Genomic DNA, 72,089 nt, shown 5'->3' with positions numbered 1-72,089 from the left:
TCTTATAACACCTTCAAACGCAATGTTGAATAGCAGGCAGGAAAGACCATCTCCTTGTCGAAGTCCCCTGCGAAATCTGAATGGGTCCGAGAATCCACCCCAAGATTCTCACACAGCACTGGATCCCATCCATCGTAGCAATGATAAGTCTAGTAAGCTTACCCGAAAAGCCGCTTTCGTCCAAAATTTTCCATAGCTCTTGTCGGTTTACGCTATCATATGCGGCTTTGAAATCGCTGGATAGGTAATGCGTGGGGACTGGGAATTCGCGGCATTTATGGAGGATCTGCCGCAGGGTGAAGTTTTGGTCCGTTGTAGACCGACGCTCCATGAAGCCGGCCTGGTAAAAAGCAAAGGAAAACAGTCACCACCTTATCACCCGCTTCTGCATCTCGCTCATCACCATAAAAGCTGTGCCCAGCTCGAGTGTACTGCCGCAGCTCTGGTAGATGGTATGACCATCCCTATACGTACGTACCATCGTGCCCTTCCAGCACACCTCCTGCAGCGCTACGATGTCGAACTTGCGGTTCTCCACTTCTTTAGAAAGCACGTGGGTACTTCCGAGAAAATTTAGTGACCGACAGTTCCATGTTCCTAATTTCCAATCGTAAGTCCGTTTTCGTCGCCTGGGTCTTCTTTGGGAGAACGAAACAAAATTAGGTATTAGACTACCGAATGATTGGGGTTTTGGCCGTTCAGTCAGTAAATTATAGTAGACGCTAGATTTTACTTCTTACGCCAACGTTTCGATCGCGAATTTGAATTTTTAAGACTACAATACCAGCGCACTGAATATGGACAGAACGAACCCGTAAGGGCGATGTGTGAAGTTTTCAATAAATGTTATTTATATTTTGACTTTTCCATGACCAGTGTTAGTTTTAAAAATAGATTAAGAAGATTATTTAGCTTATAAGTTTTGTGAATTTGTATATTAGAAATGTCTGTGAACCTTGTGATATATGTAAACACTTATTGTAAACGTTCAAAAGAAGATGGGGTTTTTATGCCTTTTTGAGAGTCTATGTTAGATTTTTTCAAAAAGGCTTTTCCCCATCCAAGTAAATTCATGGAGGCCTACTTGGCCAGATGGATAAATAAATAAAAATGAAAAAATGAAATGAATTTGGTTCTTCATCAGGGCTTCTATAAAGTGTATTTTTATTAGCTGTTGTTGTCTGAATTATAATTTGTTTGATACTTACAAAGTGTTGATCGTCTTTGTCTGAATTCTTTTAGCCTACAGTGTTGTCTGATTTTGAATTTTGGTGCAATTTGTTTTGCTACATAATGTTTACGTTAATCAGAATTTAGTTACGATTTCTAATTGAGTATATAGTATAGTTTTGACTTACTGGTATCTATCATTTGTTTACGTTGTTATATTTATTACTATTTTAACCTGGCGTGAATTTTTCTTCTTGTTTTGAGCACGATACTTCTACAATTGATTTAATTAAAAACTGAGGCGTTCTTTCTCTGCGGGGCCAAATGGTATTCCAGCTGTAGTCTTGAATCGCTGTATTGTACCGTTGGTCGTTCCTTTACGCATTATTTTTAACAAATCATTCGAACAAGCTAAATTCCCGAATATTTGGAAGGAGTCGTTTATATTCCCAGTGTATAAAAAAGGCGACCGCCGGAATGTTAGGAACTATCGCGGAATTACTAATTTGTCTGCCGCGTCAAAATTGTTCGAAATAATTGTTAGCAGTATGATGTGGTCTCGTACAAAAAACTACATATCTCCAGCTCAGCATGGCTTCATGCCTGGCCGTTCCGTTTGTACGAATTTAATGGAGTTTACCTCTACCTGTATTTCACAAATAGAGAATAAGAAGCAAGTGGACGTAGTCTACACGGACTTGAAGGCAGCTTTTGATCGAATTGACCATATAATATTATTGCATAAACTTTTTCGACTCGGTGCATCGAAACAATTAGTGCAATGGCTCAGCTCGTAATTGCGTGACAGGGTATTGCGCGTGAAGCTTGGCTCGTGTATCTCTGCGCAATTCACCAATACCTCAGGTGTTCCGCAAGGTAGCAATATGGCCGTTCCGTTTGTACGAATTTAATGGAGTTTACCTCTACCTGTATTTCACAAATAGAGAATAAGAAGCAAGTGGACGTAGTCTACACGGACTTGAAGGCAGCTTTTGATCGAATTGACCATATAATATTATTGCATAAACTTTTTCGACTCGGTGCATCGCAACAATTAGTGCAATGGCTCAGCTCGTAATTGCGTGACAGGGTATTGCGCGTGAAGCTTGGCTCGTGTATCTCTGCGCAATTCACCAATACCTCAGGTGTTCCGCAAGGTAGCAATATGAGACCACTGCTTTTTTCACTGTTTTTCAACGTCGTTACGTTACTATTGCATATCGGATGCAGGCTTGTGTACACTGACGACTTGAAATTATTTCTACCTGTTGGAAAAACGATTGGTGCCGCCTGCAAGCGTTACTTGTTACTTGATACATTTGTTGACTGGTGTAAACGAAACTGGCTCACACTAAGTGTGGCAAAATGTGAGGTGATAAGTTTCTACCGCATTAAAAACCCGATTGTATTCAACTATCAGATTGAGGGGTCTGAGCTGCGCAGAGGAGACTACGTTAGCAACCTTGGTGTGTTACTTGATACTAAACTAACATTCGATATGCACCGTGAATCGATAATTTCGAAGGCAATGCGTCAGCTCGGCTTTATTTCGAAAATTGGTCGGAACTTCAACGATCCTCATTGCCTGAAATCGTTATACTGTGCTCTGGTTCGACCGCTGCTTGAAAATTGTAGTATAGTTTGGTGTCCATAGCAATTAACATGGATCCTGCGCATCGAACGAGTGCAAAGGAAATTCATCCGGCTTGCCTTGCGACATCTACCTTGGCGCAATCCCGAGAACCTCCCGCCATACTCGGGTCGATGCCGTTTACTTGATCTTGACTCATTAGACTACCGACGAAGAACCCAGCAAGCTGTATTCGTAGCTAAAGTCATCCATGGTGAAATCGATTCTCCCAGGCTTTTGTCACTACTGGATTTTCGTGCTTCACAACGGACTCTACGTTCTATTGGCCTACTACAAGTTCCATTCCATCGTACTGTTTTTGGATATAATGAACCAGTTACCGCATGTATTAGAACCTTTTTGAAAGTTGAAGAGTAATTTGAGTTCGATGAGCCTTCGCATAAATTTTTGCAGAAGGTAAAAGCCTCTAATCTGTTATAGTAATTAGACTTCATGTAGACATTAGTCAGATGAATTACAAATATAAATAAATAAATAAATAAATAAATAAATAAATAATTTAATTGTGCTGTTTTTCATTGGTCTGTATTCGTGATTTTAGCTTGTGTTTGTGTCTGATCTTGTGTTTCTGTGTTAGTGTTTGCCTCTGTGGTTGTTTTTCTACTAATTTGTTTTAGTGTGTTTTGTATTCCCGTGTAACATATGTTGATTCCATCTGTGTCAGAGCGTTTGTTGATATTGTTCGTAGTCATTATATGACATGCTTCCAGTATTGGTATTCGGGTTGATTTATTGTTGTGATCCACAATTGATGCTTCTTCCAAGTTTAATCGGTGGTTTGTGTTGACGCAGTGGGTGATCATAGCCGTTTTTTCCTTCTACTGTTCAAGTTGTATTTGTTTTGTATTTTGGTCCTGTATTTGTGCGATTTTTTCTAATTTGTTTGTATCCGATTTGTGTCCAGATAATCTTGGTTTTAGTTTGTTGGTTGTTAGTCCAACGTACATAGCTTTACAATAACAAACAAATTATAATTCAGACAACAACAGCTAATAAAAATATACGTTATAGAAGCCCTGATGAAGATCCAAATTCGCGATCGAAACGTTGGTGTAAAAAGTAAAATCTAACGTTTACTATAATTTAATGACTGAACGGCCAAACCCCCAATCTTTCGATACATATATATCAGTTGAAAAATACCAGCTAAGGTATTAGACTACTTGATATAACGGGTGGCAGTAGTTTAGTTAGTAAAACATTCGTGTACTAATCGAAAGTGGTTTTGCCGTCTTGAATCATTTTGAATTCTGTTTTTTGTTGTCTTTTTGACACCCTTTTGCTATTTTTCATTGTCCTTTTTGTTGTTAGGATTTGTTGTTTTGTGTTGGTTTATTCCGGACGTTGTAGGATGCAGAGGTACACAGGAAGAATAGCAGAAATAGGAAAAGTATCACTAGACATGATCGAGCTGTGAAGCCACCAACGTAAGAGGAGGCCAAGAAGGCAATTAGTGACTCGGAAAAACATCTGAGATGTTGAGAAAGACTGTATTGCGTCTAAACTTCTAAAAGCGTGGAGTGTTCGGCTGTACAAAGCAATCCAGGATTATGGTCAGAAACTGGATGAAAGAACAAGTGTCGCAGGAGTGGCTGGAAGGCCTAATTTGCCTTGTTCTTTTTTTTTTTTAAAAAAAAGGGCATCGACTCAATTCTGGCTTTAAGGTGATCTCCCCTATTCTATTCTGTAGATTGAGACCGCTATCGGACTCCATCATCGGCGAGTACCCAGTTGGCTCTCATGAGGGTTACGTATCAGATGTTTATCCTGCGTTAGTTGCTAGACAAGTTCTGGTATTACAACTTGCAGACTCATCATCCGTTTGTAGACTTCAAAGCGGCGTACGATTCAGTTAAACAAACAGATTTGTGAAACATAACTCTAGAAGACAGCATCTGACAAAATTGGTTTTTTGCCCAAAAACTTTATTGATATAGCTTAAGTCTATATTTTTTATGGAATTGGATTTCTTTAGATTGGAGTAGGAAACACTCTGCGGGGAAGCACGGGACCCGCTCTAACTTGCTATTCAACCTTGCTTTGGAATACGTGCAATACGTAGGGCAAACGTGGAAAGAAATGGGTCTGTCATTACGAGATCTCACATGCTTGATGCTTGGAGGGTCATGAATTCAGAGTTTCCACGAACTTTTTGTTCGTTGACTTCAAAGCTGCATATGATACCATCGACCGAAAAGAGCTATGGCAAATCATGAACGAAGACGGCTTCTCCAGGATGCAGATCAGACTGACCTTGTTATCGGTTCAGAGCCAGTAATATTTTTGGACTTGGTTTTCACGGCTCATCAATTATTAAAGAATCAAACAAAATTTAACTAATTTGCCCATACACATAATTTCACATTAACCTAAAACATTTCTTACATACGATTTTTTCCTACTGTACTTACATAGCTATATGTTTTTAATAGACTTTTTTCATTTATTTGACTATTTTGTCGCTGAGGTAAGGAATGCACTATGTTGAGCAGTAAGGAGACTATATTTTGTCGGTTGTTTCTTCTATATAAATGATAAGTTTTTGTAATCTTTTCGGATAATCATTCAGCTCCAAATACCGAAGCATTATGTCCTACTTCGCCATTTTTGACAGACCAGGAGATAGTTTGTTGACTCTATTGATCATGTTGATGGCTCTATTAATATGTTGATGTAGAGGAATGTGCTGACAAATAATTTAGGAAACCGGCACTCGCCATGGTCATCGTGACTCACTAACAGCCTGTCCACGAAGGGTAATTAATTGTTTCCTTTAATCACAGAAGTGAATTGAATGTTGGGATTGAAACTGTTGGAACTTATCAACAGTAGGTTTAATTTCAGCTGTTTTAAAACGCAGTCTAGCAAACCCTCAGTTACAGGATCCGCTGTTGGTGACTGAGTGTGTGGCCCATAGCTGTACCAAAAGTCTGTTTGTAAAAGCGGTTATCAACAAGTATCCGCCGCTTGTGATTGCCAACTTAATCAAAACCTGGAAATTAAATAAATGGAAAACTTATCCAATTTAATTCAACTATGTATATTTTATTCTTGACAGATATGTATTTCGTCTACGACTCCGCCGCTTCCTCAGTGTCTGTTTTCGAACTGACAGAATAAAATATACATAATAGAAATAAATTGGATATGTTTTCTTTTTATTTAATTTCCAGATTTCGTATACTATTAAGACGCTCCAAAAACTTCAGTTAATCAAAACACCAAAACAATAACAATTCATACAAGTGCAGCATACTTAAGGTTGCCAGTTATTCAAATTAAAAACAAACCCTGTTAGTATGCTGAGCAATCGTTCAAATGAACGGCGGTCCACGTTATAACAAAATTATTTAGAGACAAATTAATACAGAATATACTAAAATTTTATAGTCGAATGTACTTGTTTCAATAAAAATTTATAAATAGGGAACTTCTTGAAAGCCTCTTAGAGCTCATCTGTAGCCTCCCTGTGAGCGTTTCAACATTCAACTTGAAATGATTTAAAAAATTAATCACTGCGGGACACTTTCCGGGACGAGCCACCCAAATCCGTGACACTCCCGCACAATCCGGGACATCTGGTCAGTCTAGCAAAATGCGTTTTGCGATTAAAGTAGAGGCTGTTTTTCGGTCCATAAGTTTCAGATTGTTTAGTCACTCGATAAGAGAGTTAGTGCTACGCTGAGAGCCTGAAGTAGGATCTCGTGTCAATAACTTGTATGTTATGGTACCCTGAAGAAGTGTTGATATCCCAAGTAACAATGTTGGTTTTATTACGTACTTATGACGGTTCTGGTGACCAAACTTGGACATAAAAACCGCATTAAGAGCGTAATAAAACTCAAATTGTTGCTTGGGATGTTTTATTTGTAGTCAGAAGCAAACGTTACTACCGTTTTGTTGGTAAATTGTTGGTTGGTAAACTCTCGGTATTTAGTCTAGTATTGATTGAAACCTCGGATGAAGCAGACTAAATGTAGTCGTAAATATTTCCCTTTATTGAGAAACCTGTGCCCAGTTGTGACAATTTATAAAAGCAAACATAAGGCAGAGATAAACTTATACATATTCGTGTGTATAGTTGCAGTTATGAATATTTATTCAAATCAACTTTCGCTAGCATTTCGTACAGAATACTCGGATCGGTTGTTCGTTCGTACACGTGCTTTATTTTTCCCAGCCGATTCCTGTTGTATCTTGGCTTTTTAGACTAGAAAGCGGCCCGGACCATCCAGCTAGCCAGTTAGGCACGCAGGCAAACCAGGAGTGAAGAGCGAAAAGAAAAAGAAATAAACTCGAAATGGGAAAAGTTTAACCGACATTTTTCACATTAAAACGATAAAGTTAAAATAGTACATGAATTTTGCCCCGGTACGGCCTGTTTCGCATATCCGTGTAATCTGTTCGGCAAGCTGCGATGGTGCTGGTGGCTGAAAGTGGAAGTGTGGGGGACAAGGGTAGAGGCAAGAATTGTTCAGTGTTTTATTTTAAACTTAACCTCATTTACATTTTTCCTCCTCCGCTGTACCTGTCTGTACCTATAACAGATAACGATAGGTGAAACGTAATATGCATGTGATGCAGTGAAAAGCTACTCGCTCGGTGCCAGATGAACCCGGATCGAGAGTCAACCTTTACAAGCGGCGTCCGGAGTGCTATCGAGTAAATCACGGTATCGTATGCATGCAGTATTCAAATTGAGCGATGTCGTTTTTTAAAAAAAGTTTTACATTGAAATGAAGTGTATTGAAATACTGTTTGAATTCGATTACCTCTTGCAGTGAAAATGTCTTCTGTCAAACACTGAGTTGGCATATAACTAATTCAACTACCTAGTTAATAAAAATTGACTGACTGATTGACTGATAAAAATGACTACATTAATCCTTTCTTTGTATAAATGTACCTCAGATTTTAGAAGCAGATTTAAATTTTCTCTCTTTCTAATTCTGAACCTATAGTTGTGAATATTAATTACTGAACACGGGCAATGGACGCTTCAGACACGTGTCATCTTATAACCAGAATATTTTCCATATTCATAAAACCCGCATGTGTATTTATTTTATCTCCATAAACCAGATTTGCGGATGTGTTTGCCACGTGCTAGCATCACCGAAATTCCATTCCAAGCCAGTTGTCATTGTTTCCTTTCCTGTCTGGGAAAATATTTTCAACCGAAATGTTGCTTTCCGTGTCCGCTCTTAAGCCGTCCGTTTTTGAATTACGAAACCGGTCACCATCGTATCGCATCGGTTCCGGCTAGCGAAACTTAGGACTAGAGGTCTTCATTATCGCAAATCGCTGCTCGGTTAGCTTACCTTTGAGCGTTCCCCAACCGGAACGGATTGTGATGCGCTGGAATGTGCGAACGGTTGCTGGTGGATGTTTATTTTGCTAAAATTAATTAAAATCTTTTCCCTCCACCGCCAACGGGTCGACGCTTGGACCGACGACCGTTTCGGTCAGGTCCACCAGCCAGCATCATGGTGCTGCTGGTGCTACTAAGGACGGTTGTCAGTCACCTTCAGAATTATCTAGATCGACTAGACTAACCCAGAGCACTAACTTAATCTGTAGTTATAAACACTTTAATTGTACTCGCTAACTAAATCAGCACTATTCAATGGAGTTCCGGTGATTAATTTTGATTACAAGCTGCAGATAATAATCAGCGCAGCATTATTTAAAATTATGCGGACCTGGACCCTGCCTTGACATTTGAAAACAGTTAAGCACTTTTTTGGCTCAAAAGACTTTCGAACTGAGTAATCAACCTAAAAATCAGTTTCAATGCAGGAAATTTAACGAATTCACTATATTAAATGATAATCTTCCGTTGTTTTCACAAATGACAATAATTTATTGCACTCAAAGTGGAATAATTTAAATATTGTTAAACACCTGGTAATTTAAAAAATCAGAGGGGTTGTGTACAAGACACGACCGCATATATAGGTGACGCAGGACTACGTAAGTCTCTTTGTAGTGATAGTAGCATGTATGTATTCATGCTTGTAATCATTCGATTCTTCATGTATGCATGCTATATGCAACATATATACATGCTACATGCGTTGTATGTAACATTTATCAAAGTAGTAACATTGCATACGTTCAATTCTCAAAAGATTGTGCATTTGAAAACAATTTAACAAAATCAAGAACACAAACTATTTCTTTCCTGCTACCTTACTGAAATTAAAGATTGTTTTTATTATCCATGGTTTCCCACGTTGAAGGAATTTTACCAATTCAGTCCTATTTTATCAACAGCACATCTTTTCACTACACTTCTAATGAAACGGCAAGCATGCGTATTCATACAAAGTCGTATTATAACCGAACACTGCAGCTGTAGCACATTTTTCCAACACAGATATCAAATTCGCCGTGGTTTAATCGTCTCTCAGTAAAGAATTTGCGATCTGTTGGGACAACGAACTTGCGTCATTTGTTCTGGCACACTTCCCTAACATAGACATCAAATCGGACTAGGTTTAATCGCGTTCGTAAGAAATTTGTTGGCACGAGGGGTCTTTGTCACTCTCTCTGGCGTACTTCCCAAGCAAGCACATCAGAATGTCTATTCTAATTCCAAACCGAACACGATATCTGAAACAGATATTAAAAATAAGATTCAATAATATATATACCTATCGCTTTCGATTGTTCATTTTTAAGATAAAATAAAATAATTTACCTGTTTTCCTTTTCACGACGCTGTTGAAATGGTTGAAATGAAATCGACGCAACGTGATGCAACCGCAACGTAAGATAAAATGGCGTGCAGAAAACGAAAAAAATACACTAACACTTTTTCACCCAAAATTAGGTAGTGATGCGATTAGTAATTTTTACCTAATTTTCGTTAGTAATTTTTACCTAACTGGTATAAACATTCAGCTTTACCTAAATTTAGGTGATTTCGATGTTTTCATTAGGTACTTTCCTGGTAGAGTGTAGAGTGTGAAAGTGCTCATCATATACTGTGCGAATGCACATAAAATAAATAGGCGCAAATTTCTTGATAAAGGACTGTTGGAGCTTTCGGAAATATGGGCTTGTTCTCCTCAGAAAGTAGTACAATTTATTCTCAACATATTACCATGTTGGGATGATGTCTTCAATTAAAATAACTGAATCTGGATCTGGATCTGGATCTGGATCTGGATCTGGATCTGGATCTGGATCTGGATCTGGATCTGGATCTGGATCTGGATCTGGATCTGGATCTGGATCTGGATCTGGATCTGGATCTGGATCTGGATCTGGATCTGGATCTGGATCTGGATCTGGATCTGGATCTGGATCTGGATCTGGATCTGGATCTGGATCTGGATCTGGATCTGGATCTGGATCTGGATCTGGATCTGGATCTGGATCTGGATCTGGATCTGGATCTGGATCTGGATCTGGATCTGGATCTGGATCTGGATCTGGATCTGGATCTGGATCTGGATCTGGATCTGGATCTGGATCTGGATCTGGATCTGGATCTGGATCTGGATCTGGATCTGGATCTGGATCTGGATCTGGATCTGGATCTGGATCTGGATCTGGATCTGGATCTGGATCTGGATCTGGATCTGGATCTGGATCTGGATCTGGATCTGGATCTGGATCTGGATCTGGATCTGGATCTGGATCTGGATCTGGATCTGGATCTGGATCTGGATCTGGATCTGGATCTGGATCTGGATCTGGATCTGGATCTGGATCTGGATCTGGATCTGGATCTGGATCTGGATCTGGATCTGGATCTGGATCTGGATCTGGATCTGGATCTGGATCTGGATCTGGATCTGGATCTGGATCTGGATCTGGATCTGGATCTGGATCTGGATCTGGATCTGGATCTGGATCTGGATCTGGATCTGGATCTGGATCTGGATCTGGATCTGGATCTGGATCTGGATCTGGATCTGGATCTGGATCTGGATCTGGATCTGGATCTGGATCTGGATCTGGATCTGGATCTGGATCTGGATCTGGATCTGGATCTGGATCTGGATCTGGATCTGGATCTGGATCTGGATCTGGATCTGGATCTGGATCTGGATCTGGATCTGGATCTGGATCTGGATCTGGATCTGGATCTGGATCTGGATCTGGATCTGGATCTGGATCTGGATCTGGATCTGGATCTGGATCTGGATCTGGATCTGGATCTGGATCTGGATCTGGATCTGGATCTGGATCTGGATCTGGATCTGGATCTGGATCTGGATCTGGATCTGGATCTGGATCTGGATCTGGATCTGGATCTGGATCTGGATCTGGATCTGGATCTGGATCTGGATCTGGATCTGGATCTGGATCTGGATCTGGATCTGGATCTGGATCTGGATCTGGATCTGGATCTGGATCTGGATCTGGATCTGGATCTGGATCTGGATCTGGATCTGGATCTGGATCTGGATCTGGATCTGGATCTGGATCTGGATCTGGATCTGGATCTGGATCTGGATCTGGATCTGGATCTGGATCTGGATCTGGATCTGGATCTGGATCTGGATCTGGATCTGGATCTGGATCTGGATCTGGATCTGGATCTGGATCTGGATCTGGATCTGGATCTGGATCTGGATCTGGATCTGGATCTGGATCTGGATCTGGATCTGGATCTGGATCTGGATCTGGATCTGGATCTGGATCTGGATCTGGATCTGGATCTGGATCTGGATCTGGATCTGGATCTGGATCTGGATCTGGATCTGGATCTGGATCTGGATCTGGATCTGGATCTGGATCTGGATCTGGATCTGGATCTGGATCTGGATCTGGATCTGGATCTGGATCTGGATCTGGATCTGGATCTGGATCTGGATCTGGATCTGGATCTGGATCTGGATCTGGATCTGGATCTGGATCTGGATCTGGATCTGGATCTGGATCTGGATCTGGATCTGGATCTGGATCTGGATCTGGATCTGGATCTGGATCTGGATCTGGATCTGGATCTGGATCTGGATCTGGATCTGGATCTGGATCTGGATCTGGATCTGGATCTGGATCTGGATCTGGATCTGGATCTGGATCTGGATCTGGATCTGGATCTGGATCTGGATCTGGATCTGGATCTGGATCTGGATCTGGATCTGGATCTGGATCTGGATCTGGATCTGGATCTGGATCTGGATCTGGATCTGGATCTGGATCTGGATCTGGATCTGGATCTGGATCTGGATCTGGATCTGGATCTGGATCTGGATCTGGATCTGGATCTGGATCTGGATCTGGATCTGGATCTGGATCTGGATCTGGATCTGGATCTGGATCTGGATCTGGATCTGGATCTGGATCTGGATCTGGATCTGGATCTGGATCTGGATCTGGATCTGGATCTGGATCTGGATCTGGATCTGGATCTGGATCTGGATCTGGATCTGGATCTGGATCTGGATCTGGATCTGGATCTGGATCTGGATCTGGATCTGGATCTGGATCTGGATCTGGATCTGGATCTGGATCTGGATCTGGATCTGGATCTGGATCTGGATCTGGATCTGGATCTGGATCTGGATCTGGATCTGGATCTGGATCTGGATCTGGATCTGGATCTGGATCTGGATCTGGATCTGGATCTGGATCTGGATCTGGATCTGGATCTGGATCTGGATCTGGATCTGGATCTGGATCTGGATCTGGATCTGGATCTGGATCTGGATCTGGATCTGGATCTGGATCTGGATCTGGATCTGGATCTGGATCTGGATCTGGATCTGGATCTGGATCTGGATCTGGATCTGGATCTGGATCTGGATCTGGATCTGGATCTGGATCTGGATCTGGATCTGGATCTGGATCTGGATCTGGATCTGGATCTGGATCTGGATCTGGATCTGGATCTGGATCTGGATCTGGATCTGGATCTGGATCTGGATCTGGATCTGGATCTGGATCTGAATTTGGATCTTTCTGGAATTCTTCCCGAAGACCGAGGCGGCACTTTTGATTCAAATAATTTTGACGGCTTGACTCACTCTTTGTACGTGCACAAAGCTGGTTAGTTTTTTCGAGATCGGCCTTCATGAACAGGACATTCAGTTCAATGCATTCGGCAGATTTGGTCAAAACTGGAGACCTCCTTTTTTATTGTTATGTTGGTTAGTTAATTTTATAGTTAGTCATACTGATGCTAGAAACGATTCAATTTAGTTTGATATATACATTAAGGTTGCCTTTAGAATAACTCGATAATAGCTAGTAAAGAATAATTGCAACTAAAACCATCACCCGCATATTTATTTCCCCACAAAGCTCAACAACGGATGGTACCATCATTAAACGTTTTACACGAAAAGATGTTATTGCTAATTGGTGTAATAAATAAAAGCAAAAAAAAAAACTCTAGATCATTAGCAATAATCGCGGTCATTAGAATCCTTTTCTGCTTCATCTTAAACCAAACATTTTTTATGCTTTGTTTCAACTAGAAGTTTAACCTGTCAGTCTAGCAAGTACCATAACACGAATTGCAGAAGCAGACAGAGCAGAGATGGGGATTCAAGTTTCGGGAAATTTACTCTCGTTGGTAAAAGTCAAAACAAAAAAAGGAAAAAAAAGTATATAAAGAAATAAGTTTTCCGCTGAATCAGACGCTGGCTGGCGTGTTTGAAATTTCAACTTCCTTTGGATCAGTCTCTTCGTCTGGTTGAATGAAGGTGAAGAACACCGTGGGGCACTTCTCAGTAGGGGCAATACTTTAAGTGTACCGAAGGCGCAGAAATGCAAAATGTTGTAGGACTTATGTTTGATTTCTTCCCTCTCTGCTTCCTTGATTTGAGCGAAATCGGAGCCGAACTAAAGCAATCAAGAATTTAAAAATCAAACAATCGAAAAGTCGTTAAACCAAAAAGTCAAACATTCACATGCGAATTCCCGAAGGACGAATCTCCGCCATCATCATTGTTTTACTACTGGTTTTTTTCGATTCTCTTCGACTGTTCGACGTCGCCGTTATGATAAATTTTTAGACAGACACTCCGGCCCGGCAGGGCACCGTGATTTGAATAATGCACGTAATATCAGCTGCCGAACGACCGATTCGACGATGCTTGAATTGATTGATTGATAGTCTTGGCATGTCCTTCGGCTGTACTAATAAACAACGCTCGGCAGGTTAACCGAGGCACACATCATTCGCCATGGGACGCTGCGCTGCGTTTACTTCACTGTCCTTCACGATCCATCATTGCTCATATCGACAACAGACAGGCCAGCGAGGCAGCAGACTTGGCTCATGCGTTCCTGGACATGATTTCCTGCGTTAACCTTGGCACAAAGTGAAGTACGAACTTCCGAAGATGAAGCATTTTCGTGATATATGTTGTTTACTGAAGGCCGCGCCGCCCCCCGTAGACCCATTGGAATTGAATTCCACAAACACGCGCTCTGCTCTTCTTTGCTAGAAGAACCGTGAAAAATTATGCGCATCCATAATCAGCCCGGTTGGCATTGTTCAGGTAAGCGTGCGGAAGCAATTCTTCGGAACAAAAGAACGCAGTGAAATGAAAAGGTAATTTATTTATTGAAGCAACGAAAGATCAACGCAGAAAACTCGCCAAATTTTTGGCGTCGCTCGGTGCTGAAAGAAAGTGGTACGGGAGCTTTTTCGCCCCATTTGCCCCCCCATTTGGTGTGCAATATTTTCGGACGATGCAAGCCGGGTGCCGAGAGCCAGATTTGTTGGCAGAACAAACGAGCGACGATTATTTATGTATGAAAAATTCAATGAGCGATGATGATGGCTTCGGCGGCAGTGGCGGTGGAGCCTAGCGTCGTTTCGCCACGTAGGGAGCGCTGCTATCGCGGTACTGCACGATACTGCAGAATATTGAGGCACTTCGAGCCAGTGCAGTGCAGTGGATGGACTGTACGGCGAGGTAGCGTTCGTACACGGTGGTGTAAGAAAGGATGACTTCGAATGGTCTATTGAATGTACGGACCTAAACCAGGGCCGGGGAGGGGTCCGAGTGCATGGCTATTCAATTGCAACAGGCGGCTGGTATGTAGGCAGGGATTTTTACAGGAACAGTGCCATGTGTTTTAACTGGTTTTTGATGGCGATTTACTTCAGTAGCTTTGCTGAATATTTTTGGAGCCGTACCAGTGAATGATAGATGAGACCCATTTCAAATGTTTATCTGAAATAAATAGTCACACAAGTCCGTGATTTGAAATGGGCCAGGGACTACGAATATTTTTAAGTTCATCGAGGTTTGCAAGAGAAATGAAAATTCATATTCCAGATAGATATTAACTGCAATTAATTGCCGGTCATTGTGTTACGATCACAATAGAACAATGCATAGACAGACGAAATTTTAATGAAGCTGATGTTAGCCCAATGTTACATTTTTGTGACGAAAAATAGGTCATACTCACGAGTGATTGTTACCAGCAAACCTCTCACGTTCTGATAGTACTCAAAAGACTTTCGAATATACGCACTTCTACGTTGGCGACGTGAAGCTGATGGCTTTAATCTCTTTGATGATATATTATTCACAGCTCATACATTTTTGTATCAGGCTAAAGTGTCGAAGTTAGAGATGGTCGGGTAGCGGAAAATTTACCCGAAACCCGCTCCCGTACCCGTACCCGCCGGGTACGGGTCGGGTTCGGGTATTGAAAAACAATAATTTGCGGGTTCGGGTCGGGCACGGGTTCTTAATTTTTGGTTTTGAAACCGGGTACGGGTCGGGTCGGGTATCTATTGACCTCATTTAACACTAAAGATTGTCGGGTATTCGGACCCGTACCCGTGCCCGACGGGTGCTGTGAGTCTGTCATACTCTCCACTACGTTATCAATAATTTGAAACGGACCGATGGGTCCCTTCCAGCGAACGAGATTTGACAGGAAACTGTTTTTCTTTTCCAACAAGCTCAAGCAGACTCGTTTCCGGGTCGGCGTCCTCTCGAGTGCAGAAGAGCCTAAGGGACTATGGACTTTAAATTCCGCTGGAACCTGGAATTCAGGATCGGGGTATTCGTTTACGACACAGGGATGTTTCCTGTTGTTTTGGTCGAATAAACAGCATTTCACCCTAGTTTGATCCATGTTAATCAGAAAAAGTGAACATCTCTGGATTTAACTGGGATAAATTTAATTTTTTTTACCAAAAGTAAATTAGTTGTTTGTTCCTTGTAATTTTAATCAAAAGGTATAATAAAGATAAGGCCACCCTAATTTTGCGATACCTATAAAAATTATTAATTTTGTCACAATTAAATAACCTGGAGTCGAAATCCACATGAAGTTAACTTTCTTGTGGCTCCTTGCCATCCAGTTAGCTTCGAGGTACGATGCTGGTCTAACAAGCCAGTCGTCGTATGTTCGAATCTCGGCTGGGCGGTGCTACTAGATAGAGTCAGTAGGATTGTTGCACTAGCCCCGTAACTGTCCTGTACTCTAACAGCCGGCTGTGAAGTTTGTCGATAAAGAAGGGTCAAGTCTTACAAAGACATCTAAACCCAAGGCTTTGCTTTTTTGCAGCGGATTCCAGAGTTATAGATCAATACATCTGTAAGAGTGCGCTCTTAGAAAAATTTGGTAAATTTTCCTTCATTTGGCTAAACTGCTAGAAACAGACGCGTTCCGTGAGCATTTCATTTGACATCGAAAGATTGAATATAGCCCAGCGGCATTTGGAGATATTGAGATAAAGGACCTTTTTGCAAGAAAAAAAACCACTGTGCGGTGCTTCAAGCGATGGACCGAGCAAAAATTATCGGCAAAATCGTAAGCCCAGATATAGAGTAAGTATTCCTTCCTTCAGCTTTAGCGCACATGGGCGGGACCTGGGAGACGCTCATCCAGACTGTTTAGAAAAATTTAATGGATATGAAACCAGTGCGGAACCCAACCAACGAATCACTCCGCAGTATGCGGGCAGGGATGGATAACATCGTAAATTCTTGTCCGACTCAAGTCCCCGTAAAAGATCCAGAGGCTCCAGTTCTTACACCAAATCATATCCTTCTGGGTACTTCGAGCGGCCTCAAACCGACCTCAAAAGTAAGTGCAGGCAACAGTGTTGACAACGCAGTGGTAGTGCGGCGATCATGGTGTATGTCACAAGTCGAGACCAATCGCCTCTGGCAACACGGTAAAGCCATTTTTTTTTTTAAAGAGACTGCCTATTTGGCATTCGCCTCTGGTAAAGCCATTAGTGGTGAACGATATTGCCATAGTGGTAGATCCAGGTATATAATCGCGTTCAACAACAGCAAGGACAGTCAGGTAAGGTCTGCAGTGGTGCAAACGATGTCCGGCGTTTACGAGCGTTTCGCGACGAAGTTTGCACTACTAGATGACGATGAACAGATAAGCCGGGAACCTGACGAGGTGTGTTACGATCCCTCGGTCGAAGTCTTACGAAAACAATCTTCAGCCTAAGCCTTGCCCGGACGAAGCGAATTGTAAACTCACTCAACGAAAGAAACGTCAGTGACTTGTAGCTTCGTGCGATAACGGTTAGTAATAGTGGTGCGGGAGAATTTATTACTTTTTCTAAATACTTGAATAGTAAAATACCTAATTGATAGTTGATACGAAATACTAATTAGTGCAGTTAATGCACTAGTTGTGGTGTACACTGCTTTAGGCGCAGCTGGAAGACGATCATTTCTATAGTTGTGCTATTCCGGATTTCACAATCACCTTGTGTTTGATAAATCAATATCCCACAAACATTAATTGCAGCATTTTCTTTTTCAATCTAAAATAAGCACGCTTACATTTCAGTAAACTTTGTAGTTACCAACCAAGTTTTAAAGTATCCCAGTTAGCACCAAATCGTATGTGAATATACAAAAATTAACATACATATCTCTTAACAAATTCGGAATCGTAACTAAAGCTAAACAAAGTGCGCCCAAGTTGATTTTCAATCATATATAATGATAATAACTGACACACATACGACTTTCAGTACAGAATTGTATAACAGTACGGAACGAGTCGCACTGAATCGAAAATTATTGTATATAAATACTTATATCGATGAAATGCGTGTAATTATGTCTCATCACCTCCAAAATACTCAGTACGGATATGCCAGTCATGCGCATCAAATACGATTTATTAGCATGCATATCTGTACGTAATGCTGATTTTTAATTTGTATATACATATAAAAATGCTGGTTGTGATCCTCAGAGCTGTAAAGGGGAAAGAGTAGAAATAAATTTAAAGGAGGATCATTGAAGTGGCTATTAGGTATTCCTTAGGTTGAACTAAGTTATATTGGGAGCCGGGTCGCCAAGACTGAAAGATGTCGCATGCTTATATAAAGGTTATATAAATAACAGCGTGCCGGCTTCCAAACTCCAAAAAATCCGACGAGAAATCAGTCAGTTGAAGAATAATAAAACTGCCAGAAAGGCGACCCGATTCACGCCAAAACTGTACAAAAATAACAAAGAACCTCTAGCAACTTCACTGGATAATTTTAAGCATTCAGTAGGATGGGTTTGTCCCATCTGGAGAAAGGGTGATCGGCTAGATTGGTCTTAAGGGACTCTCCCAAATTTTGTTACGGCGTCTATCTCCAATAACAAGAGATTTCGTAGGGCAGTATCAGGCGGGTTTTATGGGAGCCCATGCTACTAGGCACCACATTTTCGCTCTCCGTTAAATGCTCTAGAAATATTTATTTATTTATTTAATTTCTTAGTCAACAGGTAAAAAATCACCCCAATGACAGATTGTGCTATATAACTATAGATGCATAAAGGTACACACGCATAGACAACATAAATTAACATAATACACGCTTAAAACTACACTTATTAGTTTGTCGAGATACATTAAAATTAAATACGTTAAAACATTTGTTGAATACACGAGACATGCTACGCATTGGTTCGTTAAGTCCATAATTTGTTCTCGCAGGACCAATGCTGAGGAACGAATGGGACCGAAGATTGCGGCGACGTATGCTGATATCCAAGGTACTGAGCAGCGCAGAACAATCGATGTGTCCTTGCAAGAGATCATCAATAAAGGACGCTTTTGCTACATTTCGTCTCTCCTCTAGTAGTTCCAAATTAATAATTAATAAATTAATGCATCTGCTTTTATAGCTAGGCAGATTTAATGGAGCCGTCCACCTGAGATGACGTAGAGCGAAGCGGATTAATTTTCACTAAATAGCCTCAATGCGTTGAGTTTCGTTCTGGTAATAAGGAGACTAGGCGATGGACGCATATTCTAAGACAGGTCGCACAATCGAGCAATATCGAGTTTTCAGGCAGTAAACATCCTTAAACTTCTTCGCAAAGCGAAATAAAAAGCCCAGCTGCGAAGAGGCTTTTGACACGATGTAAGCGACGTGATCCTTAAAGGTTAGTTTAGTGTCGATTAGGATTCCCAAATCCTTGACTGTTGATTCGCGCTTTAACTGCACACCCTCTAAGGCATAGTTAAAGTGGAATAGTGATTGTCTTCGACCAAAAGAGATTATCGAGCATTTGGATACGTTAAGCGACATGCGATTCATTTGGCACCATTCTGCGAAAACTTCCAGCTGTTTTTGTAGGAAAAGTGCATCTTGTGGTTGTTTTATAGTGTAGTATAGCTTTAAATCGTCGGCGTACGAGAGTTTCATGCAATTCAAAATGAAATTGACATCGTATATATAACAAGAATAAAAAAGGCCCAAGATGACTCCCTTGTGGAACGCTAGACCAAACTGAGAACGGAGATGAAATATGATCACCTATTTTAACAGACATACTCCGACCGCTTAGGTAAGATTGGAACCAAAGAAGCAAATGTTCATTCATCAAATCTAGCTATCGCTATTTGATGATTCATAGTATCAAATGCTGCGGATAAATCTGTGTATATTGCGTCCACTTGATTGCCAGTCTCTATTTGGCGTGTTACAAACGACGTGAAGCAGGTTACGTTGCTTGACGTAGATCGTTTTGGCATAAATCCGTGCTGATCAGGCGAAATGTAATGTTTGTATCTCTGGACTAGCTCTTGAAGAATAATTAACTCGAACAGTTTAGAAATGGCACTTAACGCAGCAATGCCTCGATAATTCGATACGATTCGCTTGCAACCTTTCTTAAAAACAGGAAAAACATACGATTGTTTCCAGCAGTTTGGGAATACGCCTGTAACTAAGGATAAGTTAAATACTGTTGCAAGAGGTGTCACAAGTGTCTCCATGCAGCGTTTCAGAATGACTGACAGGATACCGTCAGGGCCGTGTCCCGTAGATGATTTTAAGGCTTTTCCAGCTGATATAAGCATGTCAACGGAGATAACAAACGGCAATGCGGGTGCAGAAAGTCGGGGAACGTTTCCGGTAGCGACAATTACATCCTGCGGTTCGAGACGTTCATTTGTGAACACATTACTAAAATGAGAACGAAACAAGTCTGCGATGTCAGCAGTGGAGTCGGCTTCGAATAAACCATTGGACATCATAGAAGGCAACCCTGATTCTTTCCGTTGTTCATTCACGTGGCGCCAGCTTCTGGGGTTTGCCTTGAGGCGGCGTTGCAGATTGTTCTGGTACGCGTTATACAAGCGATCAGGCTTGTTATTTCCTCACTCATTGTGCAAAAAGTGCAACTTTTTTTGTTTAACACAATGAGCAGAACTGCTTTCAGAAATGAGAAATAAATCCACACAATGAGAAACAGACTAAACACAATGAGAAAAACTGACGCGCAGAAAAACTTCTTAATGCGCTCTTTAAATGAGCAACTTTCGATTTTGCTCCCGGTCCTCTCGGTAGCTACAGCAGTAAACGTGAAAACAAAACAACCGGTGCGCCTACAGCAACTATAGACTCAGAGGCGTCAAGACAATCAAAAGTCGTTAAATTTTGAATCTTAGCGGAGAATTGCCTTTGTTTATAATGGGACTTTCCTGTTGGTGCGCGTCAAGAAGCAAATGTATGGGAATTCAAATGTTGCCATATCTAAATAACATTTTTCGCACTGTTGCCGTTGTGACATGCCTAACCATATGATGCAGTTGCGTTCACGGGCAGCCAAACTCAACTGAATATACTAAATGTAAGAATCATGATTCAACTGCATTAATGGATTAATATTTTTCTGATGGCAATGACCGCTACTGACAATCGTCGTTTTTTCTCAACACACTACCCATGTTAAAACTACCCGTAGTTGTCATACGTCAGCGCTTCGCATCAACGTATTCAAAGTGTATTAACATTCTCCTCAATGAGTAGCACAGTGTGCGGTTGCTCATACAACTGCGTTCAGCAAGAAAGAGCACAGTTAAAATGAAACGGAGCAGAATAAATCGCGTTGAAGACTGAGCACAGTTTGAATTTTTCTCTTCTCTTTTTTTCTTCTGAGGAGGTGCCATCCCTGCAAGCGATCATTAAGTAGTTTATAATTAGCATTTGCTTCTAAATATCTTGTCTTCGTGGCTTCAGTGCGATGCTTACTGTGTTGTCTAAGGGCAGTACGTTTCACCGTTTTAAGATGCTTCAGATCGCGGTTTGTCCAGGCTGGTTAGGTGATACACGTTTAGTTTTTACGGGTACAAACTGGTCGATAGCATAAAGGATAATGCTAGAGATAGTTGATGCTGCGAGATTGGCGTCATGATCGCGAAAGGCCTCGTCCCAATCAACAAGTGTAAAAAAATCGTTCATGCCGTGGAAATTTGCCATAGCGAAATCGTACGACAGGCTTTCAGAAGTGTCCCGAAAGCGTAGTTGTGGGCTAAACTTTAAATGCGTAAGCAAAGGAGGATGATGCCTACAAAGCTTTACGAGCGGTGACGGAGCCTCCATAACCAAACAGTGTGCGCATAATTCATCGGCAGCGAAACATAGATCAAGCGTGCGATGATTTTCGTTTACAATTCCACTCATCTGTTTGAGTCCAGCGGTGCAATATGCATCGAGCAGTTTTCGCGGTGCTATTCCAATAGAGGACAGAGACGTGACCGGAAAGAAAGATCCGTAAGGGTTACACTGCCAAGTAATCGCGCTTAAATTAAAATCACCAAAAATGATAATTTTATCTCGGGGCCCCAGTTGCGAAACAATCCAGTTGAGTGAATTAACATGTTTTTCAATTAGAGTTTCATCGTTTACTCGATCAGGAGGAATATATACCACGCATAGATAGAGTGTTCCGTCAGCAGTAGTAATTGCGACCCATAATTGTTCAACCGCTGAGCAATCTGGAGGATTAACCGTACGAGACTTGAAAGATGAACGAACAGCTAACAATACACCACCTCCTGTGCGTTTGAAACTATTTAAAGACGACCGGTCCTGTCAATATACGGAGTAGGAGTCATTGAACAGCTGGTTCGTCAACGTATTCTCGTTCAACCACGTTTCAGTGAAAGCGTAGGCGTCGCCGAGGGCTGACTGGTACTCGGCTAGGGTACTGCTTATTCCGCCAACGTTTTGATAATAAATCAGGAAATCAGGAGTCCATGGGCATGCCCAGCTAGCACCACATCAATAACCAAAAATTATCGTAAATAACTCTATACCAATTCGGAATCGTAATTAAAGCTTATTAAAGTCCGCCCGAGTTGATTTTCAGTCGTATATAATGATAATAGCTGACGCACATACGATATTCACCACAGAATCGTATAGCAGTACGGAGCGGGTCGGGCTTAATCGGATATTATCGTATATAATTACCTATATCGATGAAACGCGTATGTTTATTCCTCATCACGTATATCACCTCCAAAATACCTTGGATATGCTAATTTTGCGCATCAAATACAATTTATTAGCATATATATATGTACGTTATGCTGATTTTTAACTTTTAAATACTGTAAAAATGCTAGTTGGGTGACTACTGAATTGCTGACAGTGTTTGTCTTTCTCAGTTTTCTACCTTCCAAAAGAATTCAGTCATGAATTGCAGTGCTTCGACTAACAGTATTCGACTAACCTGTCAGTCAATTTTCGTACAGTTGACTGATATTTTAGATCTTAAAGTTTAGTTTTTTAAACTGCTTGCTTTTCAAAATCAACCAAAACCTGACTGAAAGTAATTAATTAAAACTTCGGAACAATGTTCAAGTTAACTGTAATTTGTCGTTGTCGGCAGTTCAAAATGTACGAATAATTTACGTTTGGTTTCATTCATATTGTCGAGAATTCCCGAGTATGAATGATGTGCTATATGCGTGTTATTGGACAGCTTCCAGCTAGCATTTCCAGGTGTATATAAAAGATAAAAATCAGTATTACAGATATGCGTGCTAATAAGTCGTATTTGATGCGTAAAACAGGCATATCCGTGCTATTTTGTAGGCGATATGCATGATTGGGCATAATTATAGACGTTCCGACTATATAAGTATTTATATACGATAATATCCTATTGAGCGCGACTCGCTCCATAATGCTTTACAATTCTGTGGTGAAAATCGTATGTATGTCAGTTATCATCATTATATACGATTGAAAAACAACTTTGGCGCCCTTCATCAAGCGTTACCCAGATAGCACAAGATCGTAAAAGAAAGTTCACAGTAAATCGTTTTCATGTCAATTTTGCGTTGGAATTGTATAATGATTAGAGTATGTCAAAACAAGGTGAACATTAAGTTGTTTTGCAGTTATGCGTGTCCTCATATACAACTCATGACTGTGAATTATAAAGCAGTATAGATGACTGCAATATTGAGTTATATCTTAATCATATATTCAGGAGTATTAAATTGCGTGTTATAAAAAGCGCTGTATAAAATGCAAGACAGAATTACAAACAATTGTCAGAATTTTCGTACGTATATTGCCTCCACTTTGGTACATATATGTTCTTATATGGCATGAAATACAACTTTTTCGTTCAGATATGATTTCGTATATCTCAGAATCGAGATATATAAACCAAATGGTTTACTGGGTAGTTAAAATTCCGAATTCGTTAAGAGATATTTACGATAATTTTCGTACATTGAATTACGAGTTGATGCTAGCTGGGCCTGGAATCCATTCGAATCGTGCAGAGGGCTGCAGCAAGTTGTAGCTGTATTGTCTAGTACGTTATTTAACATCCTCTTTGGAGGTTTCCTTCGGTGAGCGGGTATCGAAACGAGAAGAATGCTCTTCGGTAAAAGTAGCCATCTCCTAGCGATAGCAGGTGACTTCGACATCATTGCTAGAATCTTAGCGTCGGCGGAGGAAATCTACGCCAGACTAAAAACGGAGGCTAGAAGGATTGCACAATGGTCAAAAATGGTCATCATTCACAGACACCGACTATTGACGGCGATGAAGTGGAAGTAATTGAAGTGTTCAAATATATGAACTCAAGTCACCGCCAAACCGCCCAGTTAGCTGCGAAATACAATGCTAGTCTAACAAAACAGTCGTCGGATGGTCGAATCTCGGCTAGGTGGTGTTGCCAGAAGGTGTCAGAAGGATTATTGCACTAGCCCCATAACTGTCCTGTACTCTAACAGCCGGCTGCAAAGTCTGTCGATAAAAAAGGGTCAAGTCTTAGAAACATGTTTAAGCCCAAGACTTTTCTTTTGGTCACCCCCAACAATAATACGAGCAAGGAGATTCAACGACTCATTCAAGCTGGAACTGGGATCAATTTTTCGCTCCGCAAGACGTTTCGATCAAGGAGCAAACGCTGCCGCACGAAGCTGACGTGCAACTTGAGACTGCAGCTTTGCTTACGGAAGACATGCATACGTGACTGACTGGTCGTATCTGAGCAAAAGGTGTTGCGGACTATTTTTGGCGGAGTACTTGGTGAGATTCTCATCGCACGCCTGGCGAAAGTCGACAATCTGCGGCGGACGACTGTGCAGTGAAATCTGTTCTCTTCATGAACACCACCGCCATCAGGTACAAGGAGACCCAACGTGCTCAAAGGTTCGTCCAGGTTGAAGCCGACTTGACTATGGGGGTTGAATGCCCCTGGTACAGAATATCGCTTAACCCAGCATCAGAACAGGCCTCGCGTGATACATTGCACTGCTGTTGCAACGAACGGTATGAACAGTTAGGTGCGTCATCGTGTCGGCAATTATCGGTGTCGTCTAGATTCCGTCCGCGATTATAGACCTGACTGCTGAGCACAGCCAGTCGTATTCAGTTGGTTAAACAGTCAAGACTTAAAATAGATTTAGTCTGATTATTTTTTTCTCGATAAATTTTGAATTTTTTATAGGTTTTAGAGCATAACGAGTCTGGTCAATGAATAGTGGTTCACGAGGAAACCACCAGTTATTTCTGTCTGTCTTATGACAACGAAGTGCTCCGGTACTTCGTGCTTGGCAATGGATGTCTTGCCGCAGCAAAAATCTCCCGGCGCTTAATTTTGAACGTAGCATTTCGATTGACAATGTGTAATTTTGCCGTCAGTAAACCTATTTCTCAAAGTATGCACATTATAAACATTTATGTTGCTAGTCTGTTCAAATCAGGATCTAGCAGTTTCAGCTAAGTTTTTCCAGTCCCCTTGGAAAAATTGGCGAATCTAGAATATTAACAAGCGATCGATATGGTCTCTCCTCACCGAGTACGTCTCTGTTCGTGTTTGCAGCAACTGCAACTCCTTGAATACCGCCAGGGTTTTATTACTGGACCCGGAGTTGATTTATTCACTTCAGAATGAGCTGCAGACAGCTACATACTTCTTGAGCGGAGCGGGTGCTGGTTGTGCACGATGAACACGTAGCAGTCAATGGCTATGATGTAAAGTTTCCTGAGTAGTAGGTACTGCCTGCCATACTCCAACCGAACCGGCCGGTTTTTGTATGCACCAGTAATTCGAAACCGGAACATCATAAAACTGATGAACTAATGGCTGGTAAGGAGTGGAAAGAGTGACTTTGATCATAATTCTGGATCTTACCGGTCGGCGGAGGCAAGATTAATATGTAAGAGGATGTTTGTACTATCCATTAAAAGTCTACGTGACGGGCCGCGTCTATCGACCGGATCCCCTCTAATGGGAGCTTCAGTATGCAAAACCAATGAATCAAAATCATCACATTTTCATTTCCTGCTTCCGCCCACACCCCTGCACACACTTCTAGCATACCGACAGATTGAGTTCCGGAGTCAAACTTTTAAATCAAATCTTCCCTAGTTGTAATTAGTTTCTAATTAAACCTTTTTGTCAAACTTCTTCGGCAGTTAGTGATGAACCTGCCCGAAAAGGGTCGCTGCTGCTGATGTCTGAAAGCTGTCAACTAGGTGTTAATTTAATTCACACGGTTCACGGCTGTGTGTTCGCAGCAGCACGGTTTTTCACGGCGAGTCTCGAATCCCACCATGGAAAGACCCCCGTTCGGGCCGGCCCACAAGCACCGGCCAGCCAACCCTCAATTGGCAGTAAAATTCTCCATGGCTGTGCGCTGCTCTGCGGGTAGAAAACCACTTTTATTTCATTGCCCGGTAATTGATTTCCCATCCGCAAATTGAACAGTTGAGCTTTGCCATGTACTAGAAAGTGCGGTTTTGACGCTCGCCTCGGTACCTACTCAGCCACCGGGTCCAATTATGGAACCTGGCAACCGACTGACAGAAAGCTGCATTGGCACCAGCTGCACCGGCAAAGTGTTTATCAGCTTAACCGTATCGAGCTAGTTGGCAGGAAACCGCTCAATGGCGGAACCGGATTTCGAAATAAAGTTTGTTCTTCACGGTACCTGCCTTAGCAGCAGGAGCAGTGCCACGAAGCAGCAGGTGGGGTGGGTGGGGTATGTGGAAAGCTAAAAAATGATGAAAAGTGCCAGGCACCGAGATTTAGTTTCTATGAAGAAGACCGATTTTACTGCTTCGGTATAGTTAGTACGTGCTTTGGACCGAAATCACATCACCAAATGGAACTTTGACGTTGACAGCAATGTTTTTAATCAAATCATGTATAGTTGTTCGAAAACTGAAAATAAACTTGCTAAGCACTAGAGCTGTTCTATAACCAACTTGTCAACTTTCTTCGCTATTTGATGAATTTAACTTGATTCACACACGAGCAATACCTTGCCCGTGCCCTGACCCTGAACCCTACGACACGGCATTAACAAGTCGTTTACCCAAGTTAATTGCTACCGTGGACCGTAATAATGCTTTCACTAACGCGATTTCATTTCGCAAATCCTGGGTCATGACCTGTGGCATAACTTTCGAAAAACCTGCCGACTACGGCTGTTCTCGTAATCGCAAGCCGGCTGACATCTCGAGCATTAATATTAATAACGAGTGCCCAGTTTCCGCCAATATACTCGGACCGACCGATGCCGCTCGCTGCGATGCTGACGATAATGATAATACTGATGATGATGGTGATGATGACGACGATGACGCAGAACCAGCAGCAACGCTAATCATGCTACATTTGGAGAGGGAAAAAACTGCTTTTCCAGCAAATATTTGACCATCATCATTCCATCATTTCGCAGAGAGGTGATTCCTTCGAATGTTACGGTACGGTAAACTTCGAGTACCGTTTCGGCGCATTTGCATTCGTTTAATATTCCAGTGCGTCAAAAAAATGCCTGTCCATTCGGGAGCTTTCGTTTCGAACCAAAATAAATTGGTGTAAACTGATAAAACAGAAGCAAAAATGAACAAACTCCAACCGCCGAGAATTCATCATTCGAATATTATACGCTAATCGAATATTATTATTCCGAAGAACAATGACCTGATATAAATTAGGTATTTACTGGTCTTTGTTAGGTAAATCTTTGGCTTTGTGGAAAATGGGGAAAAATAAATAACGGTCTTGTACACTGTACACTGTCTTACGATGTTCGCTCTTGCTTGAATTTTGATTAGGATTTACTGTGATACTAGAGCATGAAAACATTGGTTAAAAATAGAAATTACTTCATGACATTGAACTTCGATTAAGCTCAGAAGAATGAATGCTTGTAGATTAGTGACCAGGTTTCCGGCGAATTACACTGCCTGTTTCGAGTTACGGCGACGTTGAGTTTTGACCGGCACTTCGAGCAATGAATATCCCGAGGATCCCGAGGAATTATTTTGGGATACTGAGGAATATCTTACGTTGGGGCACCAAAATAATGAAATGGTTCGAATTTCCACCGTTACTGGTACATCAGAAATTTATTGAAAAATGGTTTTGTTTGATTCCTTTCTTAATGCAGTGTTCTAGCGTGCTTACCTCACATCCCTGGCAAGAACGTCATTCTCATACATTTTTCTTGAAGCCAAGAGCCAGGCTTGCTGCTCGATTTTATGTCAAATTTGACAGTAGTTGTAAAAATTCATTTTGCTCCCGCTAGCAAAAAAAAACTACATGGTATACAGCTCTAAGCGTTGTACGAATGGGTGACGTTGGACTATATCAGATCATTAGATCAAAGACTAATGTAAACTGCATTTCTGGCATATTTAGCGAAATATTCAGAAATTTAGAAAGCAAAATTCTTCATTGAATGCAATGCTGGCTTTGAAAATACGTGGACGGGGGTTCAGAAGTACAACGCCTGGAAACATTGAGACATAGAAGATTTCTTTTAAAAATCACTTGTGTACATCATAAAGGTTGAAATAGTAATGAATGGCTAGCCCACAGATTATTGTATTAAATATGATTGACATGTTTCAATAATCTTACTTTAACTCGCTTGTGGCCTTTGAAAGGGCCATTGGTTACAAATAACATTAAAGCCAAGCACGCGATGTATGACGTGCCATTCGAATGTCCTTCTCTTTTGACATGAATGGCAACAAGCACGGAAGTTAACGGCGTTGATTCACCGTCTTTTGCTCCAAGAAGGTTTTACTAGTACTCGAGTTATGAGGAAATTTCATTTGTATGGGATCCCCCCTTCTTAAAGAAGGCAAAGGTCCTAATTCACCATAGAAAAAATTCTGCCTCCAAAAACCCCCGCATGCCAAATTTGGTTCCATTTGCTTAATTAGTTCTCGAGTTATGAGAAAATTTGTGTTTCATTTGTATAGAAGCCCCCCCCCCCTTCTTAGAAGGGGAAGAGGTCTTAGTACACTATAGAAAAAATTCTTGCCTCCAAAAACCCCCACATGCCAAATTTGGTTCCATTTGCTTGATTAGTTCTAGATTTATGAGGAAATTTGTATTTCATTTGTGTGGGAGCCCCCCTCCCCTCTTAGAAAAGGAAGGAGTCTTAGTACATCATAGAAAAAACTACAAGGTATACAGCCCTAAGGGTTGTACGATAGGGTGACGTAGGACTATATCAGATCATTAGATCAAAGACTAATGTAAACTGCATTTCTGGCATATGTTTTTAAATGAGCGAAATATTCAGATTAAATTCTTCATTAAACGTAATGGTGGCATTGAAAGTACGTGGACGGGGGTTCATAAGTCATTTGTGTGCATCATAAAGGTTGCAATAGTAATGAATGACCAGCCGACATATTATTGTAAGCCAAACTCCCCGAAAGACGTTCGAATCTACCGAAATAAAACGCACCGATTCTTACAACTATGTCTTTATTCCATCAGGGTATAATTAGCACTGTCTCCTTAATCATAATCGATCATATCATAAGTTCATTTGAGCAAATTCGTTTTGTAGATTTATAGCAAATATTATAGAATGGCTCAAAGATCGAAATTAAAGTTTAATAAGGTTTACATTATTGTATCAAATATGATTATGTGTAGCTTGATATGTTTGAGCGACTGTGGAACACTGATTTGATATAATTTTTAATTGTGGACCTTACATGTGACTATAAATTCATTGAGACTTTGTCAGATGGATATATTAAATAAATAATAATAATAATAATGTTTCAATAATCTTACTTTAACTCGCTTGTGGCCTTTAAAAGGGTCATTGGTTACAAATAACATTAAAGCCAAAGCATGTTCATCGCTAATATTTATTTGCTATAATATGACGTGCCATTTGAATGTCTTTCTGTTTTGACATAAATGGTAACAGGCACATAAGTTAGCCGCGTTGATTCACTGTCTTTTGCTCCAAGAAGGTTTTACTAGTTTACTTTCACAGCTTACCGTTTGTTACATAGCAGAAAATATTGCTCATACGCACAAAACTCTGCTTTATTTGTATGAAAGTCCTTATCCTCCTACTACAGGGGTGAGAGGTATAAAACCATCATAAAATAAATTCATGCCTCCAAAAACCATCACGTGCCAAATTTGGTTCCATTTGCTTAATTTGTTCTCGAGTTCTGAGGAAATTTGTGCTTCATTTGTATAAGAGATTCCCCCCCTTATTAAAAGACGGATGGGTCTCAGTACACAATAGCAATTCCTGCCAAATTTCTGTTTCTAAGATCCCCACATGCCAAATTTGGTTCCTTTTGCTTGATTTGTTCTCGAGTTATGAGGAAATTTGTGTTTCATTTGTGTAGGAGCCCCCCCCTCTTACGCCCTCCATAAAATTCCTCTCTTATCCCCTCCATAAAATTGCTGGTGATTTTATCTATCCAACGACATATAAATTGTTCAGTTCCATTCAGTAGTTTAGTAGTTATTGGCATTTGAAATCTTTCATTCAAACGTTACACTTCTATTTTCGTTTTCACAAAGTTCTACCCAGTCCCAGATAGTAAACAAAGACGTAGTCCTACGTCAATACTTTTGTGACTAGGTTATTAATCACGTCTGTTACATGTACTTTCTAACGTAGTATTTACTTTTTGATTTGGATTGTTATTCAAGTATAACAAGTTACATTTCGTAACGGGACACCATCGCAGAAATACCGTTTTTGACGTAGGACTACGTCTTTGTTTACTATACTGGGTAGGGTAACACTTTGTTAAAATGAAAATAGAAGTGTAACGTTTGAATGAAAGATTTCAAATGCATATAACTTTTATACTACTAAACGGAACATAACTGTTAATATGTCGTTGGAAAAATAAAATGCCCAGCAACTTTATAGTAACATAATTATAATAATCTTTCACATGCTTAATAAGGAAATGTATGTAAAAACAAGGTCAAATTTTGTTAACATGGAAGGCTAGCGGTGAGTACGAATGACAAGCGGTAGCAGACTGCAATGATGGCTGCTAGTAAAAGCTTTTCGGTGTAGGATACAATGAATCGATGCCGATAACCTACGTGCCTGTAGACATCAGGGCACAGTGGTCCAAACAGCGAAATACGTGATCGTGTGATATTGCGCCAAAACGTGAAGTTTTTCGCATATAGTTTCTTTAGGAACATTTCTTGGTATAATAAGCCCCTTCTTGTAAGAGAAATCTTTGGGTGATTAATTCCCTTAAAAGTGAGATACGAAATTTATTTTCTCGTACATTCAAGATACAGGTTTGGTACTTTCAGCAAAGTTGTAGTAAATATTAATGCAAACAACTTTGTAAAAGACACCATACTTGTATCTCTTCATGGAAATTATCTATGAAGCGTTATTCGTGGACAAACTCTTTAAAACAGTTTCTAAGCCCTGACTTATTCTGGTCAAATTTTATGTGTTCATAGTGTTCTAGAAAGTTGTTTGTCTTGCTAGAATCAATGTTTTTGTAGAACATTGTTATACGTGATTTTCTGAAGTTTCGGAGATTTTGAGCTTTTTTGATGAAAAATAGTACTCTTTTGAGCTTAAATATTTCCCAAGGTGGCAAATGGTGGCAGATCAAACAACTCGTACTTAAAAGTACAACAAAAAGATGTGTTGCTTATTTTATTTTTGGTTTGAGTAAAGTTAATTGTTAACTGCTTGTTAATTCATGTTTTCTAATTAAATAGTTATTTAGTCATTCCGAGAAAATTCGGCCTTCTGTGACTGTTGTTGAAATTCGGCCATTTGGATTCCAGCCATTCGTGATTCGACCATTTGTGTTTCGGCCATTCGGTACCAGCCCATTATGAGTATAATCTTTTGAAAAGACACCAATCGAAGGTATTGAACAAACTAGATTTAAGTTAGTTATTTGGAAGTCTTGCTCTTATTAATTGCGGCAAATAATTTTAAATCTACATTCATTTTCGACTCGTAAATAGGCGAAAAAATTGCTGGTAACTCAACTTGTTAGAAAGAGATTGTCAACGTAAACAAAATGGCGTTTATTGCATCCGAAGTACATTTTAATTGTTCTATAAACATGACTGAGATGGATTTTTAAAACGACTATAACTTTTGAGGATACAAACGGATACAGACAATTGACACTTGCTTTTAAAGGTTTTTTGTTGTTCTTTTAAGTAGGAGTTGTTTGGTCTGCCACCATTTGCCACCTTGGGAAATATTGAGGCTCAAATTAGTACTATTTTTCATCAAAAATGCTCAAAATCTCCGAAACTGCAGAAAATTGCGTATAATAATGTTCTACAAAAACGTTGATTTTAGCAAGTTAAATAACTTTCTAGAACACTATGAATACATAAAAGTTGACCAGAATAAGCCAGGGTTTAAAAACTGTTTTGAAGGGTTTGTCCACGAATAACGCTTCACAGACAATCTCCATGAAAAGATACAAGTATGGTGTCTTTTACAAAGTGGTTTGTATTGATATTTACTACAACTTTGCTGAAAGTACCAAACCTGTATCTCGAATGTACGAGAAAATAAATTTCGTATCTCACTTTTAAGGGAATTAATCACCCAAAGGTTTGTCTCACAAGAAGGGGCTTATTATACCAAGAAATGTTCCTAAAGACACTATATGCGAAAAACTTCATGTTTCGGCGCGATATCAAACGATCACGTATTTCGCTGTTTGGACCACTGTGCAGGGGTGTGAAATTGTCAAAATTTGGCAGACAAAATATCCATGGATGGCGACAACTCTGAAGTAGCCTTCATATCGAAAATAACAGCTAGTAATAGTAAAATAGGCTAATAGGCTGTGCTTAAATGATTTCTGATTAGTTTCAGTTGTTTTAAGATGAATTAATCAGTAAGTAGGTAGGGTAACCAACCTATTTTGGACCCCATCAGCAGCTGTACATAATTTGGACACTTGCATTTGATTTTGCTGTAAGTGTCCAAATTATGTACAGTTGCTGAGGGGGTCCAAAATACGTTGGTTACCCTACCAGAACCAAAAGTACCAAAACCAATGGGTGGGACATGGACAATGTATGTAGTTTGACACCCACATCACCCCTCTGGTTGCCATTCATGTCAAAAGGGAAAGACAACCGGTATTTGCGCTGAACTTGCTTTGGTGTTGGTGTTATTTGTAACCAATGGCTCTTTTAAGGACCACCAACAAATTAAATAAAGGTTAAATAAAATTTTTCGTAATCTGCAATTCGTATTTATAATTGCAAATTAACTTTCTTGTAAAAATGTTTAGTTTATCGTACCTAAAACGCTAAATATATGCTACTTTTGTGGCCTTCCCTTCAAATTACTAAGCTGTAGCTATAGCTATAAGAGATATTTTCAGCTGAAAGAAAATTCAATTTTATCTTCAATTATTACTTGATTCTGAAGGCAACCAAGGCTGATGGATTGATGGATGATATTCACATTTATCTTGAAACATTTACTAGGAGCCCGAATGTCATGATAATTATATGCCTTCTGGAACGGAATTTTGGCTAATTCAATCACCAACAAGAAACGAACAAAGATCTGAACCTTACGAGCGGTTTCCGTAGCGCATCCGCTCACTGTTTTAATGAGCCAAGCTGGAGGTGATAGATACTTATGAACATACACATGCCAGAAATACTGTCTGTAGTAGTTCTAGCTCTAATAATCTGACATAAAAGAATACTTCATCAAGTAAAACATGTTATCTAAATATTACAATATAATGTTAACATAGGCCTACGTCACCCTTTCGTACAACCCTTAGGGCTGTTTACCTTGTAGTTTTTCTACCATGTTTTTATATGTGTACACTTCAATGTGCTAATTATTAAACGTTCTGCATGTTGATTATGTTGAGAGCTACGTTTTCTTGGTAGTTCAATAATCACTGGTTCATATCCAGTAAATAAAAGTTGAAATATGCAGTTTTAATACCGATTTCTTGGTGTACAAGTGCGTGGAATGTATCCTTAATCTTTTGTGTCAAACTTCGAGCGGACTGTCAATTTTACCAAAACAATATCATCATTACCATCATCCATATCAACTATCAAATCGAGAACGACTTTCTTTCCAGAAACAATTATTTCCCCAGATCTCTTGGAAATCGTAACATCGCGATCATCGAAAGACACACATTTACCAGCGGACACAAGTTTGGAAACGGATAGGAGATTTTATTGTAAACTTGGAATCAAAAGCACAGCGTATAATCAGATCCCTGTCACGACAGTTGTCAGCTGAAGCCGCCTCCGATAGTGGTGGTAATAGAGGTAGACAACAAATTTTGAAACAAAATTTAAACGAGACAACGCTTGTATTCAATGCTGCGCAGTATGACGAAAGCAGCGTGTTGTTACCCTTTTTTTGTTTATCGTAAAAAATAAGACTATAAAAAGTCAGAATTTTTCCTATCTTATGTTGCCGATAGCACAAAAAAACGAACATCGTTCATTATCTACATCCTGCATGCAACGTATTTTCTGAACCATAAAACCCTATGATTGCGTAATTCTTACAGATGCTGTCAAAACCGAGCCAGCAAGCCTGGCTCAAACGGCTTCAAGAAAAATGTATGAGAATGACGTTCGTGCCAGGGATGTGCGTATAATTCATACTTCTATTATTTTCCAGATTTTACAATCACACTTTTCAATTTCACTACCTACTAATCTTTTCTTTCCAACCAACACTTATCCATCATTTGCTGTTAACCCATTATGACCCGGGTATACCTAAATTTGGACCAAATGAAGTGAAACTCTGTAATCTATTATATTATGGCTCGAATGTGTCGGGAAACGCAAAATCGTCATTTGGAATGCTTTCAAGGCCAAAATATCGCAGGTTAAATATTTTATAGGCTCAGTTTCAAACAAACAAATTACAAAGTTTTTTATTTAAAGATAGTTTTTTTATTTTATAAATACTAATTTACATGTCAGGTAATGTTTCGTCGCTAAATGTAGACTTTTTTCATGCGTTTTGGAGACAAAAATTTTTTCGCCATTTTTTCAACTTTTTTTCCGCCATTTGTCACAACTTTGCACTGTTGAAAATACAGATGAAATGACAAAAACTGACAAATTATATCACACACACATCAGATTGATGTCTTATCTCTCTTGTAGTGATATATTAACAATGCTAACTATTGAAATTCAGCAGTAAACAGGTTTCGAAGACGAGGTATGATATATCATACGCTGGGTCATAATGGGTAAAAACCGTAACTGGATTCACAGCACGACAGTCTTCGATAACCGAATCACCTCTAACCATATGATCACTAACACCAGAATCCAGGGAGATCTTCTTAGTGGTTGACACCGGTCCCGAGCAAGAATCCCCTTGGTGTTGGAAGGCTTGAGATCTGCTGGGAAATAGTCTATAGAGACTACAGATTACAGGGGCGCAGAGACACTCAAAATCCGCTAAATTTTTAAACAACACGGAGAGTACGATCATAAATAAAAGTAACTCTCCGCTTTCGCTCAAAATTTAGCGGTTTTTGAGTGTCTCGGCGCCTCTGTAATCTGTAGTCTCTGTAGAAATAGTCCCGGCCAGAGGCAGAAACAAAGCCATGCTCAGTTTCTCATGTCTGAATCCTGCTGAAACGTGTTTAAGGTATTTGTAGAGTTCTGAATTGAGAGACTGGCCATGGTGTTCGGCAACTTTTTGAATGAAAAATTGATGCATCTTTTGAAGGGGTCGTCCAATATTTAGACGTTACTTATACAACAATTCAAGTAATAACTTTTTGAAAAAATCTTTTTACACCTTTTTGGTTTCAAAATATTAAAAATAAACCAATTTCAAGTACTTTTTCTGAAGATATCAAACTTCTACGCTTTACCCATTTTCAGCAATAGACCTTTGTTTATAAACGACCCCTCAAATCACATTACTTCTTGAAACATATTTGTTTCAACAGACAGCGCTGTTCTAGACAACATTTTGCACACAAAAGAGGAATATTTTTGCTGAAGATTGTTTTGATTTTTGTGCATTAATTAATGATTAATTAATTAATATAACTGATTTTAGGTTAAACCGTCTTCAAAAAGTTGCCGAAGACCGCATTGAGTTGATACATACCATTTAACCGCAAATATTTTTGTCCTGGAATTTTAATTTCTTTGTGCTGCTCCTCCCTTGTTCAGCAACCGATAGCAGTTCACCTTAGTGTGGCTTACCTTGTACCACATTCGAAGTACGCCCGAGTCTCTTTCTTCTCGGTGAACATTGCGACGTTGGATGGCTCCTTCCTGTTCTCGTTGACATCCAGGAACAGGCTTTGAACATCATTTTGGTCAGATCAGCCTGTCTCATCACGGAGATAGCAACTAACATGTTTTTGTGACGTTCAGGAATCGCGACAAACCGGGTGTTCAGCGTTTTGTTCTCTGACTCCATTTCGTTTCCTCTCTCAAATTCCATGAAGTCCTTACCAACTTTGAACCTTACCTTGAAGGTGGGGAATATTCCTATCCGTCAATCCTCTTTGGAAGTGGTAGTGGTGTGGTCATCTTTGTCTTTGTAGATCTGACAATTTTCATATCTGTAAATTGACCATATAATTTACCAGTCAATTCTGCGAGTCTGATCAGTTTCGGTGAAGCTAAACCATTAAACCATTAAAAGCAAAAACATTGCCAAGCTCTAGTACTATCTAGAAATCCAATATGTTTTCCATTAAATAAAGCGTGAATGGCCTAAAACGTTTTTAAAGATATGTTTTTACATCAAGCCAAACGTAATAAACAAGCCTTTAAGTGAAATAACATGTGATTTTGCATGATTTGCGATGTTCCATTTATGTGCATGTCAGAAGACGTAAAATTACAAATTTATCGAACTCTGTAGTTTTTGCTTTTTGAAAATAATTAGACCCGTATTTTTTATGCAAGAATGTGTGCAGACATTCTGCTACTTACACACTCGCGAACACACAGCATCGTAGCGTCTTTCTGCATAGCCCGCTCACGAGGCAAACTACTCGTGAGCAGTCAGCTGCCCGTTAGTGCTAGCGGGACACTGGGATACAGATTATGGATTAATTTTTCTTTTCTTCTTCATCTTACGCCCTCGATTAGACACGCGGGTGGGAAGTGAGCCCTCGCGAGTGATTGGTATTAGCTGCTCGGGCTGCAAAGACGAGCGAAAGCGACGACCGTGGCTAGTAGCTAAATACACACTCGCAAAAACTCGTCATAGTGCATGAATAAATTAGAGTGAGAGTCCGAAAGGGATGGTTATTCCGGCATGTTCGTTAGAACGAGTACGCCTGTGTGAGAAAACTAGACCTGACGTGTGTAAGCTTCGCAATACTGGTGAATATGCAACTCCTAGTCTGCTTCTTGGCATCTGTGACGTTAAGATAGCGTTCAGTCAATATTTGGTTCCCAAAAAGACCACCGGTCGATAGCATCCGATAAGTCTTGGCCGTCAATCAGGGCATGGGAATTTGCAGCTTCGATGCCGTTTTTCACGTCGTAGATTTGGTACTCTCCGTAGGTCCGTTTGAGCTTGTAGTAGAACTTATTCTTAACTTCAGCGGATGAGTCGTTTGACTGAGTGCAAGCGTTGATTGTAACTTGTCCTTAATTTACCGGATAAGCTTTTGCTTTCCCTACAGACTTGTAAAAACACGCACCGCACTGCGAGTCGTTCTAAAATGCTCTGCTCCGTTCAATGCTACCACGCCCTCGGATTGCAAGCTAGAGCGTGAAGCCTGCATACCGAGTTCGAGTTTTCTAACATTTCAATCATGCACAAAATATGGCTATATCTATAAGATAAAAAATAACGAAGAACGAAAGCAAGCAAGGTTCGCGGCACCGTGCTCTCGGTGCCGAGCCGAGAACCAAAGCACCGTGCTCGGATTTGTCCTTTCCCAGGTAGCAAGCTAGAATACAGCACCGAAGTTGCGTTCAAAAATCAAAAGCATCTGGTGCAGTGCGCATGTGAGTCGGTAACGATCATGTCGCTCCAAGCGATGCTTATAACAAGTCTTCCCAAAACTACGAAACCAACTCCATGATACTCTTTACCTCTTTTTATTGCCACCATACTTGCAGTAAAATAGGATCTACTGTACGGAGCGCGCTTTCTCCAAAATTTGGTCACTAACGATGTCTCTTGTGCAAGCGAACCAACTTGTGCTGGTTCATGAAGGGTTGTGACATTCCAGGTACTGAGTTTTCATTCATTATCCATTAATCTATTCTTAATTCTGTAGCAGAAAAAGCAGCAGAAGCAAAAGTATCATAGAAGCAAGTAAAGAGTAAAGAGTAAAGAGTAAAGAGTAAAGAGTAAAGAGTAAAGAGTAAAGAGTAAAGAGTAAAGAGTAAAGAGTAAAGAGTAAAGAGTAAAGAGTAAAGAGTAAAGAGTAAAGAGTAAAGAGTAAAGAGTAAAGAGTAAAGAGTAAAGAGTAAAGAGTAAAGAGTAAAGAGTAAAGAGTAAAGAGTAAAGAGTAAAGAGTAAAGAGTAAAGAGTAAAGAGTAAAGAGTAAAGAGTAAAGAGTAAAGAGTAAAGAGTAAAGAGTAAAGAGTAAAGAGTAAAGAGTAAAGAGTAAAGAGTAAAGAGTAAAGAGTAAAGAGTAAAGAGTAAAGAGTAAAGAGTAAAGAGTAAAGAGTAAAGAGTAAAGAGTAAAGAGTGAAGAATAAATTTAAATATAAGCATTTTAATCCACTTCGTAAAATTTTGAGTTCCCGGCATAGTGGTTTGCTAAAGCATATTCCAACTCTCATTCCACAAAAACAAACCAAGTTTACCACATTTGTTAACTCAACCATACCTGCCAGTATCTAGCACCAGATTGATAACAAAGACTACGCCGAGTATGAATAAAATATTCGGCTTTGAAGTTAAAATCTTGAAGCCAATCAATCGAAGAATTCCGTAGCTGGATAGCGGAATTATAGGTGCTTTTGCCAGTCCTACACCGAAGATTTCGGCTGGTTCCGTTCGTGTCGGTGCGCTTCGACTGCTTCGGCTGATTGGTCATGCATATATGCAGTGCCCGGTATGAGCTTTCGAAACAAAAGTGCTGCACTCCCGCAGGCAGGACATCAGCATATGCAGAAGAACATGAATACTGCAAATGCAAATTTGCCGCCCAAGTGGCATTGAAATTCAAATCAAGCGCACTGGTCCGGTTTGGCTGCTTGATTTGCTGGAAGATTTTCTTGCATCAAATATATATAAGTATTGACTTTATGACTTTCTGCTATGTTGGTTTAATAGGTTATGTAGAATTGTTTGAATTTGGAAATGTTTTTTTATAATTTATCTTTCCGATATGGCTTCAATGCCGCTCAATCGAAAAACTTCGTACGACCACAACCAAATATAAAACCGAACCTAAACTCTTAGTGAATTTAGTTTCGTAACCATATCCAACTCAATAAATTATTAAGGTCAATTGCGAAGGTTAGTGGAACCAATTATTCTGCCAAGCTATCACATATGTTTCCATACAGAACCACACTGTCTCTAGTTTAACCAAACATTTGCATCTAGCAAGTGTACTTCAGTTTACTTTGCATATGTTTCACCTTCACCGGAGAAACGATTCCGTGTGCAATAACATAAACAATCCAAAGTTCAACCTTCACCTAGACTAGACGGACACGTCGTGTATCAAGCATCGAAATTAATTCCAACCAGTTTTACAATTTTCCGCTTCGCTCTTTGCAACATTTTCATTTAGTTTCCAAATCCGATGCCCGTGTAATATGATAATCGCCGTGTCTCGGAGCGGTGTACATCCCGGTACTAATCCCGGAATCTGAGCGAGCGGGCGGGGAGGATAAAACGGTGAAGCACCTCGAAATCGTAGCGCAAGTGCATAAATGTCGCGCTTCCGGGTGGTGAGCATTTTGCAATTGTGAAGAGGATAGGATAGGAGGAGTAAAATAACTTTGGTTGGTAGCGGGTTCGGGTAGTAGTAGCTGGTTGAAATTTTCTATAATATGTTATTTGACTGAAAACTTGCACAGGATTCTAATGTTATTTGGACTCGAGAGTCTTGCAGAGCAACAACACACTGAACCTACCGAGCTTTGAACGAACCGAGCCGAAAAACAAGCGATGCAGTAATATTATCCTTTTTTGCTTCATCGTTGCTCACAGTTCGTTTTAGTTGTTGCCGCCAGGAACATGAAACCCCTTCACCGACTTTTGCCCCGGACAAGCGGAAAGCATTCAGACAGTAGCAAGCAGATAGTTGTCGGAAAACGCTTGTTCAATATTTGAAACGGTTTAGAAACTGCAGTTGGATAGTGTTTGTGAAAATAACACTTCAAAGGCGGCAGTAGGACAGCTCCGGAGCAGCAGCGCCTGAAACAATCCCGGTTGGATATTGCTCGTTTTGCCTGCCATGAAATGAGCACCACCGAACCGGCCGTGGCCGTGGCCTGGCTGGTAGTCGGTCGTTCATGGCATAAGCAGCGTCCGATGGAAATCCCCGGTCGCTGGTCGTTGGAATGATGCTCTGAATGAGGAGAAAATTGGAACTTTGGAACATGCAATAACAGCAGGGATGAATATTGTTCAAAAATGACAGTCTGTTTTAGGTTTAACGATTCTTTGATTGCTGTCGTACATTGGTCGTCTTTACCGTTGGAAGTAACGAGGGGAGAAGATGTATTCGAATGTAAATATATTTAATGTTTGGCTCTATTTTGAAGTGTCTGATTGGAAGCATGATAAAATTGGATGAACTGGGAAATTTTAGATTTACAGGGCAAATATATATTGGGTGTCCAATGGCAGGTGGGGCTCCATTTCACACTCTATCGGCTGTCAGTCGAATGTTTTTATTGCTCTACACAACTACCGCACCCTTATATTTGGTACTCTAGTATCTAATTTTGTGCTTATTCTCTTAACCGTTATGTGTTCGACAGGGTACCCGGGTACCTTTTCAGCTTTCAAAGTACGAAATTCTAAAGTTTTCTTTGATCAAGGATACTGAAACTCTGTGACATCTAAGAACTAGTTGAATTGCAACTTTTCATAAAATAAGTTTTCATGTAGCACTTAAGGGGGTGGAATGGGGGGGCTTCGAATTTTTTTACCCCTTAAGTGCTCGACAAGGGTACCCGGGTACCCACAAATTGAAACGCTTGTAACTTTGGCAATTTTTGACCGATTCGGACACTTTTACCACCAAAAGATTCAGGAACTTATCCACTTCCAGTGTGGTTATAACAGAGCCGGAAGTGGTTCATCTGGTTCCCGGAAATCCGGCAGTCCGAGGATGTGTTCCGGAATTAAAGCACTTTTTATATTTTTGGATGTAATTATAGTAATATGGGTGTCCAAAGTTCTTCCAATTACTCCGACAGGTCATTCTTCATTGTTTTAAGACAATACAATGATATATCCTCGGAATGGCTATTCTGCGACAAGTTCCCGTGGGACCTCCTGTGGCCATAAAACTGTTTGGTTTGCAACACTGGCAATATGGGTGTCTAAATTCATGAAATTACTCCAGAAGGTCATTTTTGATTATTTTGATTCCATCTGATAATTTTGCCACGGCATGGCCATTCCGGAACATATTCCCGTGGGGCTTCACAGTTGTCCAAAACCAAAAATATGTGCGCATTAGAGTTTTGAGTGGGAAAACTTGATTTTAGGTTTATGGAACCTTTGGGAGAGTTTCTTGAAATTAAAAGTTCTATCGTATGGTGAAATTCAAATTTTGAATAATCCCCCTAAAAGTGAAATAAAAAATTTATTTTTCTGCAGCTTCAGTATAACACATTGATGAGTTCTGCAAAGTTTTAGAGCATATTATTACAAGAAATTTTGCTGAAGACCGTAACCTTCTATCTCTTCAGCGAAGATAGAAAAGTCCTATTTCTTATATGTGAATCTTCAAAATCAGTTTTTCTATTTTAGCTCTTTTTGTAGTTGTTGTATGATTTTTTCATGTTCTATAAAGTTGTACAAATAGTAAAAATAAACAACTTTGCCGAATGTAGTATACCTCTATCTTTGCTTATTTAGGAGCTGTAAAACTTTTGTTATAATAAATACCCTAAATCTGACCCCGAATTACTCAACTATGCACAAACAGATACAAATTACATTACATGAATCTGAAACTAAATAAAAAACTACAAAAAGTCAGGAAGTTTCATTTGTATCCGTCTGCGCATAGTCGCGTAATTGGGGATCAAAATTAGGGTATTTATTATAACAAAAGTTTTACAGCTCCTAAATAAGCAAAGATAGAGGTATACTACATTCGGCAAAGTTGTTTATTTTTGCTATTTGTACAACTTTATAGAACATGAAAAAATCATACAACAACTACAAAAAGAGCTAAAATAGAAAAACTGATTTTGAAGATTCACATATAAGAAATAGGACTTTTCTATCTTCGCTGAAGAGATAGAAGGTTACGGTCTTCAGCAAAATTTCTCCAAGGATATATCATTGTATTGTCTTAAAACAATGAAGAATGACCTTTCGGAGTAATTGGAAGAACTTTGGACACCCATATTACTATAATTACATCCAAAAATATAAAAAGTGCTTTAATTCCGGAACACATCCTTGGACTGCCGGATTTCCGGGAACCAGATGAGCCACTTCCGGCTCTGTTATAACCACACTGGAAGTGGATAAGTTCCTGAATCTTTTGGTGGTAAAAGTGTCCGAATCGGTCAAAAATTGCCAAAGTTACAAGCGTTTCAATTTGTGGGTACCCGGGTACCCTTGTCGAGCACTTAAAGGTGTTTTTTTTGTCGAACACATAACGGTTAATTACATCATTCCACATACGTACCACACACTCACCTCGGCGACGATATTATTTTTTGTATGATTGCTCTTTGTGACGCCACTGCAGCAAGTTTACAGCTAAAATTTTAAAACTGAAATGTGTGTTATGCTTAGTACTTTCTGTTTCATGTCATATACCCTTTAAAATTAGTCGTTTAAGCTTATAAATGCTGAAACTGTACCCGAGTTCAATTGTAGGTAAAGAGTTCACCATAGGTGAACTTACCCTATTTCGTCTTATCCTCGCACTCGTTTACTTTTCTGTTCCATTTTTTCTCGTTTTCAGTTCCGTTTTCCACATTTTGTTCATTTTTTCTTCTTTTCTGTGCAGTTTTAGCAAAAATCAAATGTTTTCAGTTTTTTTCATTTTCGCTCACATATTTTTGTTTTCTGTTTTTTCATGTTTTTTATTTCATTGTTCCGTTTTTAACCTTTTCGTGTCCCATTTTTTCTATTTTCAGTACTGTTTTTTCTCTTTTTTATCACTGACAGTTTATAATTTTCTTTCTCGTTTCTCTTTTCTCTTTCTTTTTTTCGTTTCCAGTTTCCGTTTGTGACACACCTGGTTTTTCATCTTTCTCTGTTCCGTTTATCCTGTTTTAGATGGCACATTTTTACCTTTGTTATACTATAACAAAGATTTAGAAATTGGTGGAAAAACACGAAATCGAACCGAGGCTCGGAGGGCCGAGTCACATATGCCAATCGATAGGGTTCGACGAACTGAGCAATGTCTGTGTGTGTGTATGTATGTATGTGTGTGCGCTTCATTTTCTATCGCCTGTTTTTCGGAGACGGCTGAACCGATTCGTTCGATTTCAGTTTTATTTGAAAGGTACTATTGCCTAGTGTATCACTATTGAGTTATTTCATGGTCCGACTTTTTGTTTAAAAGTTATGAGTAAAAATGTAAAAACTACCTGACGCGATTTTCTCCGGAACTAGACAACCGATTTCAAGGATCTTAGTACCAAATGAAAGCTCTTGCTATAATATAAAAATTGTCAGGAAGTATTATTGAGAACAAACAAGTAGTTTAAAAGTTAACCTTGAAAAACCTGTTATGGCAAGGTAATAATTATCGCCTGTTTCTCAGAGATGGCTAAACCGATTTTTGTGCTATTAGTCTCATTTGAAAGGCAATATAGCCTAATAGATCACTATTGATTTGTTTTTTGATTGGACGTTTATTTGAAAGTTATGGACAATCGTGTACCACACATCAAAATTAACAATAATTTATAATAATTTTAACTAAGACAATTTATCAAGTTTCAATTATTTTAGTGTCAAACGAAAGGTTTTGACACTGCGAATGTATCTGCAAAATTTCATAAGAATTGGTTTTGCCGGTCAAAAGATATTAACTCTCGAACACTCGCGCCAACTTTTTAACACGGTTACTCGCGCGCACAATAGCCGAAAACCAAAAAACGTGCGCATTAGAGTTTTGACTGGGAAAACTTGGTTTTAGATTTATCGAACTTGTTACGATACCGCATATACGGCAACACTGCCCAACATCGCAGATGACGTTTATGTTGGCTAGAGGGGAAATGAAGAGTGAAGATAAATAAAAACTCCATCGCAAAGTGTTCTGAAAAGCTAAATAGAAAGTTTTTCGAGGCAAATCATTTCAATCGGTTACCATTTTAACGTGCGAAATTGTACAGGGTTAGCGAAATAGCGCCTGATAAGTGGTAGAAGAAAGTGATTGAAGTGATACAGCAACCGTTGAAATCCACCAGTAGCCCGGGATACTTACCTGTACAGAATAATTACCGTAACCAACCGCAAATCCGTTTATTTACAACCGCGAAAGTAAAGTAGGGTAGCGCACCCCAAGTTGACCCTAAGCAGAAACGCACTTACCAAACCGTAAGTTGTAGTAAATATTAAGGCAAAATAAAATAAACGAAATTAGATATTAATAGGTATACTGCGATCGGCGTAGGATAGGAAGAAGGTGTAAACGATAAACAGTGAAACCACTTCTTGTAAGTCGAATGTATACATTTTCTGTATTTAATCTAACGCAAAAATACATTACAGTTTGAGCATTACCGAAAAATAATCGGTTGCTACAAAAACTGGTTCATATCCGAACAGAACTATTGGAAGAGTTTCTTGAGATTGAAAGCTCTATCGTCTGGTAGAATTTAAATTTTGATTAATCCCCCTTAAAGTGAAATAAAAAAATTATTTTGCTTCAGTTTCAATATAACACATTGACGAGCTCTGCAAAGTTTTAGAGCATATTAGTACAAGAAATTTTGCTGAAGACAGCAAACTTCTATCTATTCAGCGAAGATAGAAAAACCTTACAGTTGGATTTAGAATTTGGCAACGATCGATTTTGGCATGCCTCGATTTTGGCAACAAAAGTATTCGTTTTTGGCAACACAAGATATTTCACTTCCAAAATTATGCTTAAATATCAATCAGTGTCTGCATACATGCTTTACATGACGAAAAAATGATGCCCTCAGTACGTTCATGAAAAAAAGTTATGTGGTTTCGAACAATAATATTTTTATTGCCGTAGGACTATGTCTTAATATAAAATGGTTGCAATCGTTGATTAATGATATTTAGTCAATTTCTAAAGCATTTACATTAAATTTTTTCATATCGAAAAAGGGTTCCGATTTTGGCACGGTTGCGATTTTAGCAACATAGGCGACACGCTTTTGTTGCCAAATTCGATATCCTACTGTATATGAATTTGTAAAATCAGTTTTTCTATTTTAGCTCTTTTTGGAATTGTTGTATGACTTTTACATGTATTACAAAGTTGTACAAATAGTTAAAATACACAACTTTGCTAAATATAGTATAACTCTATGTTTGCTTGTTCAGGAACTGTAGAATTTTGATTATAAAAAATACCCTAATTTTGATTCCGAATTACTTGACTACCAACAGACGGATACAGACGGATTTTACATTTGCTGATAGCTTTGCTGCAGAAAATACCATTTTTCCATATGAAGAAATGAGAGAAAATTCCGGTTGGAGTCAATTGCGGTACACCTCACATGCTACTTGCTTCATTTCTGTGATGTCGGTTTATGCTGATCTATTTTCCTAACAATTTAAAGTATTAATGCATTGAATAGTTATGACATTTTGCTCATAACAAGTTTATTGAAAAATATACGTTAGTTAAATAACGATTTGTAACTTTATAACAATATGGCATTCAAAAATCTACACGTGTTGTACAAAATACCACAGCGTGACTAACCGAAGGTTAATACAAATTGATGAAATTTATTCAAGAAAACTTTATTGATGTGAAACAACCGTATAACAAAGGTTCCTTTCACCACTAGGTGGATTAAATCAGGTTTTCTCTTATCTGTCACGTTTATTCTGTTTTTGGGTCTCTATTTCCCTCAGTTCTCTTGTTTTCCTTATTTATATACTGTTTATGTCTTTTTCTCTCCGGTTTTTCCAGTTGAAAACCTTTGAAATCGTATAGTTTCCTGTTTTCCTTTCAATTACATTTTCTATCATCCTTTTATATACCGTTTAACCTCTTTTTCTTCGTTTTCTTTACGGATTCTCTTTTTTTCTCGCTATTCTACTTTTCCCTTTTGATTTCTTTTTTTTCCTTTTTTCCTTGTATCGCTTCTGCCATTCTGCCAAGTTTTTTCTTGTATTCGACTCTTTTCTCTCTGGTTTTTACTTTTTTCTACACGTCGTCCTCTTTTTTCTTCCTTTCTTGTCACGATTTTCACCTTTTTCAGTCCTGATTTGCCTTTAGTTTTTCTATTTTCTTTACAGTTTTTCACCTTTTTGCCTGCATTTTAAGGTCATTTTTATTCCCTTTTCATTTTTTTCCAGTCTGTCGTTCTCATTTTTTCCGTTTTCCTCATTTTCTGCTCTCATTTCTCAGTTTTACTGCTTCCGTATTTTCCCCTTTCTATTCCGTTTTTTCTTTTTTTTGTTCTGTTTTTTACCCTTGTCTGTCCAGATTTCCTTTTTTTTCATATTCTGTATTATTTGTTTCTCCTTTCTCTGATTTTTCTTCCGTTCTCGCTCTTTATCTGTCCAGTCTACTCTTTTTTGTCTCGTTTTCCCTGGTTTTCGTTGCCTGTTTTGTCTCCCCTTTTCGTCTTTTTCGCATTTCTCTCTTTTTAAGTCCCGTTTTCTCTTCTATTATGTTACAGTTTTTCTCTCGTTTTCTTTTTTACATGCCGGTTTTTCTTCTATTTCTCTCTCACGTATTCTCCCGTGGTTTACTCCATTTGTTCTCCAGAGCGGCGGCAACAGAGAGACTACCATCAGATCCTTCAGTAGTCCATCTATGAATATGCATAAAAAATTCTTATATTTTCTTAAGAAACTCAACCATGCCTAGTCACACGCGAAAGAGTATGGGAAAAATAGCATTCAACACTTACGCCGAGTACTGAATGAGCCACTGCCTTCTTCCGAGGAGTTAGGTGCTTCAAACCTCCAAGACGGTTGGGGCAGAATACGCTCGGTCATCGGAGAGGCCGCTACCGCGGCACTAGGCATTGAGCCTTGTAGTACACAAAATGATTGGTTTGATGAGGAATGCCAACAAGCGATGGAGGAGAAAAAAAATGCTTGGAAAAATTATCTAAGTATTGCCACTAGAGAGAACCTGGCCAAGTACCGACGAGCTAGGAACAAGTTGACCACGATCCTGAGGAGAAAAAAGCGCCAAAAGGAGGACAGAGATCGTGAAGAATTGGAGCAACCATTCCGAGCTAATGACACGCGCAAGTTTTATGAGAAGGTGAACCAAACTCGGAAGGGCTACACACCGAAACCTGACATGTGTAGGGACGAGGGAGGGAATCTAATTACAAACGAGCGCGAGGTGGTCGACAGGTGGAAGCAGTTCTTCGATGAGCACCTCAATGGCGAAGTCGCAGAAGGAGGCGGAACGGAAAATAACCTAGGAGCGCCCATGGAAGATAGTAATGTCCTATCGCCTGATCTCCAAGAAGTCAAACGAGAAATCGGGGTGCTGAAGACCAATAAAGCCGCTGAGAAGGACCGCCTAACGGCAGAGCTTTATAAGCATGGCGGAGAAACGCTAGCAAAGGCTCTACAGTGGGTTATTTCGAGGATTTGGGAGAAGGAAAAGCTACCGGAGGAATGGATGGAAGGAGTGGTTTGTCCCATCTACAAAAAGGGTGATCTGCTAGACTGCTGCAACTATCGTGGTATTACGCTGGTAAACGCCGCTTACAAGGTACTCTCCCAGATCCTGCTACGCCGGCTGTCACCGATAGCACAAGGTTTCCTAGGGAATTATCAGGCGGGTTTCATGGGGGCTCGCGCAACTACGGACCAAATTTTTACTATCCGACAGATCTTGCAGAAATGTCGGGAGTACAACGTACCCACGCATCACATCTTTATTGATTTCAAAGCAGCATACAATACAGTCGATCGAGACAAGATATGGCAGATAATGCACGAAAACGGTTTTCCGGACAAACTGACGTGACTGATCAGAACTACATTGGATCGAGTGATGTGTTTTGTACGCATCTCTGGGCACTCTTGAGTCCCTTCGAGACGCGGCGAGGGTTGAGACAAGGTGACGGTTTATCTTCTTGAGGGGGTGATCCGACGAGCGGGCATCGAAACGAGAGGCACGACTTTTACCGAGAGTAGCCAACTTCTAGACTTTGCAGATGACTTCGATATCATTGCCAGGAACTTTGCGACGGCGGAGGCAATCTACGCCAGACTGAAAGCGAAGTCTAAGAGAATTGGGCTAAAAATAAATGCGTCGAAGACCAAATACATGAAAGGAAGAGGCTCAAAGGAAACAAACGCGCGTCTCCCACGGACGGTAACCGATGACGGCGACGAACTAGAAGTGGTAGAGGAGTTCGTGTATTTGGGATCACTGGTGGCCGCGGACAACAACACTAGTAAGGAGTTCCAGCTGCGCATCCAAGCGGGAAATCGGGCCTACTTTGCCCTTCGTACAACGCTACGATCAGGAAGCATACGCCGCCGCACGAAGCTAACAATGGACAAAACCCTTATTAGACCGGTAGTTCTTTATGGACTCGAAGCCGTGACGCTGCTCACGGAGGACATACGCGCCCTTGCCGTGTTCGAGCGGAAAGTGCTGCGGACGATGTTCGGCGGAGTACAAACTGAAAGCGCAAAGTGGCGGAGGCGTATTAATCACGAGCTATAGGCACTGCTTGGGGAGACTCCCATCGTACATCTAGCGAAAGTTAGCAGGATACGGTGGGCCGGACACGTCGTAAGGATGCCGGACGACAGTTCGACGAAAATAGTTTTCTTCAACAACCCCACCGGCACCAGGAACAGGGGGGCCCAACGTGCACGATAGCTCGACCAGGTCGAAAGCGATATGCGACTTCTGAGACGACTACAAAATTGGCGACGAGTGGCCCAAGACCGAGTTGAATGGAGACGAGTGCTTGAAACAGCACGAGCCACCCCGGCTCTATGCTGCTGAAGAAGAAAGAAGAAGAAGTATCCCGAGCAGGAACGAAGAGCAAAATAATATCAAAACTATAGCAAACAAAAGTATGATACTATATTTTGTTATTGAATAGATATGGAGATACATTGATAACACATTTTGTTACTGTTTGTGCCCTAATCTTAACGATTATGCTGACGTGGTAGTCTGTTGGACACTCAAACTTAACTTAATAATTCCTATTATTGAATTATGTAAATTCAGCTTTTAATTATTTTAAAATTGAGTACATATCTTTAGCAACCTTTTGGATGTAATTAGACCGCAGATATAAGTCGGGAAGACACTGCAAACTTAAGAATTAAAATACAATACATAACGCATCTGTTACATATTTCTGATTTCTGGTGTCTGTCAGACTACCACCTCAGCCGCAAAAGGTTAAAACATTGTTTGCAAGATGAGTTTAATAACTGATTTTGTTATCATATCTTATTGTGACCTTAAAATGACATTTGATATATATCATAAAAAAATTTTATTGATTAAACAGATTTTGAATTATAAATATTTTATAAAATAATTTTTTAGTATGTCATATGGTACTACATTTGTTATTCAATGTTTTAATAATACTAAAATATGTTATACCAAACTCTGAATACAGTCATGTTAAAACATGACATGTTACTTTGTTATTCAAATAAGACAAGTAGTTATTCTTTTGGCCTTAAATGAACAAAATTTTGATATAATTTTTTGTTATTTTACCAACTATGTCAGCCAAAACAAGATCAAATTTTGATATGAGTTATTCGATTTCCATAACACCTTTTGATATTAATTTGCTGTTCGCTCCTGCTCGGGATATCATCACCTTTACTGGTAAGTTGTCTATCATATGATCCGCAACATATCGGCCCCCCGTTGAAGCGTAGCATTCAAGAAACTGCTTTCGGAATACACTGAATATCCACAGGCGAGAACGGAAACCCATTTGTATTGTCAACGGTAACAGTCAGGGCTCGGTTGTAGCTCTACGACGAATTCCAAACTACGTTCGCACGGCAGGTAGACGGCAACCACACGATCAAGAGGCCAACGCTTTGGCGGAACATTGTCGATCTTCAAAAGAACCATAAAACCGATTTGGAAAATGGTAGGCTCTTTCCTCCATCCTTTCGGCCGCTGATGTAAAAGGGAAATGTAATCCTTTGACCAACGTTTACATAAATCATTGATCGTCTTCTGGGTTGCCTGGAAGTGGGAGAGACGGATAGTTGGTATATGTGATACGTCTGGTTCTAGAAGGTAGAAAGTTGGTTTCCCCAAAAGAAAGTGAGCAGGTGTAAGAATGGAGGTCTTCAGGATGATTTGAGAGCGGGGCCTATTGTCGGGAGTTCAGAATGCTCTCGGCTTGAGCAACAGCTGTGCGCATTTCATCGAAGCGATATGGTGTTGAGCCCATGATGCGCACGAGATGGTGCTTGAATGACTTAACCGCTGCTTCCCAGAGGCCACCATGGTGTGGAGCTCGTGGTGGGATGAATTTGAAATCGATGCCTTTCTCCAAACATTCGTTCATCCATTGATTAGAGTTCAGTTGTTGGAGCAATTGTTGCCGAAATTCTGCGATTTCGCGAAACGCGGCGACGAACGCGTTGCTGTTTTCGCAGTGTATAATGCGCACGCGACCGACCCGACTTGTAAAGCGTCTTAACGAGTTGACGCACGTGGTTGCTGACAACCCGGCGACTATGTCGAGTTCCACGGCCAACGTGCACTGCGACCCAGACCTTTACCGACGCGCCCTTCCCAGTGAGTTGACGAACGTGAAACGGCCCGCAGTAATCTAACCCTGTGCATTCAAATATCTTTGCTGGCGTTTGCTGGTCTCCATTTCTTGTCTCATTTTTCGTCTTTTGCTTTCCCGTTCTTTCTTTCCTCTTCTCTGTCACGATTTTTAGCTTTTTATCTATTTATCTCGTCTCTTCTCTCTCTTTTTACCGTTTTGCTACCCGCTATTTCATCTTTTCTTATCCCTTTTTTCGGATATACTTCTTGTTTATCTTTTTTCTTTGCCGTTTTTCATCTTGTACCTTCCATTTTCAGGCACATTTTTACTCCTTTACAGTTTGCAGTTTTTGTTTTGTATTCCTTTAACGCTCTTTCTAGTTTTTTGTTTCCATCTGTTTCGTTTTTTTTTCTTATTATGTCACGTTCTATTATGCGACTTATTTTGTTTGTTTTCCATTTTATTGTTTACTCTCCGTTTACCTCTGTTTCTGTTCTCATTTCTCAAGTTTCCTGCTCAGTATTTTCTTTCTTGTTTTCTATTGTAGAAGATACTTCGGGAAATTCTTTATAAACTGTTTATTCGTACGCTTCTCGAAGGTTAATCAATCATTTTACAACAAACGTCATCCTTTTATATATCTCTGCTCTACACTCTGCCTACTATTTCTCCTACACTATATCGTTTTTCCATGTTTTTACACAGTCTCTCACAGCCCCTTTAACTATCCAGTTTACTGTTTTTTTGCCTCGTTTTCCTCTTCCGCCTTCCGGTTTCTTCTTTTCAGTTTTTACGCCCCGTTTTTCTCCCCATTGTGTTACAATTTTTCTTTCATTTTCCTATTTTTCAAGTCACTTTTTCTTCTATTTCTCTCTCGCATTTTTCCTCTTTTTTGACGATTCTGATGAAATCAGAATCAAATCAGGTCAAATCACCAAAAATTAACAAAGAGCAGCCAGTTCATACAAGTTTCAGCATATTTAGGGTTTTTTTAATCGAGTAAAAAAATATGGATTTTAGGCATTTTTACGTTATTATTTTCCATGCAAATATCTACGAAAAAAGACAAAAACGAATGAAAATTTTTCCGGCCGATTTTCGGAAATTCCATTGCTTGAATTTTCATTTCTGCTTCGTGCTAGAAGCATTAACTAAACTCGTACACTTATTTTTCGAGTTTTTTAGGCTGAAGAGCCCACAGACAATTGATTCTAGAAAAAAAATTTAACTCATATCCTGGAAATAATTTTTCCCCCCGATTTTTTAAGCCAATTTCCAAGGTGTGGGGAGGGGTGGGGTTGACAAAAACTTTAAAAATAATTTGCAATGGCCTGCAATGGTCATGCTGCAAAGGGTTAGTTGTTTTATGATTATAAAGTCTCTGGTAATCATTGATATTAATAGATAAGGAAATTGGTCGTTCTCTCTTTGAATAAAGTGGACTTTTTGTTTGCTTTTTCATCAACGTTTCGATCCCGGGTTTGGATATTCGTCAGGACTTGAAGACAACCGTAATTGTCTAAAAGCTTAGATAAAGACGGCTAAAATTTTAAACCCTGAAGAAGATCCAAATCCGGGATCGAAACATTGGCGTGAAAGCAAGCAAAACGTCTACTTTATTCAAAGACTGAACAGCCATTTTTCTTAGCTTTATATCTTGTTTATCAAACATTTGATTATCTAATTATGAAAATGAAGCGCTGAAGTTCTACATTTCTGAAATAAGTTTTCCCAAAAGAGTTCACAGCCATCTATTTATTTTACGATGTGACTGGCCGATTCTGGTTTAACCTCAATTGGTTTTAATAATTTACTGCATTCCAGGAAAAAAACTGCTGATCGAATCTATCATCACCCGTTCGAAACACTTCTGGTCAGCAGTGGTCTCGTCTGCCGGTTGACCACCAGAAAGGACAGCTCAATTTCCAATTTTGTGTTTTTTGTTGTTGTTGCTTCCCTTACTATAACACTGAAGGCCAAGGCAATAAAGCAGATTTATCGGATTGCCCCCCTTTTTTTTCGCCTCTATATTTATAGCCAATCGTTAACTTTCGGAGCTTTGGTTAGGCGCTTGATTTCGGTGGAAATCGGCCATCGATTAGTTTATTTATTTCCTGCTGTTTTTATTTTTCTCTTTTTTTTTTGAAGCGTCCGGTTCCACCCTTGCCATTCTTCAAGGAAGCGGAGCGTGCTGTATTCCCGGCACGGTTTCGCATCAAGCAGGATTCTGAAATGATTTTTTCTCTTATTTATAGCCTAGCAATGAATGGTTGGGGTTTGTTCGGTTACAGACACAGTGCACCGAGGGTGAAGCTGTAAGACAGGATACTTACGTACCTATAGCTTGTTTCGTCCAGTTTGGTCAGAGCCATCGCGCGCCCCTCGCTGACCGGGAAACCCATATCCGACGAACCAACCGAATGTGTGAAGCTCGTTAGTACGGCCGACATGTTTATGACGAAATAATTTATTGGCGATTCTAACCGGGGGCTTTGGGGATGGCCACTTGAAAACTCACTGTTGTGCTGTGGATAATTTATTTTCATCTGATTGCTACCAATTAAGTTAATTTACCGAACACGGGCAGGTGTACTACTATAGTACGCCTTTAACATCGGAAGTTATGGTTTTCTCTCGACGGAACCTATAATTTACTAGTCGTTTCAGGTGTCGTAATGGAATATTGCTACTGATTGGGCAAAAGGATTTCGATTTTTGTACTGGGCAAAACTAACAACTTTTTTATAATTATTTCCTCACCTTAGGAAGACAACAAAAGTTTCTGTTCTTAACCATGATAAAACTACGCTTAGAAACAAAGTTTGCAGCGAGCTTAAATCCACTTGAAAGCTATTCATAACCTTGCAGAAAAAGTAAAACCTTTTTCCAACCATCCTGTCGGTTTAGTTTCGCCCTATTCACCCCATGTTGGACTAACATTCACCGTAGGTACCGCCTTCGAAAGGGAATGCACGCGAAGTGTATGTTGTTTGTATGTGAGCCTGTATGTGTGTACGTGTGAAATGTGTGTGTGTGACTTGCTACTACTGTTGATGACGCGCGCGTTCGGCTCGGGTGAGGAAACGACCATTCATCATTTGCAGTACCGCTCTTGACGCGCGCTTCTTCATTCTTCACTTCATCCCGATGAAGCTGATGAAAATGCGAAAAACGTGCTTTTTTCACTAATGTTAATATATTTATTACGTAAATATCCACATGTGAACCGGGGGTCGGGTCGTGAAAAGTGACGCCACACCGAAAAGGGTTGAACGGAACAACCAGTCAGCTCAGGCAGTTTAGTAGGGAAACAGGTGCCACGTGATTGTCGGACAGGTGTAATAAGGGAAAGGGATTTAAAAATTAACGCAAAGTCAAGTAGCTTGATAAGGCTGGAAATCCAAAAGGATGCTACTACAAATGCATTCTACTACTTACTTGGAGTTGAAAGTCAGTTTTCTCGAAAACAATCTCTGAAGCAAGCGCCGCGTCTTTCGTAGGTAAGTTGAAAAAGCTGCTCCGTACGGTAAGGGAAAAGATCGCACGATTATTTATGTTTGAGTGAAAGATGATGATAGCTGTGATGAGGAACCGCGAGTCTCTCCGCGACGACGATGACGGACGACACCGACTAGAATGATGTTCTGGCAGCCTGGCAGCACTTGAGCCGTTCGTTAGCTCGAGTGCGCCCCGGATTCTCTCTGGGTTTCCGTGCGATGCATCGTCGTTTGTCGGAATCAAAGTATTGGGAGGAGTGCCTAGCTTTTTTTTAAGCAGGAAACGGTTTTTACCGGATTTGCTACATTTTCAACCTTGCTTGCATCCTTCGAGCAACGTGAAAAGGCTTTTGAAAGGATTCTATTTCTAATGTCTACGTTCAAAGAAAACAGTCAACTCTCCTGACAAATTATTGGTTTTTCATTTTAGAAAATAAGTCCTTGCATCACATGCTCTGAAATGGTTTTAATCTCAGATCTGTTCGATTAGCTTTTAAACTAAATTGGAAATCTAAAATTGTTAGGCAAAGTTGTAAAATTTATCTTCTGCCATAATGAAACACCTTCCGAATGGAAGTTAACAATAGCTCTGACACAAATTCACCACTTAATCTGGTTCAGAAATCGGCGTGGTCTCGTGACAGCGGATCGTACCACACACACACACACACCTGTGCACAAGTCACCATAAACCACGCAGCTGAAGCTGCACAAGTGGTCTCGGAGTATTGTGGTTCCCATCATCCGTACCGCGCCGGAGTGCAGGTCATGCCGTCAGGTAGTGGGAACGAGCGCATCAACAGCGCGAACGGCGAAGTTAATTTCTTCATCGACCAACCAAAAGCCCGTTGCTGAACTGCCCACCACTGCACTGGCACTGCTGCGCTGCTAGGTGTCAGTCAGGAAGCATTATCTGTGTCACTCAACCAGTAGGTACATGGCCGATGGATGGGAAACAACATCACGTAGGTGTATAGTAAGTGTACCGCGCAATAACGACAACATCCGATGCGACAATTTATGCGAGGACATAATTCCGGTGCTTTTTGAGCAACATGGTGTAAATGCCTGACTGCTGGTTTGAAACCGTCCTTACAACTTGGACATGTATAATTTTTGTGGCGAAATAACGTGTGGTTTTTTGACTTTTCATTAAAATAACAAATTTATTATTCCAACCAAATGTCATTCATTATTGAGCGAAATATTGAAATTCCGACTAAAAACCAATCATAACCAGACCAATTTGTTTCAAACTATCATATATCTGTTGTCTCGAGTGGAGTGACTAATTGATTCCGTAGAATTTGATTTACTAAACTCAGACATATTTCCATGGCATTTTGCTGAGGTTAAACCGAACTGTTTGATGATTTCACTGACCGCAAACTGTAATATAATGCTCAACCTCGTCACACAGATACTTTTTCTAACTTCTGGCATGTGGCCAGGCGTTAAGTAATTTTGTAAAATGGTAGTTTTTACAATCAACGGAGGGAACGGTAGTATTGTATAGTATACAAACAGAGTGGAACAAGGGATGAAGGCGAAAGAGCGGAAAATTAGGTAAAGGAGGTGTGGAAGTTTGAATGCCCTAGGTACAGAATGTCGCTTATCCTAGCATTAGAACATGCTTCGCGCAATATATCATTTCGGCAACGGCACATTGTGCTACCATTACGATAAATAAGAATAGACTCAGAAAAGTAGGTGCGACATCGTGTCGGTAATCATCGGTATCGTCTAGATTTCGACCACGTTCTAAGACCTGACTACTGAGCCGAGTCAGTCGTCTGCAGCTGGTTAAACGAGTAAGACTTGGGCAATCCTTCGTGTGAAGTAACTTAGGCTGTTACAATGGCGATCGTGACAGGATAGTGCCTAGTTTAATAGAATCATACAGATTCTTTTTTTTTTTTCAAGTTGTTCGGGGTTTCCCGCGGAAAGAAACACCCAAGAAACCCGATATCTTGGGACTGCGTGTAAAAAGAAGTATTACGTATGCGATAATTCATGTTGGATCGTGTTTTTTTTTTAGTTGACCATTTTTCACAGTACGTGCTTCAGCGACGTATTGAAGTAGAGTAGGAATCGGTCAGTTAGTGTGTCTTCAGTGCGATTAGGTGAATCTTGAACTGCGCGTATGCGGAATACTTTATTTACAATCGCTACGAAATGGGATTCGATCAGTTAACTTTTCCGCATTTCTAACTTTTCTTAGCAGTCATTACGAACAGGATCTATACAGTAGAGATATATAGTTTTACAAATATAATAAGCATATTTTAATGTACAGTTTCTATGAGTAGTTATACAAGTATACCTCGACAGTACGTACCCTCCATGATACGTACATTTTGCCTCGATAGTAGGTATCCTCGATAATACGTACATTTTGCCTCGATAGGACGTACATTTTCCAGCAACACTTTATTTGTTTCATTCCAACCTTTACAAAGGATAAAATCACTGATTTAAAAAAATAAAAATTAACTGCTATATTAACACAAAAATAAATATTGATTCAATAGCGTATGCAAATTTGCAAATTTTATGCAATATTAAGCATGATACAACAATGCTTCAAAGCCTAAAATTGTGTTTCGATAGTACGTACATTTCGGTAATACGTACGCTAAACGAAGCAAAGATGTACATACTATCGAGGTATACCTGTAATAAAAAGTCTAAGCAAGCAATTCAAGAATTTAGTAAGCCCTCCAACACTTGTAATGAACGATGTTGGGGATGTTTTTCAAGATAAAGTTTCATGAATTCCATTTTAGCCCAAATTGAAGTTCAACATCGGACCACTTATTACACAATTTCGAAACGACAGGAATGGTGTACGCGTGTGAATGTTTGCTCAGACAAAGAATAAATTCAAACTCCCTGAAAAGTTAAGTAAGATATTAACTTGTTAGAGCATTACCTGAGAGTTGCCATTTGCTTAACTTTTCCGAACAATTAACTTTTCTGAGAGTCCACCGTACTTGTTGCTTCAAGGATTGTTTGATTTGAATGCATAGGTACCCTATAGGAAAATTATTTTATCCATGTTTTATTAGCACATAATGGATAGGAACTATAACTTGAATAACTAAACTTGTATAGTATGTTTTTCAAACGCTTCTTTATTACCGTTCTTTCTTTTATTCTTTTACCTTCTGGTGAAAGGCTTGGTTCATCCTCCGAATATAAAATCGAACGGTACGATGCGACCATAGTCAAATAAAAAGAAATGGTACGGTACCATTTTCAGTAACTAAAATATTGCTTGATAAAGTATATGGTTCGGTACGGCCATAGATGAATTAAACGATTAAGTACGATAATTGTTAATGAAGTATATGGTTTGGTGCGACCACCCGGTTTCTAGATACATAAGAGAAGAAGAGAGAAGAAGAAGAAGAGGGCGTCAAAATCCTTTCCGATGCTATATGACTTGGGCTGGTTACCACATTCCTCATCCAGTCTTCGATTTATTCAATACCCTGATGCTCCTTCTCCTTTACGATAATGATGGTATATGACAATGTATACCAAATATGTGTTATCTATATATAAAAATGAAATGCTGTTCGTGTGTCCGGTATAGACTCGCAAACCACTCGACGGATTTTAATGAAACTTGGCATACACATTGCGTTTGGTGTGAGGAATGTTGTTAGCATGGTTTGAGACCCCTCCCCCTCTAGATGGGGGGAGGGGGCTCCCATACAAATGGAACACAAATTTCTTCATAACTCGGGAACTAATCAAGCAAATGGAACCAAATTTGCCATGTGGGGGTTACAAGAGACAAGATTTTTTTCTTTGGTTATTTGAGACCCCTTTCCCTCTAGAAGGGGGGGGCTCCCATACAAATGAAATACAAATTTCTTTATAACTCGGGAGCTGATCAAGCAAATGGAACCAAATTTGGCATGTGAAGGCTTTTGGAGGCAGAAATTTTTTCTATGCTAGATTGAGAACCCTCCTTCCTCTAAGAGGGGGGTCTCCTATACAAATAAAACCAAAATTTCCTCTTAACTTGACTATTAATCATGCAAATGGAACCGAATTTAGCATGTGGGGGTTTCTAGAGACAGGATTTTTTTGTATGGTTGCTTGAGACCCCTCTCCCTCTAGAAGGGGGGCTCCCATACAAATGAAACACAAATTATTTCTCTATAATTCGGGAACTAATCAAGCAAATGGAACCAAATTTGGCATGTGAAGATTTTTGGAGGTTGATTTTTTTCTATGGTAGATTGAGTAACCTCATTCTTCTAAGAGGGGGGCTCCAATACAAATAAAACACAAATTTCCCCATACATCGACCATTAATCAAGCAAATGAATTTGGGGGTTACTGGAGGCAAATTTTTTTCTATAGCGTATTGAGATTCCTCTCCCTTCTGGAAGGGGAGAGGGCTATCATACAAATTAAACAGAATTTTTTGCAATATTCAAAAAGTAATCGAACTCGCGAGTGTTGCCGTCCATACTAAAATATAAGATAAATTTGGAACAAAATTGTTAAGAATAAATCGGTGAAGCCTAGATAATGGGTCAAATTAAATAAAAGTAAGATAATATAATACTTATTTTAAAAACAAAAGAAAAGGCAGAGAAAATACATTGTTGAAATGAAAATATGAAGAAAATAATGTTGAGATTACACTAAGTTTATGGTTTCTGACCAGTTTTCAACTGATGCAGTTGGATTGACTGCACTGATATTTTATTACGATTTTACCAACATTACCCTTTTAAGGGTTGGTAATAAAACCCAAATTGTTACGTTGGCCTTGCTGCTCGAGTCACAAATGCTGATGCGTTGGATTAGAAATTTGCGGTGTGATTTAGTAATATCTTGGGTTGTCAAAAAGAAAGCTCTTAGTTGCAAAATCACAATTAATCGAATCTTCAGGATTATGCATGTACCCCCTTTTTAGAATGGCGTAGCAACGCGCGCCGGGTCCTCTAGTATGAATATACAGTATATGAAGATATATGGACAAAAATAGAACAATCTCACCAGCAGTCCTTCGAATGGAATAGAGTTGCATCATTTGAGTTTACATGAGTGCTTCCATTATTAATTTATTTTTTTCTTCTGGTATCCATGAGCATTATTTAAACTTTCTTCGGTCCGAGTTTTCACTGCACAGTAGGAGGTGCTTGCTTCATGAGCTAAAACGAAACAAATAATTAAAATAACTTATGTTAAGCTTACCTACTAACAAGGTTGTGTGGCTCAGCCGTCATCCAAACCCGCAGTTTTGAGATCAGGCAGCCGGAAACCACCCAGCATCGCACCTCCTAGCTTGGCTACTCAATAGAGCATTACCGGGCAAGACCACGTGGAGGCACTAGATAGGGGCTTGGGATGGCTGGACGCTTGCTCATTTGCCTTCCCCATTTCATACCCCGAAAAAAGGAAGTAACTTTCGGCGTCCAAAACAAAGCATAGTCCGAACTAATTTTTTATCAACCAGCGCCATTGGAATTTCAGCGTCGAAATCTGCCCTTCAGTGTATTTCGGCGCTCTTGTCTTCTTTCCGCTCTTTATTTTGTCTCTTTTCAATGTTTTGTAGATGTACTGGTAGGAACAGTTGAACTTTTTTGCGGCATCCCATTTAATAATGTAATAATTAATAATAATTAATAATTTAATAATAATAGTCTTCCGCTATCTTGATTGCGAGTAGTTGTTGGGGATCTTAGGATATGATAAATAGTCGAAGACGCAAACTTTGGTTTTTAAACTGTTATACAGTATGCTTTTTGCCAAGATCTTTGTGCAATTTGTACAATAATTGTTGATGATGTGTATGGTTCGGTACGACCACAGATGAATCAAATGATTCAGTGCGATCAATGTTGAGTGATGCATATGTTTCGGTACGACCATAGATGAATTAAATGATTCGGTGCGATCATTGTTGACTAACGTATATGGTTCTGTATGACCATACGCGAATCAAATGATTCAGTACAATCATTGTTGATGATGTATATGGTTCGGTGGGACCATAGATAAGTTAAATAGTTCTGTATGAGCGTTGTAGATGGCGTATATGTTTCGGTACGACTATAGATGAATTAAATGATTCGGTGCGATCAATGTTGACCAACGTATATGGTTCTGTACGACCATAGGTGAATCAAATGATTCAGTACGATCATTGTTGATGATATATATGGTTCGATACGACCATGAATGAATCAAATGATTCGGTGCGATCATTTTTGAGTGATGCATAAGGTTCGGTACGACCATAGATGATTTAAGTGATCCGATACGATCACTGTTTAGTGATGTATATGGTCCGGTACGAACATAGATGAGCTAAATGATTCAGTACGACCATTGTTGATGAAGTATATGGTTCATGGGCGTAGCGACGCCCCACCCCCCTCTCCCCCGAAGAAAATTTGTTCTACACTTTTAAGCTTGAAATTTCACACCCTGCTGTTTAGAACACCGGAAAATGTACGAGGCTGGTCGTACAATCCTCGTCGGCGTCGTCAGCAGCTAAAAACCGAAGTGGTTCGTGCTATTTTAAGCTCCATTCAGCTCGATCTTGGATTACTCGTCGCCCATTTCCCAGGCGTCTCAAAAGTCGTAGCTTTTTTAATAAAAAGTGTCGCATTAGACGTGAATTAAAATTTCGAACGTTGAGTCCCTCTGTGCCGACGCCGGTAGGGATGTTGTATTGAAAAGTTTTGCTTACAACGTGTCCGGTTCACTGTAGTTTACCGACTTTCGACAAATGTACACCCTACTCTTAGCATTCAGCTTGTACTAAATATTGTTCGCAAAGGTGCGTAAGTCCTCCGTGAGCACAGTCTATCGATCTAATTGGGGGTTTGTACATTGTCAGGTTCGCAAGTTAATCGCAGCGTTTTGCGAAGGGCAAAGTACCCGGACGAACCAAAAATATTCGCGCAGAGTCTCTAGGATTCCTAGCGTTGGAATCTTGTGATTCACACTAAGTGCCTTGCTTATAGAACCGGGATTCTTATATGAGAATCCAAGAGTTGAATCCACGGGATACCTAGGAATCGCGTGCTATATGAAATAAGAATCCTCTGGATTCTAAAAGCAGGAGTCCTGCAGTATTAGCAAGGGCAGGCTCGATGTTCTGCTTGAATATGCCGCTGGATCTCCTTATTTGTGTTGTCGTCTGCGGCTGCCAGCGATCCCACATACACGAACTATTACTTAGAACACTCCATTTCAACCAAAATAACTTTTAACTGAAAATAATTCCCCATTTCCTAAATAAATTTCTTCCTAACTAAACGGTTAGGTCATGTGAGATTTTTTTTTGTAAACCCCCCTCCCCCGAGAAACTTATCTGGCCGTGATATGGTTCGATAAGACGGTGCGATTCGGTGCGATCATTGTTGAGTAATGTATATGATTCTGTACGACCATAGGCCGTATGAATAAAAGATTTAGAGCAAATGCTCCCACACGATTTAAACGGGAAAAGCAAAGTTAACTGTTTTATTCATATGGCCTCATAGACGTTAAGTGAAAAAGGACAGGAAAAGAGGCAGTAGAAAAGCAAAATAAGAAGCCCGATACAAACTGTTTATTATCACTTGTGGTTTGTTTTAGTGCATTGTCTAAATGCATTATTTTATAACATTATATGCATACCATCTGTAATCTTGAAAAAGTGTTGTTCCGAGTTGTCAAAACCGCTCTCCGTGATTTTCAACAAGTCGATGTCCAGTGGCGTTTTTCCAACTCTTTGGAAACAATTTTTTAATGTTCTCTGTTTTCAAAAAAGGCGAAAAGCGAAACATAGCAAATTGTCGAGGAATTACGTCGCTATGTGGTGCTTCCAAATTGTTAAAGCTGATTATCTGTGACTACCTGTTTTTTAAGTGTAAGCGATATATTTCGGTCGATCAGCACGGTTTCTACGCTAGCCGCTCGGTCAACGCCAATCTACCACAGTTTACCTCAAAATGCCTTAACGCCATGGAAAACCACCAACAAATTGACACTATCTTCACGGATTTAAAAGCAGCATTCGATAGAATCGACCACGATTTGTTCTTGCCAAAATCTCTAAGCTCGGAGCCGACACATGCCTCACCCAATGGCTGCGATCTTACCTGTTTGATCGAACGCTTCGAGTTAAGCGCGGTAGTGTTAAATCCCGGGCCTTCACTAACTTATCTGGAGTTCCGCAAGGCAGTAACCTTGGTCCTTTGATATTTTTGTTATACGTGAATGATGTTTGTTCTCTACTTCCCGATGGATGCCGCTTGCTGTATGCTGACGACCTGAAAATTTTCTTGGTTGTTAGAAACACTGAAGATTGCCGTGAGCTTCAGAAAATTCTTCATCGTTTTGTTGAGTGGTGCAAGTGGAACCGTATTATCATAAGTGTCGAGAAATGCTGTGTTGTGTCATTCACGCGTTGTTTCACGAAGTTGTTTGGCAAGAGTTCATGAAGTAAAAGACCTTGGCGTTACATTGGATAGTAAATTGACTTTTGATACGCATCGATCGATCATCATACAGAAAGCAAACTGCCAGCTTGGGTTTATCAAAAAAGTTTGTAACGAGTTCAGTGATCCATTGTGCTTTCGATCGTTGTACTGCGCTTTGGTAAGACCTTTCCTAGAAACTGCTTGCATTATTTGGGGCCCATATCAGGAGTACTGGAGCGACCGTATAGAACAAATACAAAAGCACTACAACGATTACCTTGGAGAGATGCCAGTAACCTGCCCTCATATCCAGATCGGTGTCAACTGATCAATTTAAGCACACTGCTTACACGTCGGAAAATTGCCCAGGCCACATTTGCCGCCAAAATTCTAAAAGGCGAAGTTGACTGCCCCGCCTTGCTGTCACGTTTCCAGTTCAATACACCCGAACGACCGTTACGTCAACGTAGCCTAATCCATTTACCATTCCACAGTAGCCAATACGGCAGTAACGAACCAATAACCAGGCTCCAACGAACATTTGCTGAGGTCGTCGAACTATCACGACTCTCACGAAACTACTGCATCCTTCAAAAACAAGCTGAAGACGACAAGGATTTTTAACCAGTGGTGTATTACGTGTAAGGACTGTATCGAAAAGTAATAAGCAACTTTTAAAATGATTTTACTAAAAATTGGGTGAAGTAATTTTTATGTGCGTGTAAGCAAAAGTTTGTTTAAATATCTAAAAAGAGTTGTGCAATCGATTTGTTTCGATTATTTTTTTACTTTTCGCTATGCCTAGGATTGATCTTGAAATCAGGAAAAATATTCTGCACACTTGGTGCACTGAAAACGGTGTTTTTATCAACCAAATCGCAAAACGATTTAAAATGCACCACACAAGCGTAAAAATATCATCGATAAATAAAGAAGAGTTTTGCTTGAAGGATCTGCCTTGGTCCGGAAGAAAACCTGGTTCCAGTTAGCCCCCGGTAGATTCTGAAGTAATAACTCATGTTAAACGACACCGATTGGTAACAACGTCTTATTTGGCTACAATACTTAAAAGAAGCATGGCGATAATTCAGTGAATCAAGGTCAGGAACGGATAATAGACAACGGTAACAAGTGCATCTATATGGACGACAAAACTAACGTCAAACAGGATTCAAAAGCGCTTCCAGGGCCGAATTTTTACACGAAATCGGCGGACGATACCGACTGTACGATTGCGCTGGAAAAGTTTGGACAGAAAGTTTTAGTATGGCATGCTTTTTGTACTTATGGTCTGCGATGCATATTTTCTTCACAAAGTATGCAAAAAATGCTCAAACTTACAGAGTTGAATAATTGTAAAAAATATTGTGTCCCCTCTACAAACAGTATCAGTCTCCCCCTCTCTTTTGACCGAATTTGGCATCTGTACATTGCGCTAAGCCTGTACTACAGTGCCTTTCAGACAATAATATCCAATTCGTCGAGAAAAACATCAGTCCACCAAATTGTCCAGAGCTCTGACCAATTGAACGTTACTGGTCGATTGTGAAGAGGATCTTCAGGAGGGAAGGAACAGTTTCCCAAGGCATGGAGGAATGCAATAAAAATTGAGCAGCAGCATCCAGGAAATGCACAAAAGCAGAATTTGCTGGGAGGAGCTTTATCAAAAGTGCGCTCATTCTTTAGAATCTAATATTTTGACTAATGTAAGCCATGTTATTGTTACAAGTTGTACTAATCTTCAATAAACCGAAAACAAAATTGAAACAATAATCGTATTTCATTTTTATTCACGAATAGATGTTGCTAAAGACTTTTCGATACAGTCCTTAGGACGTTTTAATTTAACCCTCTAACGGGTAAGACCGTCTGTAAACGGCCTTCGCTTTTGGAGCTCCAGAGCCGCATACGAAATTTGTTTTTAATTGGCAATATCGAAAATGTGTTCTAAACAGACTTCTTGACATTTTGATACTAATATCATAACATTCTGACCATGCATTCAAAAGTTATCATCTTACAAAAACAAAAATTCCGAAAAATTCCGAAAATAATTAATACGCGAATTTTCCTTTTTTTACTTTTGTAGAAACAAAATCTAGAACAAAATGATTGACCTAAAAAGTTTTTCTATGAGTAAATTTCATGCATTATTTTAATTTTGTAATGTACCTGAATTGAAAAAATATCTGCGCAGAGCGTTAGACATGAAAAAGGAAAAAGAGAAATTGGACCTGGCGCTCCTCCAGATAATTATTTTTGCATGAAAATCAGAACTTAAGGTTTTTTCGTGTGTACTTTCATGATAAAATAGTTATTAGCTTGATCGCATCGTTTTTACGATATTGCCCGTTGGAGGGTTAATTGTATATGACTACTAAATTATTTGTAATTTTTTATTATTTCATGTATGTATGTATGTGCTTAAAGATGGTGGGGACTTCTTTAGACTTTTCTTTTCTTGCCTCTTTAGAATATCAAGACGGCTTTTCTCCACCACAAGATCATTAAGATCAATTAGATCGGATAATTATATTTAATAAGGCCATTACAAATATTTTATAAAGTTTTTGTCTTTCCGGTGTTCGGCCACTGAAGGGGGGGGGCGAAAAAAAAAACAAAGTGAATTTTTTAATCGAGAAAAAGAAAACATGGATTTTAAGAATTTTTATTTAAGGTTTAAACGTGAAAACCGAATCTATTCTTGCTTATAATATATACGTTATTATTTTCTATGCAAAAATATACGAAAAGGGACAAAAACGAAGGAAATTTTTTTTGGACGATTTTCGGAAATTCCATTGTTCGAATTTCCATTTCTGTTTCGTGCTAGAAGCGTTAATTCAACTCGGAGACTCATTTTTCGAGTTTTTCAGACTGTAGAGCCCACAGACAATTGATTTTATAAAAAGAAATTTGACTCATATCCTACAAATTATTTTTTTGCCCCCGATTTTTCAAGCCAATTTCCAAGGGGGGGGTGACAAAAACTTTAAATATGATTTGCAATGGCCTAAACATATTTAATAATATTTAATAATAATATTTTGCTTTCTTTGATGTTAATTTACGGTAATGTTTCTTTGCTTTAACAATGTCATATAGGTTTGATAAGCAAAAAGATTACTGATAAACAGCGGTTTGACTGAGGATGCTGTATTATTACCAAAATACGGTTTTCGGTTAATGCTTATAGTTACTTGGGATGGTTCGGTACAACCATAGATGAATTAAATGGTTTCGGATGATCCGATAGATTAGCTAAATGATCCGGTACGATCATTGCTGATCTCGCCGACAAGGACTCTGCTTTCGATCTCAGTCTACAGAACAGCATACGGAAAATCTCGATAGTTTTTATATCCTAGACGATGTCCTTTTTTAAAAATAGGGCAAATGAGGTCATCCAACCACTCTTTGGGCATTTGTTCGCACTTCCAGATCGTGAAAATAAATCGGTAGATTGCTTAGTATAGCCGCTCGCCTTCCGTTTTTAGAAGTTCAACCAGGGCACCGTCCTTTCCGGCAGCGTTATCGTTTTCAGCTCACCGATTGCTTTCTTAACCTCTTCCTGTGCTGATGGCTCCACAGCTTGGTCATCACTCACAGTTCTTATCTTGTTCCTACTGAAATTCTTCTGTACCTTTCCATGCAAGCACTATCATTACAGATCACTGGTATCTTGCACCTCGCCGTTTTGAAGAAACTCCGTGTATTGTTGCTGGCAAATCTCTCCGATAGTCTGTGAGCACGTGCTTTCAGCAATCAGCATGTATTGTGGCATTCAGCATCGAACCAACTGTTAACAGTTGTCTTCCCCGCGTAATGCCTACCACTATGGACCAATTGGTATCAAAAAGAGTACCCTTTTTTACGATCTTTCAGTTCTAAAGTGCCACAAATACAAAAGATAAAACTATATTTTTTTCAACAATATTATAGATAAAGAAAAACTCTACAATTGCTCTATACACCACTTTTCGAACTATGAGTATGAGGCGCTGTAGTCGTAAGAACAAAAACGAAACAAAAAGAGCAAATCAAGCCTGAGTGCTAATACAAACTTAATCAAGCTAATGTAAAAAAATAAAATCTAAAGTAACATTTGAAGCTTTGACCAAAATGGACCATTGAAAGCCTAAATGAGGACATGGGAATGTTCATAATTACTACAAATATTTTTAGTATTTTTAATAACGTACAGTTTACTCGGATACAATGCTGAACCACAGTTGTTAAACTTTTTCGTCCGTTTCGGTTGTCTTATATTCAAACCACCCTATTCTTCATTCGTCTGCCGTTTGTTTTTATTCCTGCCGATGAGTATCTTCCCGCGGGGCTAGCTGGTGTATGCCTCGGTACGCACACGAGCAAACACAGTGGAACGAAAATCCAATTAACACGTAATTTGCACCTGACCCAATAGCATAAAATTCCGAGAATAATTTTGCACAAAGAAAATAGTGTCGCCGGCATCGTCTTCTTCGATAGTCCACGTTCGTTCACATACTCGTAGATACACACCGTCCGGGGTGGTGCCATGGCAGCTCCGTGACTGCCACCGAAGCTTCCAACAATTGCAATAATTACAGCCGAGTGTGCTTTTGCCTGTCGCTGGGAGTAATAACAGAAAAAAGCATACGAATAGTTCGTTCCCGGAGACAATACCGAACGATTCAGACAGAAACACCGCTGCCGTCGGGAAAACATGCATTTTGGGTAAAACGGGGGAACACAAGTTGTAGTGCTTGTCCTATGAGTTTCCGAAGAAAGTTTTCACATTCACTTGCCAGTTTCTTGGCCGATAGATTATCCTGCACCGCACTTACCTCTGTTAAGTGCACTGTATCGCTCGCTACCGTTGCAAAACACCTCACTAATAGCAAGTCGTGCATTAGAAATGACTTTTCCGTCGGTGGCAGTCTAGCAAGCAGGGAAGACGACACATATTTGCGAACGTGCTCAACGAAAAACGGATATTCCCTGTATACCGAAAGGATACAAACGAACACAACGACAAACCAAATCTCGCAAGAGCTTCATCCCGTTCTTTAGGTCGATTGTGAAAAGCATATTGTCATTCTGACTGTCTCGTTTACGTCTCTAGTTGCTTTCAAACTACGCTTTTTTCCGTTAGAAAACCTTAGGTTGGAAATCTGGCAGAGACGACGTGGTATAATTTTTATGACCCAACTGCAGCAGACAGCTCCACCGACCGGTACTCATTATTGCCGAAGCCGTTGAAAGGTCGTTCCAACTGTCTTACCAACCAGCGTGTTTTTATGGAGTGAAAGTAACAGCGTAAAACACGTTTTACTGGCGGCAACGACGAAACGATGGTCTAAAGTCCATGTTTGGTAAAGAATTAACCGTCAGGTGCTGATAATTGTGACCGTGACGCTTCCCGACCGAACTAATAATGGCAGCTGTTTTTTTTTCATTCTGTCGGTTTAAACCCTACTCAACTTGGAAGGATGCGTCCAGCAGTACGTCCGCACGTTGTGCCATGATTTATGGGTTTCTTCATTTTTAGTGAAAACCTTTGCTGGTCGCTTTCGTTGGTAATACTATTTCAGTTTAAATTGATAGAGTGGTTGTTGATTCGATTGTGACGCAAATTGGAGGAAAAGAAAACGAAAATTTATTTTGTGCTGCAATATTTTTCCGCAAATGCAGAGGATTGCATGCCCTTTATGCTAGAGGAATTTCGTCATCATCGATGGCAGGTACAGAAATAGAAAAGTGGATTTATTTTGGTAACATTCTTGTGAGAGATGCGACCCACTCTGGTTGTCGAATTAACAGAGTGATCGATGGATTCATTGTTCATATATGGAGTTTTTCGAAAGGTTGATGCAATCTACATTTGCTTTTGCGTAATTTTATTCATTGTAAAAAGAATTACATCGCTTTAAGTATTTAGTTAAACTAATATTCTAAACTAAACAAGAGCTCTACACCAAATCTAAAGAAAAAGAGGGCGCATGGTCTTTTATAACACATACATCCTAGAGCCAGCTTATTTTATAAATTTTATATTAATTATGATAACTCTTGCTAACCAACACGTCAACAGTTTGTTTTGCACTTTCCCTGACTATTTCCGAGTACCACCACCTCTACTGAAACCCCTATATAATACAAAAATAATAAAACCTACAATTCCGAACAAGTTTCAAGGCAGCTAATTACGACTACGGCTTACGTACGACCTGCCGGCCTGCCTACCCGCTTGTCGTTCGTTTGGCAAGCCGCCTTGATTACTCGGGACCATTTTGCGTTGGACTTACGGCGACAGTTTCGACAACAATCATAATCTCGGAAATCTCGGAAAAACTTTCCGCCCAGCAGCTATCTAATTGCTGCTGCTGCAAGCAATCAGCATTCACCGTCACTCGCTACCATAGTGGCGTGCTGAAGCAAGTTTCTACGCGCGAACTACATGTTCATTTGGAAAGAAAGTGCACTCTTCACAGTGCAAAATTAGCGGCACGTGGTGGACTGAAAAGTTTCCTCCTCCTGCTACTAGCTCGTTGTATACCGGCTTAGGAGCGACTGGCTGGCCCGGTTCCTAATGGCCAGTAATAGCTCAATTGGACGCAGAAAGTTTTACGGTTGATTTTTGGAATGTACACGCAACAGTCCGTGGGAACTGGTCGCCCGGTCTAGGCAGCTAGCCAGTTTCCAATTCGTTTTGACAGCCAGTGCCGGTGGTGCAGCGCTTGACCAGCTGCGCCTAATTACAAACATTGACGGGCCGGGCCGGAGGGTGGTTGGGGGGCTGACACTGTTTGCTAAGGGAAACGAATTCAAATTGGCAGCGTTTCCGTATTTCGGAAGCCGGTACTGCCAATGCTAAGGGAAAATTTCGAGAAAAAAGTTTTCCAAAAACAGATGATGCCGGAGCCGGCGGAACTTTTCGCTCGGCGAAATGATTACCAGGAACAGATCAATTTGTCACGTGAATTCAGAGCCGGTTGGAAGTGTTTTGATTCTTGAACAAAGAATATACGTCAATCGCTGATTAAGTTTTTTATCAGCTGACTGATCTCTGACTCTGATTTGATGATCTTCAAAGTGAACTTACCTAGCTTCGTTGCTATGACATTCTAAGATTGGAATTTCATTTCATTTCATCGACCAGAAGATAACAAATTTTGACGGCCCGGTCGGGTCCTCGGTGTTAGCCAAATATACGGGCTTTTTGCACATTTAAATGAGCTTGAAACTCGTTGATGAATCAAAGTTATTAGGTCATTGAAATCTTTCAATATGGGCACTAGTGGTTGAGAATCCACATTTTCCTCAATCATCGTCGGCATTTCTGTGAAGGGTAAGAGCGAATTTTTTAACTGTGTGCGAACATGTTTCTTGATGTCCTTCACTATGGATTTCCAGAGACCGCCAAAATGTTGAACTTTTACTGGCGCCATATACCAACTTACTTCCACATTGGCAAGAAACAATTATATTCAGTGTAGTTTTCTTTTTATTTAGTTTCAGGTTTCGTATTCTACTAAGACGCTCTAAAAACTTCCTACCCATATGAGTGTACGACAAGCATACGTTTTACATGTGGACGGCAAACATACAAAAGCTATACCTACATGAAAAACTATTTTTTTATAGAAGTTTCAAAGAAAATGCTTTGTATCTTTACACCCGAAAGAGATAGATATTTCATTTCTTCAGCAAATTTGTTTGCCTTTATATTTGCTATAACTTTGCCGAAGAAACTGTATCTATTTTTCCCAACACAAACAAGTTATGTTGTTATTTTAATCATGTTAAGCGATGAGTACCTTTTGATAGTTTTACATTTCACCCGTTTGGACCACTGTGCGCAAGTAACGTCCCTGCTCTGAGTGATCGGGATATAAACACCGAGATGATCGCAGCTACGCAACTGAGGTTCTCATTCATTCCCGGACCAGATGGAATTCGCTTGCGTGAAGAAGCACAGCTCTTGTCTGCTTAAACTACTGCAGCTCGTTTTCAAGAAGTCCATCTCCATGGTATTTTTTCGTCCTGTTGAAAATCTATTCATATGTTTCATGTGTATACAAAAAGGCAACAAGCGAGATGTGGTCAATTATCGAGGAATGACATCGTTCAGTGCCGTCGAAATTGTTCGAGCTAATCGTCTTGGAGCGACTTTTTCCCATTGCAAGCAATATTTGAGCACGGATCAGCGACCAGGGATTTCCTGTACCTTGCTACGCACAGCGTCGGAAATTTATCTGCAATGATGCAAACCGATGCCATTTATACCGGCCTGTAAGTCGCCTTTGATAAGCTCGGTCACATAAGCACAAACGCTAAACTCGAAAGATTTGGGCTAACAAGGAAACTTCACTATCGGTCACAAGCTTAGAGCTTAACCATACTCACCATAGTGTAGTCCTATTGATCCAGAACTTCACTGCATTGCTCGTATAGGTGTAGCCTATGGAACCTTTTTGAGAAAACTTAACTTGAAATTTGTATGGGTATTTGACCTAATGGAGGCGCATGGTATATTGTGAATATCCTAAACGTTTCAGTAACAGATCAAGAGGAAAATGATATTGTTTGAAAAGGATAATTAGATTATACAACAAGCTTTTCTAAAATCCCTTTTTCGTTCACCTGAAAGTGTTATTAAACTTTTCTTCTCGTTAATTCCGGTATGCATGTTTGGTGTTCTGAATTGAAACTACAAATGTAATTGAAAAAGCAAAAATTCGTGCAAGATTGTTTTTTGCATGTTGCGTATCTCGAAAAATCAAGACAAAATTGCGCTGGTGTATTAAATTCATATGGATGTTCATCAATGAAGACGTTCCGATACCATGAATACTATGATACCATAAAAACTTTCAAGCCTTGGTACCAAAGCATCTCTAGAATTGTCAATACATTGTTCTGCTTTGTCAAGATTGTGATGCCATTGAATTTTATTACATACGTTTCGTATGAGTTCCTTAAATAGCCGATTAATATATATATATCTGCCGTTTACAGAACCGAGGTTGAGTCAGGCGGAAGTAAAATGATTTTCAATTTTTTCTGAGCGATTTGCGGCTACTTCATCATTTGCTTATAACCGGACCACGAATTAATTTTTAAAACTCTGTCATCTTCAACTACGTCCAATAACACCTCCTTCATCCTTGACTTAGTTGACTTTTATGGCGACAATCCATGCCGAATTCAGGAGCCGTCTCCACATTTCTCGGTCTTGGGCTGCCGCTCTCCAGTAGCCCCTAACACCTGCTGCTCTAGCAGC

General features: G+C 39.8%; 1 protein-coding gene across 1 annotated transcript; it reads right to left on the bottom strand.

Annotated features, from left to right (window-relative positions):
- Positions 1-11,594: 11,594 nt before the first annotated feature.
- LOC128739546 (serine/arginine-rich splicing factor 4-like) lies at positions 11,595-36,080 on the bottom strand (the record flags this gene model as incomplete). The annotated part of the gene is made up of 3 exons (XM_053835040.1): positions 36,031-36,080; positions 35,040-35,207; positions 11,595-12,750 (listed from the first exon to the last, which is right to left on the bottom strand). Coding segments are annotated over exons 1-3 (1,374 nt in total), but the record flags the coding sequence as incomplete, so codon positions are not given.
- Positions 36,081-72,089: the final 36,009 nt, after the last annotated feature.

Source organism: Sabethes cyaneus, chromosome 3 (genome assembly GCF_943734655.1).
Source record: "Sabethes cyaneus chromosome 3, idSabCyanKW18_F2, whole genome shotgun sequence".
NCBI lineage: Eukaryota > Metazoa > Arthropoda > Insecta > Diptera > Culicidae > Sabethes > Sabethes cyaneus.
This window is presented reverse-complemented; position numbering and strand designations above follow the sequence as displayed.